Genomic DNA, 72089 nt, shown 5'->3' with positions numbered 1-72089 from the left:
ACAATTTGCCATGTTTCCAACGTTCCAGAACAAGCTTCTGCAAGCCGGCTCCCCCCAGGCTCCAGTATCACCTCCAGAGCTAGGTCCCAGCAGCACCTGAGCAGCCTCCCGGTGCCTGAGGCGGCAGAGTGGCAAGCAGCACCTGTCCCCAGGGACCTGAGTCCCTGCTGAGCTAGCAGAGCGGCTCCTCCAAGCTTCAGAAATTTAACCTCTCAGCCTCTTCCCTCTGCCCGCCTCCCCAGGCCCTGTATGGTGACTTCAAGATGCCTGAACATCCTATGTAGCCTCCAGTATGCAATTAAAACTCTTAATATTCAATTTCATCTGTTAAAATAACTGACATGGTTTCTTCCCCGCCGCGACTAGATCCTAATTGATGGAACAGGTAAAAACGTATGGATTCTCTATGTCTTTTAATACAAGTATCCCACGTTTTCGGAATGGCCACCGGCAATACGTTCCCTTTCCTCTCTACAGGCCCCCAAGCTGGACACTCTGTCACAAGAGGATCTGACGTGCTAACTGGCTGTGTCCTACGACGCCTTTATTAGAATTCTAGATTGAAGAGCGCTTCTTAGAGTTATTAGTCATTTATTTGTATTATTACGAAAAACATTTTCATGTCATTTAACTTTTTTTTTTTACTTTTTATTTTGAATCTTTTTTAATTCTCTTAAGTGGAATCTTTGTCTTTCAAACTATTTTAATACTCTGATTTCTATTTTTCTTACGTTGTTTTCTGAAAGATCTCTTTTTACTTTTTAAAGCAAATTAGCCACTCTGGCAGACTCCTAATTGCGGTAAATGCAGTCTTCGTTCTTTGGTTTCATGCTATTCTGGTTTTGTTTCTCAACTTACATATTGAGCTATGTATTTCTCTCTCTCTGCCCTATCGTTTTTGACCAGCAGTTTCTTTCATTCTCGTGTGAGGTTGATTTTGCCCCCACGTAGCTTGTCCACTGCCTTCAGCACTAAGTCACTGACCCCTGACACACGTGTCCCCGCATGTCCACTGGTGCAAAGGGCTCGGCTCTGATGCTTTTACTTCCATCAAACCGTTGCAAAATAGTTTTTTATTTTTAAAAACTTCATTAAGTACCGACTTTGTGCCAGATTTGGTTCTTAGTACTGGAGACAGCAGCAGTAAAGAAAGAGACAATGAACAAATGTAAACACACAAACAGGTATATATCTCATTTTGTCACACAGAGTATTAGATAAATGATCAATAATAGATACAGATAGATACAGAGATAGAGCTAGAAATAGATAGATAGATAGATAGATAGATAGATAGATAGATAGAGATAGATAGATAGATAGATAGATAGATAGATAGATATGTATATAGATATAGTTATAGATGTTCATTAGGTAGTTAGAAGTGCTGTGATCAAATAAGCCCATGTAACTCATTAGAGAACAAGAGAGTCTGTGATATTTTGGACAGGCTCACCAGAGGAGAGCTCTGTGTAGAGGTGACTTTGAGCAAAGATGTAAAGGAAATGAATGTGAGTGAGCCAGGTGGATAAGCCTGTTGCCTCTAGGGGGAGGGATTGCGGGGGAGCAGAAGGGAGCAGGACCATACATTTAGATGCAAGTTCCTGTTGACAGTCTGTGTATTTGTTAGATGGTAATTTCAATATGCTAAATAAAGGACAGACAGTAGAAAAAAGAAGAAGAAAAATAAATCACAGAAGAGAAAATCTCCTTTTTTCTTTCTGAAAAATTCAGTTCAAAATCCTGTGCCGAGGTTGATCAAAGCAGGTGTCCATAGCAGAGTGAAGTAATGGGGAGCCACAGTGGCCCAGGAGGGGATTCAGAGTGGCATGAAGAAGGTGCATCCATGAGTGGGCATTATAGACTGAATGTTTGTGACCCCCAAATTCATTTGTTGAACCTCTAACCTCTTAGCGTGCCTGTATTTGGAGTTGGAAACTCTAAGGTTGTAAGGAGGTGCCCTGACGTAATAGGATTAGTGTCCTTAGAAGAAGATTCATTAAATTTGCCAGTGTCACAAGTCAAGAGAAGAGGGAAGAACCATTCCAGACTGAAGCAGACTAAAGAGACATGACACTTGAACGCAACCTGCGATTCTGAATGTGATCTTTTTGTTGTAAACGGCATGATCCGGACAACTGGTGAACGCTGGCTGGGGTCTGAGGCTCAGATGGACATAGCGCATCACTAATTCAGATGGCTGTTTATGGGTATGCAGGAGAATGCCTTTGCTTTCAGGAAATACACATGACAACACTCAGGAGTCATGAGTTTCATGTCCGCAACATACTCTCAAATGATTCAGGAAAAAAATGCAACTTTTCCTGTACTTAAAACTTTCTGCCAAACTTGAAATTGTTTCAAAGTAAAAAAAAAAAAAATCTGAAAAGAAAAAAAGAATGAGAAAGGAAATACAAACCATCGTTCAAACATGCTTTATGAAACAGGGGGAAGGAAGGAAGGAAGGAAGGAAGGAAGGAAGGAAGAAGGAAGGAAGGAAGGAAAGGAAGGAAGGAAGGAAGGAAGGAAGGAAGGAAGGAAGGAAGGAAGGAAGGAAGAAAGGAAGGAAGGAAGGAAGGAAGAAGAAAGGAAATACCATAGCTAGAGTGAAATGAGGAAATCAGGGAAAAATACTTTAATGGTAAATATTGGGTATCTCCAACATGTTTGTAAGCTATCGGGGATGATACAGTAGACAATAAAAAATTATTATTCAGTATGAAGGGTAGAGTTGCATGAGAAGGATGAAATTCAGGCATGAGGGCAGGAATTGCCATTATTTAGGAGCATAAAAAATTAATCTACTGAAAGGAAGAGAAGACAGAATCTATCAGTCTAGAGGCAGGCACGTTTGTAGATTTAATCATGGGAGCATAGGAAGGTTCTTTGTTCTATTTTGTCAGTGACATATCAACTCGTCAGGCAGGGAGAAAGGACAAAAGAAGTTGATTATGATATGGATTATGAAACATAAGCTAGATGAGAAGAGAAATAAGTAGATAATTAGGATGGTGGACCATGAAAAGGTGATCGGGTTAATGGATTGGAGGTTCTGATGAGATAAAGTATTGGAGAGGATGCACTGGAGAAGAGAATCGGGAAATTTAGGGGTAGGTATTCAGAGAGTGGGCTGTTCGAAAATAAGATACTCATCCTATTTCATTGTGTTTCATAATAATATCAGAAACAATTTAGTTCAATTACCTTAGAACTGGAGACTTATTGAGGTCACAGATGGTGTAGATAGGTAAGAATGAAAAGGTTTGTTGGAACAGAATTACACACAGAATTGTGAAGATGGCGCATCTTAGGAACATAATTCAGGAGGGCATTGGGACACGGAGACTCAAGTCCTTTTCGCATTTTCTTTTTTTTGAGATTAAGATTTTAGTTAAATGTATAAAGGGGTTTAGAAAATGAGTAGATTGGAAGGCACGGTCAGTAAATTTCAAAACTCTTATACAATACGATAGAAATATATTCAGCCATCTTACTGTCCTTAATTACTGTTCCTAATAGGGAAAGATTTGTCTTACTGAGGAAGTCTATGTAATTGGCTAATGGTCATTGAAGAAATATAAAAATGAAGGATCAAGCACTTGATCACACCTATTCCGAGTCATTTAAATATATGTATTTAAATATAAACGTACAGTCTCAGCTGCTATCAAAACCTCTAGTTTATTGTCGCAGAAAAACGTGAAGATCTTTGCAGCAATTAAGATATCAAAATTAATTTGTATTCTATTATTATGACAAGGAATATGTTTGATGGAATAACCTTGGGTCATTTTCTGCCACTGTTTTGCCCTCATTAGAGAGAACACTGGTCACCATCTGGGTACTTTTCCGATCTGTGAAGTAAGGTGGAGAGAGAAGGATGGATGATCATTTTCGAGAACAGCTGGGACTATATGTAAGTGTCTAAAGATGTGAGTATTTCACCTCCCGTTTCAAAATGATTAAGGCACAGAACACTGAGAGTGAAATGTGCACATTCTCAGTGAGATCCGGCGTGCTCATTTGCTCCAGAATGACCATTAATATAGTCTCAGTTTCTCCCTGTCCTTCTTGTGGTCCTGGTTCCTTAACGTACTTCACACTTTCTAGAAAACGGTGCCTTTCTTTTCTTTCCCTTTTTTATGGAGCTTAAACAATTTTTTTTACAATTCCCATTTGGTCTATTATGCATGAGAATGTCAGCAAAAATAGCTGTAAAAACTCCTTTTAAGAATCATTGTTTTTCTAAATCAAATTTACAAAACTCTTAAGTTGAGTTTATGGGATTATGAGGTAGAACGAGCTGATAGGAGTATGAGTGAAGCCCCACAAACCTGTGTGATGGTTTCATGTTTAGGGGCGATCAAAATCATCTCGGAGACAAAGGCTGAAAATAAGAACCTGGCAATCAATACCAAATTCTCTAAAAATAACAGATTTAACTTAATAGAATTAAAGAATGGCTCAGTCCAAGCAATCAGTTCCTAACTTCCTAAAATATAAATACGTGTTGCTTTTTAAAATAAATACACGATGTATATTTATTACATATAGAAAGATATACAATCTTCATTATAATTCATGGATTTTGGCAAATGTACACATATTTAACAAACACCCGGTCATAATATTATGTATCCACCATTACGATACCATGCGGAATAGTTTCTCCACCCTAAAAAATATATGTATGACTATGTGTGAGGTATGACGAAAATGGCATTTTACCTAATGTTACCCATTCAGCCCGCCCACCTGCTTTTAGTCTGTGGCGACCACTGTTCTGTTCACAGAATGTCATAGAACCAGAAGCATCCTAAATGCAGCTTTTTCAGACTGATTGGTTTCATTCAGTGATGTGCATTTAAGATTTACCCATGTTGAACTGAGAGTTAACTCCTTCCACTGCGGAAGGGTATCACATTAGGGGGATGTTCCAGCGTGTTCATGCATTCACCTACTGCAAGCTGTCTTCACCACTCCCAGCAATTATGAATGAAGCTTCCGGAAGCATTTCTTACTATATAATCCAGCAATTACGCTGGTTTTTGCAGCATAATTGCTGGACTATATAGTAAGACAATGTTTGGCGTTATAAAGAGTTGCCGAATTGTCTTCTCAAGCGGCTGGACCATGCTGCATTCCCAGCGGCCGTGAATGACAGTTGTCACTGCTCTTCACCAGCAGCTGGTATTCTGAGATTTTGGGGCTTTAGTCGTTCTGACAGGGATAGTGGGATCTCGTGATAATTTTAGTTTGCATTTCACTGATGACGAAGAAGCTGAGTATCTTTTCCCATGCTTAGTTGCAATCTGCATGTGCTCTTTGCTGATATTTTTGGATAGATAGCCTGACCTCTGACGAGGTGTCTGTTCTGATCCTCTGCTGTATTTTAATTAGGTTGTTTATTATTGCTGAGATTTAAGAGTTCTTTTTGTGTTCAAGATACAAGTCCTTCATCAACTATGTGTTTTTCAAATATTTTTTCAAAGTCTTCATTTTGTCTATCCATTCTCTTAACAATGCCTTTCCAGGGAAAACAGCTTGAATTTTACTAAAGTCCAACTTAACTAGTTTTTATCATGGGTTGCGTTTTCAGCATTGTATCTAAAAATGATCACGAACCCCCAGGTCACGCTGATTTTCCTGTATGTTTTCTTCTAGACGTTTAATAGTTTTGTATTTTACATTTATGTCTCTTATCCTTTTTGAGATAAATTTTTGTGAAACATATAATGCGTATGTCTAGCTTCATTATTTTACATATGGAGGACTAATTACTAAAGTACCATCTGTTGAAAATACTATTTTATCCTCTGTTGAGTTGTCTTTGTGCCTTTGTCTCTTTATGAATTTTTAATCACTGATGTTGACACATTTTCTAAAATCTCCTTAAGTAGGAATAATAAATTTAGACCAGCTTTACATTAAGCAAACAATTATTTATCTCAGCAATGGTCCAGGTATTGCGCAAACACACACACACACACACACACACACACACACAATATTTTTTATATATATAAATAATTTATATATTTTTATATATAATTATAATTTTATATATAATTATTATATATACACATATATAATAATTTTTTAATTTACATTCACTGAGCTAGGCACCAAAGAAAAAATATTGAGCAAAATAACTCAAATTCTGCACATAGAAAGTTAATAGTCTGTCAGAAAAGACAGAAGTTTAAGTAAGCAATTACCAAACAGTATGATAAGCTTTATAAGAGAAATACGGGATGATCTGGAATCATAGAATAAGTGTATTCTAGGATAAAATGATCACGGAAGTTTTCCTAAAGGGATGCTCTAATATTATCTTCATGTTAATTTAGGGTCATGGGGGGCGTGGCTAGACATAAGAGGGGAGGGGTAAGGAGGATGTCATTCAGAGGGAGAACAATCTGCGCTGACAAAGCATGGTTCTTTACAGAGTATAAAAAAACATAACATTCAAATGCACCAGTGGCAAGAGATAAAGCTGAAGAGGTGCATAGGGGGCATGGTCCTGAAAGTCATCTCAAACCATGGTAGCAATTATTCTAAAGACGACATCGAAATAGGGATAACATCCGATCCGCGGTTCTGAAAAATCCTTATGACTTAGAGCAATGCGTGAGTGAAGAGAAACAACCGCACTCAGACGTCACGAAGAAATCCAGGGAAGAAGTCGCGGCATCCTGAGGCTGAGAACGGAACCTGAAGTAACCATAACAGATAGAGCTCAACAGTACTTGCTGACTCGCTGGACGGAGGGGGTGGAGGGGCCGGGAATAAAAGGAGAAAGCGAGATGACTTGTGGCTCTCTTAACTGCGTAATGATTCACAATACAGTGCCATTGCTGAGTTAGGGACAGCAAACTAAGTATGGATTTCGGGGGATCAGCAGCTAAGTCCTGGACGCGCTGAGTGTGGTGTGCCTGGGGATATTAAAGTGGATATTTTCAACAGTCAAATGGTCCGAGATCTCAGGAGAAAACTTTTAAATTAGAGATGCAGGCCTGGGATATCAATAATGTAATTAAAACTGAAGTTGCTGAGATTGTTAGGGATTGGGTAAAGAGCAAATAGAACGCGACGTAGAACAGAGTTTTTGATAATATCGATACTCAGTGGAAGGTAGAAAAAGAGGCCTTGTGAAAAAGATACTGAGGACAGCCAAGGGAACAGGTGAGTGAAAATTCAGAAGGACGTGCTGTTCAGACAAGAAAGGAAAAGACACGTTTGAGAAGCGTGGGGTAGCCATCAGGATATGACGTCGAGAGGTCAGATTAGACAAGGTATGAAAAATGAACATTGGTTTTATTTTGCAAGAGAGTTTTCAGTCACCTTGATGAAATAAAGTTCAGATCATTTCTGTCGGCAAAATTCGGATTACATTGGATAAGGTGGCAAATGAGACCAGGTCTATTATAGGTGATTTTTTTGTGCGTGCAATGAAGGGGGACCATGCAAACAGATGACTTGGTTGCACTGGAGCTGACTGCATGTTATAGAAGCTCTCGTGGATAAAATGTATTATAAGTGGGAGACAGAGCTAGCTTAGAAGTATTCTAAATTTGGCCCATGAAAACAGTCTGGGAGAATCATGTGACTCAAACTGAGTCTGTGTGGAGTGAACTATAGAAAATGAGAAAAACTGAAAACCAGATCGGGAGGAATGAGCATCGCTGTCACGAGTTCTTCATCTATCTTTGTCTTGTCTACGTCTGTCCTTTCTTTCTCTCATGCTTCTGTCTGGAACGTAGCTGTGGCCGTATCATACCATGAGGACTAGTGCGCTCTGCCTTTCTGAGGCTTCCAAGAGCAGAAGACCTGATGAAGACCTCCAGGTACTGGTTACATGACAGAGAGATGAAGTTCAACCTTGCTTCAGGTATCATTATTTAGAAGTTTTTATCACTCTGAGCAGAATTTAATTCTTACTGATAAACCTACCCCCTCTAAATAATTAACTTCAGTCCTGCAGGCACACGCGCGCATGTGCTCACACCCACCCACACACACACACTTAACTTCCAATGGAGTAGTGAACGCACCTTTCATAGTCAAGCCCTTTAAATACGGAACAAGTCCTGGAAATTCTAAAGACCTCTTTTATCTTTTTTCTTTCTCTCCTTTTAAATTGCGAAGCATTTTTCCAAAGTAAAGTTTCCTGTACTCATGTTTCCTTGAATCAAATGCCTTTTTGCTCGCTCTTAGCAACCCCGAAGCCTAATTGATGATTCAGTCCAGCCATTAGAAACTACTCCCACGGGGCCCGTGAGCCTCTCCAAAGAGAATGTAGTCTCACTCCTACTCTCTGAGCTTAGAACACTCTGACTTGGGATCAAAATTTTCTTTCATCCAACCTCTAACAACCTCGCGACTAAATCCTGGCCATTCACAGGAGTCTCAAATAGTTCTCCCTCTTGTACCTTGCAAGTTACCTAGTCATGACCCTGAACTTGGTACTGATGTAAGGGTCTCATCTTTCTCTTTAACAAGGGTGGTCCTATCATTTGTCATTCCAAGAGGGCTGTGTTTGAAGGCTAAAGTATGTGCTGTTAATAATTACGGTGAGACAACCAACGTGAACCGAGACTATGACAGTGACGTCGCTACATTTTTAACCAAAGTAAAACCTGTGTGATGTTTCCTTAAAAGGCCTGGGGGTCTGGGCCAGGGAATACACCAAGTTCTTATGAGGGCAGTCACTGAGGCCTTCCTCCTGGACTCGGACCAACTCCAACTGAGTTTATTTTCATACAGAATTACTTAATAGTCAGTTATTAACATACCTGGCTTATTTTATGTGGGGTTAGGTGGGCCGTACATACATACTTTACCCAGTATGACTCCACACAAGAACATGGCTAACTCAGTTCTGGAACTCTGACTGTTACCTTGGACCTCTTCTAAAACATCTCATGAATACAGCCTCAAGGTCCTCACATATCAGTTCTTTATAATTCCAATAAAAATTATTGTAATTCGCCACCATTCGCTTCTGGAGGAGTCCATATATTCCTCCTAGAAGATTATCGTAAGGTTTAACATTCATTCAGTCTGTATTTATAAAACCTCAGAAATAGAGATAAATGACAATAAAGATAATATTTAGCTTTTTTTGAGCACTTACTGTATACTTAACATTGTCCTCACGACTTATCTTAGGAGGATAAATCACTTGCTTAAGCACAAAGAGTCAATAAATGCCGAAGGAAAGCTTAAACCCAGTCCATAATACTCAATAATCAAGTAACACATATACTTAAAATGCTTCTAATTGGGAAACATGTATACTTAAAAATGTAAAGCTAGTTAAACGTTTATAAATTTCTTTGTTTCTTGAAAGATTTTCAACAGCATTATTATAAGTTATTACTTATTTCCATTCGAATTGCAAATATAGGCAAAGAACCAGGGACAAGCTTAGAAATTATAGACTCTATTCAAAATCGCAGCATTTTTTGTGTTTTTTGGTTTTCTTTCCCCAAATAATTATTCTTTGCGCACCAAAAAAAAAAAAAATAGATATAGAAGGTAGTTTTTAATGTCCAAACCCACAGAATTTTTAATGAAAAAAGCATATATCGAAATTAATAAATATCACAAATCCTGAGTTTTAACTGCAGCATAATTTCGAAGCAAAAAGGAACTTTTCCAAGATCATAGATTCGGCCAAAGTACACTCAGCTTTTCTCATTCTGTGGCTTCTAGCTGTATTCAGAGGAATTCTTCTGCTAATGAAAAAATTAACAGGCACAACTTACAACTTAATCACAAGCCCATTTTAATCTCTCATTAGAGAGAAAACTGGATGTAGGGTCCACAGTATTGTAGAGAGCATCTCAGCAGATCGCGATATTAACTGATACAGAAAATGCAAAGCCTCCTTTGCCATATCCAGAGGTCACCGCTAGGCCGGACGTCAGAGTCGTAAAATGACATAACGTGACCTCATGAATAATTTGAGTTCTAACTTCATGAACTTCAATTACAGAGTTACATAGCATTCCATGGAATTTGAGCTAGATCTAAGTAATTTACATTTTAGTCACGCATAAAAGGAGAAGATTAAAGGAGAAATGCCATCTAGAAGATTGAGATGAACGGTAGCCGTATAACAGGCAGGTGGAGTCCATGCAGGCTCGACCACTTCCAGTGACCACCAGTTACTCTCTCTCTGAATTACTTTGTAAGACCCAAGATATGAGACAGCCAGTTGTGTGGACAAGATACAAAGGCTAACCTTTGAGTGTGGAGTTTCAAGTGACTTGCTTTTTAGTGTCTAGCAAAGAGTTTGGGTGCAATTAACTGTTTTCAATGATTATTTTTTCAGTATAACTTGTAGAACCAAGAGCATGAAAAGTTTCATTTGCTCACCTTAAAATATTTAATCCTCCACCCTACGGTTTAAGCAATTTAGATTTTAAGATCTTGAAGAAATAAAGCCTTGATCTGTTTTCATGACACAAGTGACTAGTTATCACTAGCAGCCACTGGTCCGTCAGATACAGAATGAGTAGTTTGGATTAATTGCCTACCGAGCTCCATTCTAGTTCTGAAATTCACTTATTGTCGGAAGACATGCTGTGTACGTTTATAGAAAGAGATATTATTATTCATGTTGTTTCTTCTGTCAGAATCTTGTCCCTGACTCTATCATATCTTTGAAAATGTGACATGTGGAGAATACAGGTAAATCCAGCACAACCAAGGCATTGGCTTCTATAATTCAGGGGAAAACAAAATGTAAAAGCTCGTTTTGAGGCTCTCAGTCAAGGAGGCCGACAGGTAGATGCTGTGCTCGCCTCCTCTCGCAACCACGTCTAAATTACAACTAACCTACAGAACAACCATCATCGACAATCATCTGAAGTCTAGCTGAACAAAAGTCCTACAACTGAGGACACAGAAAAGGCCACCTCGAGATGGGTAGGACAGGCGGAGACGCAGAACAGGCTGGTCCCACATTGGGAGGGAGGTCTCGGCTACTGGAGCCCCCAGAGGAGTGAGCGGTCCTGGCCCCACACCAGGCTCCAGTGCTAGGAAGAGAAGTCCCCACAAGCTCTGCCTGTGAAACCCAGTGGGGACTGTGGCCGGGGGGACGGAGGGCTGCCTCTTTAGGGGCCCCCGCATGGACTCACTGCTGACAACCGAGCTCCAGCATGGCTACAGCTGCTCGAACGGTGCCAGGGACACACGGGGAGGGACTGAGTTGTCTGGCATCAGGGCGAGGGCTGGAGGGCAGCTTTCTCCCAGACAGAAGTGCAGACAGAGGCCGTTGTCCCCTTGTTGAGCCCTCCCCAGCCTGGTGTGCAGATGCAGGTGCCGCCATATCTGAGTCTCCACCAACTTGGCGGATGCTGCTCGCCCTGCCTGGGTGATCCCCTGAGAGCCCGCCCCTCTCAACTTCCAGACCACCCAAGCACTTCCGGTAGCTTTTCCTCACAAACACCCATTTAGGCTCATGCTATGGACTCTCCTAAAAATCTCACAAAGGTCTACAAACCCCAAACAAGCAGCATCTGGCCTCAGTGTGTCCTATACCTCTTACTAAGCAGCCCCAAGCCCGGCACTAGCAGCAGCTTGGCCTCTCAAGGCCCTTCTAAGCCCAGTGCAGGTGGCCGCCATCTGCAGATTGCTTGGTGGCTCATGCCAGATGGCCCTGGGTAGGGCACAGGCCACAGCTGAACTTGGCCTACGGCAAGGTCTCTCCCAGGAGGCCCCAGCCTGCACCTCCAGTGGCCAGATTCGGTCTGAGCCAGAGCACCACCGAGGGCCACATCTGATGTCGACACACACGACACAGGGAGGGCACCAGAGCCCTGCTAAAGCAAGTCCTGCTCCGTGGGGTCAGCCACTGCCAGCAGCTGCTCCACTGCCAGTCCTCGCAGCCAATCAGCCTGAGTGTTAATCCGTCCCATTGACAAGCAAACAGCAACCAAGGCTCAACCACAACAGGAGGGCACACACAGCCCACACATGGGACACACCTGGAGCACCCGGCTCATGTGACCAGGGACAACTGTGCTACTGGATGGGCACCTACTACATAAAGCCACTCTACTGAGACCGGGAGACATAGCAGCTCTACCTAATACACAGAAACAAACACAGAGAGGCAGCCAAAATGGGGAGACAAAGCAACATGTCCCAAATGGAAGAACAGAACAAAGCTGCAGAAAAAGAACTCAACAAAATGGAGACGAGCGATCTACGCTGGTGATAAGGCTGCTCAATGAATTTAGGGGAAGAGTAGATGAACTCAGTGAGAGCTTTAACAAAGAGGTGGAAAACATAAAAGTGAAGATAGAAAACATAAAAAAGAACCAGTCAGAAATGAAGAATACAATAACTGAAATGAAGAATACCTTAAGAGGGATCAACAGGAGATTAGATGAAGCAGAGGATCAAATCAGGGATTTAGAAGATAAGGCAGCAGAAAACACTCAATCAGAACAGCAACAAGAACAAAATAATCCAAAAAATGAGGATAGTTTAAGGGGCCTCTGAGACAACATCAAGCGAACCAACATTCACATCATAGGGGTACCAGAAGGGGAAGACAGAGAGCAAGGAATTGAAAACCTATATCAAGAAATAATGACAGAAAACTTCCCTAACCTGATGAAAGAAATAGACACACAAGCCCAGGAAGCACAGAGAGGCCCAAACAAAATGAACCCAAAGAGGCCCACGCCAAGACACATCATCATTAAAATGCCAAAGTTTAAATCCAAAGAGAGAATCTTAAAAGCAGCAAGAGAAAAGCATCTAGTTCCCTACAAGGAGAACTCTCATAAGACTGTCAGCTGATTTCTCAACAGAAACTTTGCAGGCCAGAGGGATTGACATGAAACATTCAAGTTGATGAAAAGCAGGAACTACAACCAAGGTTACTACCAAGCAAGGCTATCATTTAGAATCGAAGGACAGATAAAGAGCTCCCCAGACAAGAAAAAGCTAATGGAATTCATCACCACCAAGCCAGTATTACAGGAAATGTTGGAGGGACTTCTTCAAGAAGAAAAAAGAAAAAAAGATTAAAAAGGCAAGTAATAAAATGGCAACAACTACATATCTATCAACAATTACTTTCAATGTAAATGGGATAAATGCTCCAATCAAAAGATAGAGTGGCGGAATAGATAAGCAAACAAGACCCTTACATACGCTGCCTACAAGAGACTCACTGCAGATCGAAAGACACACAGAGACTGTAAGTAAAGAGATGGGAAAAGATGTTTCATGAAAGTGGAAACAAATAAAACAAAATAGACTTTGAAACAAAGGTTTTAACAAGAGACAAAGAAGGATCCATTATCCCACTGCTTCGAAGGGACATGTGCATCCATATATTCATTGCAGCATTGTTTACAATAGTCAAGAAATGGAGGTAGCCTGGTTGTCCCTTAATGGGTGAATGATTAAAGAAGAGATGATACATATATACAATGGAATATTTCTCAGCCATAAAAAAGAGTAATACTTGCCAACTGAGACCACATGGGTGGACCTGGAGGGCATTGTGCTGAGTGGAGTAGGTCAGACAGAGAAAGTTCACTTACAGTTGGAATCTAAAGAAGAAAAGAAACAAACTCATAGATACAGAGAACATTTTGATGATCACCTGATGGGAGGGGGTAGAGGATTAAGCGAAGCGGGGAGGGGATTGAGAAGTATAAATTGGTAGTTACAAGATAGTTACGGGATGTAATGTCTAGCATAGGAGCGTAGTCGATGGTACTTGGCGTCAGGCGGGTGCTGGATTTATCAGGGGGATCACTTAGTAAGTTATATAATGTCTAATCACTATGTTGCACATCTGAAACTAATATCATCTCATATTCCAATCGCAGTTAAAAACAAAAAATGTATTATTAAATTCAAAGCTTGTCTTTAGTTGATGTGAGTTAGTAGTGACTTTTTCCTGGATTCTTATTTTCTTCCATTGAAATAGAGTTTTTGTGTGGATTTTGTAAATTGGTTCCATATTTAAAGACTCTGTAATATTATTTTTATTTCCCCAAGTGAGGAAAAATAATCCAGACGTGAGGTTATAGGTGAAATTTGTCCTCGATACCCTGAAATATTGTCTCCCATGCACTTGTGAGCTTCTCCCAAAATGTGTTAAGGACAGAGTAGGATGCGCCTCTCTGCGTGGATGGCAAAGCACGCACCGCTCAGCTGTTCCCGCGAGATGCCTGCACGAGAGGTGAAGAATGGGAGCTTATGTCTCCGGATCCGTACGGATATCTTCCAGTTCCTTAGATGGTTTTATTCTGAAGGTTATTTCTAAACGAAATACCTAATTTCACGTCTTCCAGTTATTTAGAAAAAATTTTAAAGTTTACATTGGGCACCTAAGCCCCAGTTTAGAACAGATCATGATAATGCAATATGGAATGTCACTTTATCGTGAGCCTCCCGGGGTGAAATGCGGTATCCTCATCGAGTTCGAGATACACAGATGCCCCAAGGCCCTCTCAGGATAAAGGAACGGTGGTCTGTCTTCACAGAACTTAGACACCCACCTCCCCATATTAGCTCTTGTTGGATAAGGGGTGGGTCTAAAAGGTCAGATAACAGTCTGCAGGTATCACAAGGGAGCAGTGTTTGAAAAACGAATTTAAACAAGTTTTTATATACAAAATAAATAAGTAAATAAAGTGCAATCTAAGTAGAATACCAAAGGCGGGCAAATGGAATAAACGCGAACAGATTTAGTTATGCCTGAGGAAGGGGCATCTGCAGGCGAGCCTTTCTAGCGTACATCGTAAGGGGGAATAGCTGTGGTGACAATGATATTTAAATTTTTAAAAAGAAAAATATGACCAAAAGTTCATTCAAAGAGCAAGAAAACAATAAAAAATCAGATGGTAGGGTTTTATTTGGGCAGCATTCGTTTATAAATAGGTGATTTGGGAGAAATCTTTCTAGAATGAGGCATCAGTGATCACCTTAGGGAGGGAGGAATGGGCAAGGTCCTATAGACGATACATACAACTTCTCTTTCTCGACAAGTTACCTCCGATCTCATACAAGAACACAGTGTTTCACAGGGATTTGTTTAAAATAATGAGACTTAGTCCTAAAACTATATCATTCGATATACTGGATATATTTACTTTTTAATTAAATGTTCTTATCACTTCAAATTGTTAATGTAGAGACGTTTTGTCTTAAATGAGGCAAATGTTCTAAAGGAGATAATGCAAATGTGTTTACCAGCAGTCTTTACAGTCTTTGAGATGATGTAACAGATGGTATTTAAGATAAAATTTTTGGTCTACATTGGCAAAACTGAAAATCGAATATCTATCAGGCTTCATAAAAAATAGAACAGAAATCCCTCTCTAGTCCTCCCTCCCTCCCTTTTCCCCTTCCTTCCTTCCTTCCTTCCTTCCTTTTCTCTTGTTGCTTAAATGCTATAACTTTCTATTTAAAGCGTTTGATGGTTCATCTAGGCTGTAAAAGCTTTACATGCACTTTATTTTTCACGTTTTTAAACTTATTTTTATTATATTTTTGCACTTACAGTGATCAAGCTCCTCTTAAAAGCAATTGAAATGCTTTGCTAAATTAATTCAGAACTTCCCTTGCTTAAAATGGATGCCCTTTTCCTTTATTGGAAACTGTTCTACCAGCAGATGACCTTGAAGTCAGGTCATGTTCATGACATATTAATCACATGTTTATATTGAATGTTCAGATAAAGCTAAACCCTTGTGATAAACATGGAGCATACCCAGTTAGGCATAAAATTTAAAGCTGGAGGTGACTAACCTCTGAGGATCTAATACCTGGAAAGTTTTGTTTATTTTCCAAATAATGTTTGGTATGGGGTAGATGTATTAACCCGGATTTGCTTCTATAATCCGAACACATTCTCCATGAGAGAGTGTTTGGACATAAAGAGACTTATTTTCTTGGAATGACATACATCAGAACCCTCTGCTCAGTACAAGAAGGATATAGAGTCTGGTTGGCCTAAACATGAACACATGAAAAATCACCATGACTTCCTCCAAATCTTATACTCTGCCTCTCCCCACCGTGAAAAATAAATATATGTTCAGACAATAAATAATATTGCTATAAAGTTATTGTGACTTAGTTTTCTGATCTTTTAAGCCACATTCAGCAGTAGAAGGATAGTGGTTTAAAAATCCAACAGCTATGCTGAGGTTAATTTTTTCTGGTCAGTGAGGAAATTAGCCAACTACAAATTCTCTATGAGTGAAACGAAAATGCATATACTCCGCTGGTTTCCTGACAGCATTATTAAGACTGAGTCATATTTCCAAATAATATTTAAGATTTGTGGTACAGTTGCATAGAAATAATAATGGGAATGAAATATCTAGTACTCTGCTGAGATGGCAAACGATTTTAATTTTGTTAAAAAGATTTAAATTCACTGACTAATGGTTGGACTTCAGAAGGACAAATAGAGCCTTTAATGTGATATATAATGTTTTAATTCTTAATAAGAAAGAGAATATACATCTCAAACCTTCTCCAGCGCTAGGTTGTTCCAAATCCTAAAGCGTACTGTGCTTTTTTATTCCTAAAACAATATCCCTTATTCCTATAATCCGAGGGCACGATAAATAATTATTGTGTTATGCGAAAGAAAAGCAAGTAAACAAAACCAAAACAAATCACGCCGTGAAGACTTTAACGGTATTTTAAACCCCTCCCCTACTCCAAAATACACGAGACGGAGGCAGGGAAGGCGGAGGGGTGTATAAATTTGAAAAAATAAATAAACATGAACGTAGTAGGTGGGTTTTTCCTTCTGGAAAATTCTCGCAATCCGTGACTTTTTCGGACTTCTCGCGCTTTCCGTTTGCCAGCCGGAGGGGTACGCGGCTGCCTGGGAGGCTTCTCTCCCACCCCAGGCTGTGGCGCCGCAAATCCGCGCGAAGTGACGCCATGTGACCCCGCCGGCAGGGCAGTTAATAACTGGGTAAGCGACGTTTCCCTCTGGTGGCCGTGTTGCGCGCCCCCGGAGCGGTCTCCTTCGCCCCAACTTCCCCCCCGCCGCACCCCGAGCTACGCGCCCCGGCAACGCTACGGCGCAGCCCCACAACCGTGTTGTCCCCTTCAGCGCCGAGCGGTCCTTCCCGCCGAGGCAGGGAAGATTCCATCGATCGGGGAGGTGCGGGGTGGGGGGGACGGGGGGCTGGGTAAAACTCAAAGCTGCCGCTCCCCCCGAGGACCCGCAGAGCAGCCTCCGCGCCGCGCGCCTCCGCGGGCCGCGCGCCCGAGCTCCGGGCAGGTGCGGGGCCGCCCGGCGCGCAGAGAGTTAAGGGCATCATCGCAGCCATCAGAGGGAAAGTTGCGGCGCCGCGCGCCCGGCGAGTCCTCCGCGCGCCCCCGGCCCAGCCCCGCTCCCCGAGCCGGCGCGGCGTGCAGGGAGGGCAGTGATCACGCAAGCCCCGCAGCCGCTGACGTGGGCCGGGCTGCAAGGTAGCGGCGCGCAGGCGGCCGGGCGCCGGAGACGCTCGCAGCGCGGCCAGCCCGCCTCCGGACGCCCGGGCGCCCCGAACCCCGGCCCGCCGGCCCTGGGCTTCGCGCGCTGCGCCCCCCGCCCCGGAGCCCGTCCTCGCCGCGCCGCAGCGGGATGTTGGCAGCGTCGCGCCCGGGGCTCTGAGACACAGCCTCTGACACGTTCGCGTTCCTTTCTTTTAGGGCTTTTTTAGGGCTCCTGGATACTGATGTGACCCCCTCCCTCTTTTGGAATGATGGGGATCTTTTTGGCGTATGTTGGATTTGTTTTCTTTTCCGTTTCGTATGTACAGCCGGGGCTTTCTTCCCAAGGTAAGTCTGTGCTCACTGGCAAATATGTATACATCTGCTTGCAGGGCTTGTGTGCGTGTGCGCGTGTGCGTGTGTGATGATGTGTGTGTGCCTGTGTGTGTGTGCGTGCCTGTGTGTGTGGTGTGCGTGTGGCCAGGCAGGCAGATGTTGAGATTCCTAGCGAGTAACATTGGAATAGTGTTCTGTCTGGCCTTTTTCTTTAAAGTTTATGAAATAGTAGGCATGCTAGATTTGAGAGCAAATCTAGTTGGTGCCTGACAGTGAGGTGGGTTCCTCAGTGAGCACAAACACGGATGTGTGTGTGTGTGTGTGTGCGTTTGTGTGTGCGCGTGTGTGCGTGTGCGCGCACGCGTGCCTTCTGTGTGCATGCACAGGGTAACCACTCATGCATACATAATCATCGCAAACAAACAGGGACTCTCCTCCGCCAGTGCTCCTGCTCGAGCCAGGCAGCGCGGGCTTAGACTTCCCTTTGCCCGGGTCCTGTGACTCCGTTTGCATGCGTGCTTATCAAAGGACAGGCTCCTCGAGGACCCATGACAAGGCACGGCTTGCATTCCAAGCAGCCGCAGCAGCCTGTCGAATCCAGTTGTTCGGGACTTCGCAGGCTGCAGAGCTCGCTTCAGCACCACGAACAGATCTCGACCCTGCGGCCAGACTGCATCCCTTCTGGAGCACGGACGCCCTCCTCCTCCTTCCCGCCGGAACAAATGAGCCTTTTCTCTCCCCCATCAGAATGTCTTCTGCGCATCTCCCGTCTCCTCTAAGTATAAATCCAGTTCCATTTCAATGGCGGTCATTAGGGATTTCATAACATTCGTGAAAAGGTCTCTTTTCCGACGGTCTCTCTTTTTAAAGTGGGGGAAGGTGCATCCACCCTGAGCCAGTCTTGCAGCCCCTTCGGCCTTCTTCTCCGTGAGTGTGCACTGTGCTCCCCCCCCCCAACAACCACACATCTCTCTGACACCACTTTTTGGGAATCATCGGCTCTTTCCAAACTGTCCCTTATACAAGATAAGCGACCATCCGGAGCATTCCATATTAAAGAAATGCCTCGGGAGAAAAAGAGCACATCTTATTTTTGCAAGTTTTCTCATGACTCCATGAATCTTGCAAACTAGGAGGGTCGGGGCTGGTGATGAAAAGATTGAAAAAAAATATCTCTAGTGACTTCAACTCAATCTTTGATCCGAACTAAGTCCAAGTATGTGATTCTCGCATCCCGTGCTGCACGCCAGTTTACAATGCAGGGGCTTGTCTGGGGCAAGTATGGAGGTGGATTCGGAGAGAAATGTTCACAGCTCAGAAATTGTGCAGTTTGTTTCGCTGCTGTAGCGTTTGAATCACAATTGCTAATAATTGTTTTTCTAGATCAGGAATGTGCATTTTGACAGGTAATCATGATCCGTTGTCTATTACATGAAATATCCAATTATCACAGATTGTTCAGGAACTTGGAAGGCAAGAGGCTCTCCTCATACATCAGCTTGACGGATTTGTCTAAAACGCACCCCACTAAAATCCCCCAGTAAATTTGGGGGACTACTGCAATCTGACAAAAGGTATCTGCTTCTAACCGGCAGTTTGGCTAATAGGAGGAGTTATTGGCGTGACACAAATAGGACAGGAAAGAGACAGAGGAAAAGGGGTCGGGAAGCCGAAGTGCGGGACGTCACAGAGGGAGTTCGTCCTTGAATGTTTAAGTCCAAGAAAAATGTAGCGAGCTCTCATTTTAGATATTCTAAAAGGACGCGTTTCTGTTTTACAGCAAAATTTACCGAGTTTCCGCGGAACGTGACCGCGACCGAGGGGCAGAATGTGGAGATGTCGTGCGCTTTCCAGAGCGGCTCCGCCTCCGTATACCTGGAGATCCAGTGGTGGTTCCTGCGGGGGCCCGAGGACCTGGAGCCCGGGGCCGAGGTGGCGGGTGCGCAGGTAGCGGAGTCGCGTCGCCCGCACGCCCCCTGCGTCCGTCCCACGCTCTCCCTCCGTCCGCCGGGTGTCCAGCCCAACGCGGTGCTCGCGCGCCCCTTGGGAGCCGCCGGCTCTCTTGGCGCGAGTGACGCCCGGCGAGTGAGCCGGTGCGTGGCCCGGTGACTCTAGGTTAAAATCGAGGAGGACGTTCTGTCGAGTCTTTCTGGGGAAAGCTGGGGACAGCCTCCTCCTTTCGGCAGTGGCTACTGTCGACGCGTCCACGGGGGCACTCCTGTGCGGATGCGCCATCCCGGGACACTCGCTGGCCCCTTTCTGGGCCGGCGGGGTGGAGGTGGACTGGGGGGCGGGAGAATTCCGTTCCCCACATCTGTGGCCGGCAGATATGTTATCTTTGAAGTGGAGGCAGCGTCAGGAAGCTGAGGAGGTAAAGAGAAGGAGTGACGGAGGAAGAAAGAATTTATGGAACTGAGGTGGGGGAGGAGGGGGCGGGAGGGGTGGAGAAGGGAGGGGCGAAGGGCGGAGGAGAGGCGAGGGCGGGAGGGAGCAGGGAAAGGGGGTCGGGGCGGACACTGCAGACACAGCTCGGCAAAAGAGGCCACGGACACGTCAGGGCAATCGGGTCGGGAGCAAGAACGTGTCCGCGAGGCCGCGGGGAAGGGACGCAGTCGGGCCAAAGACGCGGAACGTCGTCCCCGCCAACTTGCCCCGCACGCGCGCCCGCGCCGCCCTCCCGAGTCCCTGCCTCCCGGCGCCGAGTCCCGACCTCGCGGCGCGCGGCCGGCCAGCGCCCCCGCGCGGCGGTGGCCTCGGCGTCGCCAGCCCCGCGGGCCCGCGCTCCTCCGCGCTCTCCCGAACCGCCCCGCGGAAGCGCGCGGGCAGCGCCGCGGGCTCGGGCTCGGGCTCGCGCAGAGGCTCCGCGCGGCCGCGCGCGCCCTGGCTGGGACCGTCCGGGTCCCCACCTGAGCGCGCGCCTCCCTCTCCCGCAGGTGGAGCTCGTGCCCGACCGAGACCCGGACAACGACGGGACCAAGATCAGCGTGAGTATCACGGGGACGGGCGGCAGGGGGCGCATGCCCTTGTCAGCTGCCAGGCAGGCCCAACGCAAAAATCAATGCATTTGAGGGTTTTAAAAGCCTTTTAACTTATTGTCCCTGGAAAAAAAGGCGATTTTGCAAACGCAGGAGAACCGGTGTCTCTTTCTTACCTCACTGGGTGCATCAAAGTGCAAGCCGATTTAGAGTCGGTACAATAAAATGATGTATATTAATCGCCGAAATATTTAAACATTAGTAGAGAATCATTTTGCTATCATGAAGGGTTTGCGACCCTTTTTTCTTGCCTGTTTAGCAGTTATATAAATCTTAAGAGTTAAGAGCTGCGATGCTAATATCCGTTCGAAGTTATGGAAATAATTATCCTGTAACGAGAAGTAAAACTTACGTAGGAAAATCTTCCTAGGCAGAAAACAAAATTAAAGCATCACACAGGATGTTGAAGTTGTGATGAAAACTTCCGTTTTCACTACTATTCCTAATATGTGTACTGTATTTCTAATGCCAGTGTTCAAAATCACAGAAGGCTAAAACCAAAAGCCAGCATAGTCATAACATAACTGGAAGAGGTTCACCTATTGAAACTGTAGAGATGCATTTCTACCCCACGGGTTATTACTTTTCATAATTGTGTGTTAAATTAGAAAAACATAAAAGTTATTTTTTTACAACACTTGACTTAAATGAAGCCAGATGGAATCACTTTATGTTAATAGAGCTGAATAATTTGTTGATAATTAGTAAATGTTTCCATTACTAGAAATGAAAGTTGTATAATAAGAAAGGAGACCCGCTAAGCATATATATTACATATATATTACAAAAAATAAGCATATGACAAAAATCTAATGACCTACATTTAAAAAGGAAGTTATTCTGAGGCTTTTACAACAGCGTCAAGTGGTATAAGGCTAGAGTTAACTAGAACTGTAAAAGTATATTGTTCTAGTAGATTCAAATTCTGTAACTCAACTGCATAATCTCAAAACGGAAGCATATGTCAAACAAAAAATAAGATATAAACCAGAAACTCCAATTTATATTCATAAACTCATAGACTTTTTATAATATTTCAATTAAATTATTCTTATGTCACGCAAACTGATGTTTTCAGACAATGCTAGTAAAACTTTATTGGCAGAAGCAATTGTTAACAATATTTTTCTTAAACATTTTACTTTTCATACACACGTATAGTTGGATAGACTATTTATCAATGAGTCAGCTTTCACTTTTCACCGGCCATACCTCCAAAGATCAGCAATGAAAACAGCCTCCAACATCCTGACCTAGGGGAGCAATACGATCAGATACATAATCATAATCATGGATACAACTGCTCACAGTAGTATCTGTACTGATAGTTCAAAAAATCTAGCAAAAAAAGAGTTCTAGATACAAATTGAGATAGAAAGTAATTACTTCCCAGTTTACCACTGTATGACCTTGAACATACGTCCTAAAACAGCAATTGTTACCTTAGAGTTCCCAGGAGAGCTTTTATAAAATACCAATTTGAGCCTCACCCCCTGAAGACACAGAATACACGTGAAGCTATTAATTTCCATTATAGTTATAGTAGTATATTTATATGTAATTTTCCATTCACACACGTACTTATGGTTATGGTTCCAATGTTGAAAACTATTTGTGTATACAACTCTATATGTGAAAAATGGAGGAACCCCCAAGTTTTCTTAACCATTTATGGCCATTTGAAAGTACAGTGGAGGAGCAGAATAACTCTGTCACCTTCATTTGTTTTCTCTTTCTTTCAAAATCATCCAGATCCTTAAATCCTGAATGTCTTATGAAATCTTATCATTCAGTCAGTCGTGGATAATATATAATGTATATCCAATCTAACTGTTCTGATAAAGATGCTTATGGATATAGATAATATGATATAGAATGTCATGTATTAAACACAATCGTATGTATAATTTTGCTATTAATCTGGCATAAAACTTATTAGGAGAAATAAGAAAGCCAGTTTCAATTTTGAATATCAACCAGTGTTAATTTCAAGTTCCAGTAATGTAAAGATCCTATAGTGGCAGGGAGTATGTACTCTGCACCCTAAGACTCGGGTGACATTAATGTGCACCCCGAGCTATGCCACCCCTGGACGATAAGTCAGAGTGCGCCAAAAATTTGAGAAGAAAAATCATTAATATCCACGTTTATTTTGTCGGTACCTTTACTAGCCACTCCGATATAAAAGCACATTCTCACTTAAATTCCTTGGTCACAACGACCAACAAAATACTTCTGTGACCTCTCAGAGTCATAGCCCCAAGCGGAGAGAAAGGCTGTGTAAACTCCCGACGTGGCCTCTGGAGACAGGTACTTCGTTCAGCCGAGCTAACCAGGCCGGGGCCCACCCGGCCACTGGGCAGTGCCGGAGCTGCTCCCGCAGCCTGGGGGATGCGACCACGTGGCCGGCGGACTCTGGCGCCTAATCATCCCGGGTCGGTGCAGCCGGTTGTCGCAGACGAGGACGAGTGAGACCTTCAGAGCGGACTTCGGGGCGCCTGCGAGGCCCCCGACTGCCACCGTGAGGGCCTTTTCACGCCGGCGGCCTTGACAGCTGTGGCTGTAACCATTGATGTAACCTTTATTTTTCACCTGCAATTTTCCAGACAGTGAAAGTCCAAGGCAATGACATCTCTCACAAGCTTCAGATTTCCAAAGTGAGGAAAAAGGACGAAGGCCTGTACGAGTGCCGGGTGACGGACGCCAACTACGGGGAGCTGCAGGAGTACAAGGCGCAGGCCTACCTGCGCGTCGCCGCCAGCAGCCACGCGCGCAGGATGCAGGCTTTCGAGGCCTCGCCCATGTGGCTGCAGGACACCAAGCCCCGCAAGAACGCGTCGGCGGCGGTCCCCGGCGGCCACGGCTCCGCCAGCCAGCGAGCGCGCGCCACGTCCAGCCCGCAGGCGGTAGCCAGAATCCCTGAACAAAGTCCACAATCAGGTATGGACACCCGTTTGGGCCCTTCGTCTTCCCACTCGCAGTCGCTCCCAGGAGAGCCGGTCAGGTGCAGGAGACAGATCTGTGTATGCATGACGGGTTTTAAGATCGGAGACCTAGTTCAGTGCAAAGAATGATGAGGCGAGACTCGGGAGAGCCCGGGCTGGCCTCCACGGAGGATGTCACCTGCCCCGTGAGTCGCTGGCAGTGCTCCCTGTCCAGGGGAACTAAAAGCTGGACTTACTTTTTTTCACCGCCCCCCCCTTCTGTATTTACGCACGATAAGAATAATAAATCACGTGATGTCGGTCGCATTATAGATGCATGTTCATTTTCTCTACAGATTTATCTATCGATAATGACCCAAATTAAGAGACTTTCACTTAATCAAAATGTAAATGAAAGAAACGCGCCCCGTTGGCAGCCGCCCGTAGCTTTCAGCGGGCCTGTCCTCCAAGGGCCTTTGATTCTGAAGGAGAGACTTCAGCTGCCTGTGATGACAGGGAAGATGATAATGGCAGGAAGCGAGGAGGGATGAGGGATGAAAGGCAGTAAGTGGTGCAGAGATAAGGCGGCTCCTGCAAATGTGCCTTTGGTGCCAATTTGGAAGCTTAGTCACACATTTCTGAAGTCAGCTGTGCAAGTTAAAGCTGTTCCGAATAGCATTAATTTATGCGATCGTTCAGCCAATGGACGCTCGCCGGAGTGTCAGCCTCCACGTGGGCGAAAGGCTTCTTGGAATGAATGGTGCCTCACAGGCTCTGCCGCTGTCCTGCGTTTGGCTCAGACACGTGACGTAGCGTTATGGGGTGAAGAGGGCACAAAAATCGTCATCATTCTTTAAGGTTTTCCCTTCACAGTTTCGCGCTGAGAAATTATCGCTACTGCAATTGGTAACGGAAAATTACATTGCTAAATGCAAGGACTCTCTAGCCATTAGGTGGTTAAAATCTAGTTATTTCATCAGGATAATTATATACGTGTATGTGTCTTCTTGCGTCTTACCTTACATATATCTTTAAATCTCTTCTTGCGAACAATCCTTTTAAAGTGACGTGTCCCAGCCTAGGTTTCCTCCTTCTGCTTCGCGTGCTCACGGATAGGGTTTGTAGAGAGCTGGGCTAAAGGTCGCGGTGAGTTTGTGCTGCCTTTAAATGCAGGTGAACGACTGTCCCAGCATGCCTTGGTCCTAGCAGTTAATGTCAGTCTGATGTGTAGGTTCCTTGCCGTCTAAAGCTCAATTTGCGTGGCTTTGTCTGTTTCCTCTTTATCAGCTCTTTTGTTTTCCAAATTAAAGAACCAACCATAGCTAGAACATAGATCTGTACATGTATATACTTGTATAGATGCGTATTCATACATAGCACACGTATAGATGCAGCTCATGATCATAATTTTATAGTCATATTCGATCAAGATTTAATATCTTCGGATTCATTGCCCCTGTCCCTTTCATGCTATTAAGGGAAGAAGCCAGACACAAGGTGTAAAATTACAGACTAGCCTCAGCAGACAGCTTACGACCTAATTAGTGAGAACGCTAAGTCGTAAAGGTGAAATTATTAGCCTACATAGAATATTCCCAGCTACATAGCAGAAATCCATGCTGTGGAATAAAATCAAACAGATTGCCTAGCCCAGCGAAGGATCCTAAGCATGGAATAGTGTTCTGTCTCTTTCTAAACTATTTACTTTTGATTCAACTATGTCCTCTAAAAATAGCAATTTTCTTTTAATATCTCTTTTTTAGTATTGTGATTGGAGCTAAATGGTAACCTCTAGCAATTTTCAAATAAAAACTGCTCATTCTCCACCCTACTACTGGCCTCACTCGTCAGGATAAAAAGAAGTAAGGAAAGCTGACTCATGGGAGCCAGATTCATTAAAAGCCACGTTCACGAAACGTTATCTGCTTATGGCAAAGATTAATCTGAAATATATCGAAATGTTTCATTTCTATTTTTTTCTACCAGTAAACACTGGAAACTATTTTATATACATTTAACAATATTTTCCAACTTCTAATTCAGAAGCTGGGGTGGCCCGGACACCCATTCCATTCGTGTGTAAGTTTCTATGCTTGCACAATTACGGTATAAAATACAGTACCTGGGATAGATATTTACATATTATATTCGCTGTAATACCCCTATCCTGATTTATAATTTTGCTTTATATTTTTTTCAGGTTATATTCAAATAAAGCTGATTTCAATACCCATGCTTTATTTATTCACTCGTTTATTCACTCTCCATCCATTTACGTTTCTAATTCTGATTTCTTTCTGGAGAGCCAGACTAGGATTCACTGTTGTTCTCGACATTTCTCCACGTGTATGTCCCGTAAGCACTGTAGCAGAGCAGAGGCGGCTGCACATTGCTGACCCCTCCGCCCACGGAGATGTGGCACCTCTTCTCCCCAGGCCCCCAGGCCTGGGCTGGCCTGTGACCACTTTGACAACGAGACATGAAGAAATAATGTTATTTATGCGAGTGCTGTGCCCATTTGAGACCCAGCTTTTAAGAGGCCTGGGAGCTTCTGCTGTGGCCTCGTAGAAGCCAGCCACCATTTCAGGAGTGCAGCTCCCTTAAGGCAGCTTCCTGGGCAAAGCCGAGCCCACCAGCCTTTAACCTCAGCCCCATTGCAGCTCTGAGAGGTCCCAAGCTAGCACTGCCCAGCTGAGCCAGGCGACACACAGGCTCCTGGGAGAGGATAATGAGTTATCGTTTTAAGGCTCTAGGTTTTAGGGTCATTTGTTTCACAGCAAGAGATATCCGGGTCAGGCCCCTAAACTCAGGTATTCGAAACTGAATTTATTAACTTAGCTTTTTCACCAAAGAAACAAATGTTCCCAAATTCTTTTAATAACAGACATCGTCACAATCACAGGTCTTACAGAAACCTCGACAATGTTCTCGTGGCCTCTTCTTCATTCAGTTGTCACAAGGAATCCGTCCTTCCACCCTCCCGTCTCTTCGGAATGTCCTTGAGCTCCTGCATCACCTGCATCTTTTCTGTTCCACCTGCACAGGTGTAGTTCCCAGCACAGGCCCCCTCGCACTTTCGCATCTGTTCCGACAGCTCCTAACGCTGTGCCTGTCTCATTACTAACACGAGGAATGGACCACAGCAGAGCAAGTGTTCAGCGATGCTTTTCCCAAAGCACCTTCCCCAACTTTCACGGTCTGACGTCAGGCCTGTTTCTCCCGGGCCCCCGACCCTCACACATCGCCTTCCCAAATGGCATTTCCTGAATGTTTTCAGACGCTTTCTCACCTCTGTGACTTTGCAGATGCTGTTTTGTTTGTGCAGGTCTTTCCCTGTTGGCTGAGCCCCGACTCAAACACGAGTTCTTTCATAAAGCTTTTCCCCTACTGTCTTAGAACTGGCGGTTTCTTCGCTCAAGCCTCCAGAGCAACTTGTTGGCACTTACTCTGAAGCCATCTGTTGGTGGGCCCTGTTTTGTCATTTTTGTTTTCCCGGGGCTTTCCTCTCGGTGCTGGAAGTCCCATGGGGAACCTCTCGGTCGCAGGCAAAGCAGGACAGTCGGTCACCCACACAAGAGCTTCTTGGCCGCGGCTCGCGTGTGCCTTCTCTAAGCGCCACCAGCAAGTGCAGCTCGTGTTTGGGGAAGGGAAGGAAAATATGGCCACAAGGTGTCTTTGTTTTATCTTCTTTTTCTTATATTTGCACAAATCCTATTGCCACTGTCCCAGCCTGATCAAGGCTCGTAATTACTGTTTCTCAAAGTGTATAGTGCAGACGACCAAGCCAGACTCTCCTTCCAAGCGCTGCTCAAAAATTCGTGTTCCAGGACTTCAGGCAGCACCTATTGGATCAAAATCTCGGAGTCTAGAACCAGAAACAGGCATTTTTATGTGCAGTAAATTATGAGGATTGTCAACTCTAAAAAGTTCTTACGAGTGAGGAAAAAAGGTTTTTATCATTTACTGTGAAATGTGTGTGTGTGTGAGAGAGAGAGAGAGAGAGAGAGACAGAGAGAGAGAGAGACTGAGCCTACAGAATATCCTTTAGGAGCTGGTCTTTTGCATTATTTTTTCCCCCAGTCCTTGGATGGACGTTGCGAGGCTGCCCTGTTCACTCCTGTGATCAGCAGCCGGCACTTGGGAGAAACTGGCCGCAGTGAAGGTGTAGTGATGTTTACGCGCGGAGCCTCGAGTCCCTCAGCAGGAATACTGATTCTCCAAACTCCGAAATCTGGCTATTCTGTTTCCTCCACGATGTGAATCCGAGCATTGAGAGGCAGCTGCTGCTACAGCTGCTCGAAGCCAAGAGCTCCCCGAAGCGCCTCTGCTGCTGATAAACATGGCAGCTTTCCTAGAGTGGCCAGACTTAGCAGGAATGATCTTAAAACAGAAGTCGAAGCCGGTGGGGAGGGAGATGAGAGGCCGAGGGGCTTGCAGGAGACCGTCTCCCCGACTTAAAATATGAGGATACGATGCACTGCATCCAGGTGGAAAGCGGACATGTAATTCAGACCTTAATGTTGATTTTGGTTTAAATGATCCAACTTGGCTGCTTACGCTGGTTAAATTAGTTTGATCATTGTAATTCTATCAGTTAAATGGCTGCTGTGTAAATCGAGTGTCTACGAATAAGATGAAAAGTAGATTGGAGGCAGTGCTTTGGATAACATGGGCCAAGGAATCTGCTAGAGACGTTTGAACCAGAATTATGTAAATTAATAGTCTATATCGGCCAAATTCCCCCTCAAACCGTATTTAACTTAACGCACTGAAATTTAGTACCTAGCAGGGTCTCCAAAATCAAGACCCAGCTCTAGGCTGGAAAAGCTTTCCAGTGCTTGAATGGCCAAACTAAGGTTCGCTTGCGATGACCGGGAGCTCTGTCGTTGAGGGGACACGAAGCAGAGTTTGCCGATGTCCTAAGAGCTTGTCTCTAAAGATTTCACAAAGCTGCCAGGAGTGGCTCTCTGGGTAGACGACCAAAGGGCCGATAAGTCACTGGAAAGACTTCACTCTGTCGGTCAAGGTAACGCAGGTCCTAAAAGAAAGGTAAAGGGTCCTTCTCCCAAGGAACACTGAGGTCACCCATTGCCTTCCTCTCCACTGCAAAGAGTGGAAATGCCCAGGAAGATGCCCCTTCGGCCCTCCACCCCTGCTCCCCAGTAGAGGCAGCGGGTGCAGCGGTTAGGGAGGGAGACTGTCACATCGCGTCCCCATCACTCGTGGCTGTGTATGTCTCCGTTTCCTCATTTTGAGGATTAAATGAAATTATAGAGACAGCCTGGCACCTGCCCAGGCCTCGGTCAGTGCCAGCTACTTGCTGGGTTAGTGCGACTGTTCCTGCGTGTGCTCCTGTGTTGTGACTAGCGGCAGTGACATGATGAGGATGGATGCTCTGCACCAATCTTGGCAAATATTTTCTTTGCTGGGTGCGTGCAGGTGATGAGTTACAGAAGGGAGCCCAGGCCTTCGTTTCTGAGTTCTGTTTTATTGTTTATAATTTCAGAACTTTTTTTTTTCCTTCGGTCACAGTGCCATTGATTGATGACCGATTTTCCCCCTATATAACCGTACCACGTAACCAACCGGCTGCCTTGCCCAAAGTCATAACTAGATCTTTATTATAAAACACGATAAAATTCCAAATGATTTTTAAGAATCTGAGCTGTGCGACCCAGATAAACCATATGTATTTGGAGGCCGCGTTTATACAAACCGGCTGCTATCTGAACGAAATTCGAGCTTGCGAAAAAGACCCTTGGAATTTTTTAAATCATAAAACAATGTTAGATACATCTAAAAACATAAACAAGTGAAAATATTGGATTTAGAGCCCCGTGATGAGGAGGCACGGCCTCTGGTGGTGAGCGGGCACACAGATGATTGCGAGAGTAACTCCTTACCCGCTGGGTTGAAATCTCTCTGAAACTCAGGGTCCTTATTTATAAAACTGAGGTAGTAATAAGTCTGTCCCAAGGGTCATTTTCAGCAATAAGTGACATAAGAACAAAGCTGGCACCTGGGCAAGCTCAGCGATTGTTAGTTCTCTTTTTTACCCATCGGATATGAAAGTATGTATTTAAATAACCATGATTTAAGAGGGTAATTAAGGAACATCAATATGAATCGAGATGAAAGAAAACAAGAAGCCCGGAAATCTCTGAAATTATGTAAAATAATATCTGATGAATTAAAAAATATAATAATCGAGGAAGGACTCGTTTAATTAATAAATGACAAAAGGAAACGTATAATCACAATTTATGATATATATTCAAATGAACTCTGATTAAAGAACTAAGTAGAAAAGAACATCAGATATAGAAAGATGAGCATAAAAATCAGAGGCCTGAGGCTTTGAAGGTTTACAGTTATAAAAAATGCAAATGAGATAGCATTTTACTTACACATAATTTAAAAATATTTGTTTAATTTAATGAAATGTAACCAAAAGATGATGCAACAGACAAGGAAATATCTGTGTCTAATAGTTAAGAAGTGTCATTTTTACAGATGCTATTATGTAATCTACTCTAAATATCAAAAGTTGATCATATAATATCAATAAAGACAAGATAAAGATATAAAGTGAAATCAATTCTCTATATGACAGCAATACCCAAATAAAAAATATTTGGGACATAATATATAATCATCAATAGTAACAACAAAAGAAGTATAAAATATCTAGTGTTTTTTCCAAAGACAGTAACAAACAAGTAGTATGAATATGAAGAGCATTAGAACACTGTTAAGATTTTGAATAAAGGAGTAAACATTCTACTTTTTTGAATGGGCAATCTCAGTATTGTAAATATGTCAAGTTTTTCAAAAGTGTGGACTTGATGCAGTCCCAGTCAAAACCCTCGTCATTTTTTAAAATTTGACACATATAATCTGGGCAAAAGTTTTTTAAATCAACACCTATCACCAAGGTTACAGCGACTCAGGCATCCTGCTGTATTACTACTTGAATTGGTTCTGGAGGAAAGTTTGGCAGGAAAGATCAGGCACAGGGCTTCAGGCTGTGTGGGCCATTTGTCCCAGAAGTGATGCTCCTGAGAGGAAATTCCAAGATGGGTCATCGGGAGGACCCAGACCCACGAACGGGGTGCCCGTGACAGGGGTCTTCCCATCGCTGGCACTAGCGAGATGGCCCAGAGTAGGGTGGTCACCTAATGAATGTGTTAAAGCCATAAAACATTTAATACTAAGCAGCTTCCAGAATCATGTTTTCAAAGAAATTTAATGAAATTTGAGAAGACTCTATGTAAAATTGAATGCGAAAAAAGTACAGGGTGCAAAACTTTCAAACGAAAAAATATAGACTGCGAAACCTTAAATCAATCTGAGATAGGTGCATAGAAAAACGACAAGAAAAAATATATGAAAACGTATATCAAAAGTCAAGATAAGTTATGATTTTTAATTATTTGATTATTTCGTTTGTATTGGTAACATTTATACAATGATAATTTGTTATTTTTGTTATAAGGAGAAGGAGGGCATTATTTAAAATTTCCCAGATTTAAAATAATAGCTCCAGAGAGAGAAAAAAAATAAAATAAAATGTACTCAAATAAAAAAATCAAAGAAAGGCAAAGTAAAATAATGGTGTTGTGTGACTCTGGAGCTCATGGCAAATTAAAAATATACACACATGGACATGTGTATATTGTAAGTATTATGATGAAAGTGGTATACTCAGAAATTACTAGTAACATTGAAATTAAAAACATTATACCTTATTTCCTGGGAGCTGGGTGGAGAATCTGACCATCAATTATCCTTTCTGTTTTTCTAAACATAACGAGTGTGCTCGATAAATTTACATTGATTAAACAAATCAAGCACATATAAAGTCCATAAATAAAAGATCATCCCATCATTTTTCCTCTCAGTAGTATGACTCATTTGGCCCCCAATTCACAGGGAGAGCAAAGTCATCAGCAACAGTGCAGTCATAGAGAGAGTCAAGGAAAATCAATACACCGGAATATGTATAAATGATCATTGTGTTTTATTTAATATGACTGCTTCAGAAAAGTCTGAGAGAGCATTTTTGCATGAATGCAGAATCCCATATGCATAAAACAGACCTGATACAGGTTATGCTCTCGGGGCTTGAATTAAATTGTAAAAGCTAGGAGTTAGAATTACAATTTCTGTGAAGCCTACCACTATGGAGCTATTGAAAAACTAAAAATAAGAAATGAATTAAGCAAATTTATTATCTTCGCAGACACAAGAATTTTAGTGAAGATTAAATAATGCAGTCAGATACTCCAAATTTCAAAATATAAAAATCTCAAGCACTCTTCAGTGAGGGGGTCTATTACGGGACTTATTTTTTTTTTTCTTGTTTTATTGAGAAGTCTCCATTGTACATACATTCTTAGCAGCATCTTCTTCGGCCATTTAGAAAATATTTAATTTTTCTGCATAAACACATTTATTTGCTATGAAGGCCATTTTCTCTCTCCTCTTAGTGTTGTAAAGAGTTAATCTGAAAAACGCTACATTTAAGGAACAAGCAGTAGAATCACAGCTAAATAGAAAAAAAGAGACTTTAGATTATAAAAACTCATTCTATTTCCAACGATCTGAAAAGATGAAGGTTTTGAAAACACAAATTGTGTCTCGATCTTTTTGGTGTTATTAAAGTGTCTAGCACTGTGCTTGGCACAGAATTAGAATTGAATAGATGTTTGGGTATTGAATGTTAAGTTTTGGCTTATGTACAGTGCAAAACACTTACGAGGATAATACACTGCTAAGGAGACACATGATTTTTTATGAAATTGGTCAATCTTTAAGAAAACAACCCCAGACCATTTTTGTATTAATGGAGAGAAAAGATTAGAAAATAACACTCGGACCACCCCTCATTACATATCCATGACAACAATAATATTCATTTATATTAAATTATATTTCATAACGCATTATGTCTAGAAATGTTGATGAACAGTCTTTGGCAACTACTTATCATTCTTTGATAAGTAGACTATGGATTTCAAAAATCTTGCTTCAATTATCTCTGTTAATTGCTTAATTCTTGTGGGTAAGAAAATAATATACAAAATATTCTAATTCAGATAATTTCGAAATAGCCAGATGAAGGGGTCAAACCATTGGCTCAAACTTGGAAAATATATGGTCAATGTCTTAAGACATTTTCCTTGTGTTAAAACAAGTGTGTTATCTGAAGCTATATAATTGATGTTCTTCTATATCATATAGCATTAGGTCCTCGAATAATTTTTTCCTCAAAAACAAACGCCGTTGAAGGATTAAAATTATTTTTTTTAATTTAGGCAAATTACTGTACGTATAAAGTAAGATGATGGCTTTTATCTTTTTCAATTCATGTAAGATGTGCGAAAACTGAAATCACACATTCCAGCTACGTTTCTTTCCTTCTCTGTCTTTTACTTCTATTTCTTGACTTTGAGTCCATTTCTCTAAAATACAAGATATGCTTTCTTCTTCGATGAGACATTCTCCCCCGATGAAGTCGGAGATGGGGATTTATGACAAAGTGCCGGAAGTGTGGGTGGGGCGGGCCTTCACCCCACCAATCAGGGAGTGAGCGCTCAAACGCCAACATCCATCTTTCTTACCTCTTCGCTCAGTAGTCGGTAATTCTAGCTGTAGTGTGCTCTGTATCAGCCTCTTCCCTCAGGGCCAGCTATCCTGTCTCCCCTGGGACAAGTGCCCCAGCGTCACGATCCCTGAAGCAAAGCCATTACCCGTTGGTGTCCTGACAATTTCTTCCACTCCATTCCCCTAGTTGAATGTGCTCATTTAAGCCCTTGGACAAATTTGTCACTTTTCAACCATGTTATCGGTGCAACAAAGCACACGTGTGTGCAAATCCCTAATATGGAATCTATAATCATTCCAACAGGGTGAGGATTAATATCTGCCTTCGTATTATGCATAAAGAGTTGGCTGATTAATAATGAAAACATACATGCGGGAGGCATATTTAAGCTCCATGAGCAAATAGTTTCAAGTACCTTAGCAGCATTTATTTACATACCTGTAAATGTAGTGCTAATAATAAATTAGTCTTAAATATGCATTAGACCAGTCGTGAAATACAAGTGGTATTAAAACTTCATCCTTCGAAAACATTTTATTGCGTTTTCCACTAATTTATATTATCCTCTCTCTTATTTCATCAAAGCCACTCGTATTTCCATATATTTTTAATAAGCAGATTGAGAAAGTATAGTTCTCAGGTATGCAGAATTGCCAGATGAAATTATGACGCAAATCTGTAGTCAGACAGAACTGGTTTTGAACGGCCGCTGCACCACTTACTAGCTGAGAAGTACGCACGCGCCTCTCTCCACAAAGTTCCTCAGTCGGCAGAACGATCATAGCAACTTCACGATCACCATCAGAGGTAAAGAAACAACAAATGCTCAGGAAATATGAGCCGCTATATTCGCATCATCATCATCATCATCATGCTGTTTGCGCCCAGATCGCTTGTCACCTGGGCGAGTGAAGGACAGCGAAAAGGAGCTGTTTCATCATGCATGACTGCAAGCGGGAGGCAGGATCGCTTTCGAGCACCTGTTTATGAGCTAACTGTGAAAAGCGGAAACCACAAGGTCTACAGGGACTTGCTTGTAGAGAGTTTGTTTGTAGAGGACTCGGTTGCAAGAGAGTCTGGAACATTCCGAGGTGAACAGGGTATCCCCACGCACCTTGTCGCTGAGACCTCGTGCACGTGGGTAACTGCACTTTTTTCCCTGAGCGACAGGAGCCCTCAGAACTAGAATGGAGGTGTGCGATTCCCTAGGGAGGGGAAGCAGGAGAGGAAATGTGCAGTGGCTGCCAGCATGCCAGGGCCCAATGAAACAGGCGATTTATGTATTGGGTCAAAACGGGAGGGATGTCTGGAAGAAATTGGCACTGGATCCATACGAATTCTAAACGAAAAAAAAAAAAGATATTCTTTTCAAAAAATTATAGGCTAAAATCCTCCTATTATTTGACTTTTCCTCTTAAATAGTAACTTAGTCTGTACGAACCCGAATAAAAATTACATTAAAAACTAGCTCAGATTCTCTTGCCAGCTGTTTTTATTCCTTAAAGCTGGCATCTGTACTCTGCAATGAAAGAGAACTATGTCGAAGGCTGGTCTGTTCCTGGCTGTATTGATACTCCATTCTCCAGAAGCTAAGCTGCTTCACAGACAAAAAAAAAAATGCTGGATTGTTGCTTCTTCTATTATCGGAGGATTTCCATTTTTAGGTTTGTTCATTCGATAAGCATCGCTAGTCTTCACCTTTTTTACATAAAGGTTCTAAAGTCAGACCACAGAGCCTCGGCGTGAGAGAAATTGTTTCCTTTCCTTTTTTGCTTCTTTGGATTCTACTGGATACTCAAACAAAAAAAAAAAAAAAAAAGAAGAAGAAAAAGAAGAAGAAGAAGAGAAAACCTATCAAGAATCGTACCCCTATCTACAGACAGCTGCCATGAATTATGACTGTTCCCCAAAGCTAAACCAACTACGCATTGTACTTCCATACAAAATTAAGCCATCAGAGTCACAGCCCAGGGAAAGTGGGTATTTGAAGAGCTGGTAACATTTAGATGGGATAAATTTAGAGCACGTCTCGACGCTCATCTTAGTTCTTTGAATGAAATGCTCATACCCTGTTCAGGTGAACTTTCTTGGAAGACAGATGCTCTGGTTGTCTCTCTCCCTGCTACTCACTCCTGGTGCACTTAACCTTTCTTGGTCCCAGGCTGTCAAATTTGAATGAAAAGCTTGGAAAAGCGAAGTTCTTAGAAAGAAGACATGTAAGAATAATGGCGGAGCCACCTCTCGCTGAAACATCTAAATGAATTTGGAAGAAACTTTAAGCTCTAAAAGTCTATATGAAAAGTTCAAAATATTATGACAGTTGGTACACTTTTAGGAGCAGAGCAAACTTTACTTACTAGAAATGTCTAGGAAAACTGAGAGGCTGATGACGTTTTTATATTCAGTATTTCTTAGCTCAGAGTTGGGGAAAAGAAGTTTTGTATCAAACGATTCTTTTCCCTGAAGCGTGTTGTAGCCAGTGCATTTTCTCTGGAAAGATCAGCGCACGTGTAAGCAACAGCTTCGCATCCTGATTTGACAGACGTGGCGACGATGGGGCCAGGTCACTTGCCTCAGGGAGTTTCACAAAGGAGCTGGTCTATATTCCAAGTGACTGGACTGTTCCTGTCCCTTCGCTTTCCTGCCTGTCATCCCTGGAACCTAGGGGCAGTCACTGCAGGTCACTGAGTCACATTTTCCTGGTCCGTAGGTGGAGTCTCCAGGGCCGTAGAGAGGACGGAGTAAGGCGACGCGCACCGAATGCCTACCGTGTCTTCCCAGGCACAGTAGATGCCCAGTCCAGTTCTGTCGTTTTGGACACTGACCTTCGCAGGAGGCAGGGGGACAGTGTCATTAAAGAGCCTTCTAGCCTCATGGTCGTAGGTACGGTGGAGAAGACATAGTGCCACAGATGGAATGGCTTCGGAAGGGAGGCACTGAGGGGAGCCACGTTCCTCCATGTGGTGACAGAAAGAGGACAGGGCCGGGCAGGGCCTCCCAGGCCGGGAAGCTGAGCTGAGTTCAGTGGGTGGTGACGTAGCTGTCCGTGGCAGATGCTCGTGACAGGGCAGTGTAACTGTACCCCGTCTCTACCTGATCGCTGGGCGGGCCACCGTCTCCGCTGCTGTGTCGTGATGGTTTTATTGCTTTGTCTTTTTTAAAGAAATAGATGGAATTTTCTGTTGTTCCCTAAGGTAATAATTTAGTGAAGATAAAATATTTGAGGTGGGTTTTTTTGTTGTTGTTGTTGTTTTTTTCATATTTCTTGTTGGCCAGACTCTCCTTTGTCACAGACACTCTCTTGAGGAACGCTTGCCCTCCACATCTTGGGGACGGCGATGTGACTGGCTATGGCATCAGGTACAAAAAAGGGTAGAAAATGGGAGGCCGCGCTCCTACGCTCCTTGGACGTCTGAGACTTCTTAGACTTTTCCATTTGCAAAATGGAGAAAATACCTTCCCTGCTTTACAAAGGCAAGGGAATTACACCTGAGGGAGCACTGTGAAAATCTTGAAGCGTAAAGAAAACAAACGAAGGGCATCGTTATTAAGTAGAAGTCGAAGGTCCATCAGGCTACCCCTCATCCGGCCGTCGGGGGACACAGTCATCTCTACACGGCCATCTCATCATTTGGAGAAGAGCATCTCCTTTTCTTCTTCACAGGGTATTTTGCGTCGGGGGCCAAACACTTAAAAATTTGCAAGGCATTGTTTTCGACGTTGAGAGTAATGAACAATAATTGCTGAAATTTCACCTCTTGCCTCTAACGAGCTTACAGTGGAATCCGTGAGACGAGCTAGGAATATAATGAATCACAGGTCAGTGGAAGCCATGCCAGACCCATAGGAGAGGCAAGACCAGAACGTTGCTGCCGCTCAGAGCAGACAGGCTGGCGGGAGCGGACACAGTCAACGGCAGGTTATCCGAGGGCAAGAGTTGCTTAAACTCAATGTCGTGTTAGAGGGATGACAGGTCTGCCGCCTGGGCTGGGCCAAATAAAGCAGAACAGGTGATCCTATTCCAACACAATGTCTGGCATGCTGGTATAAAAAGAAAAAACGGTAATGCTCAAAGAGCCATTATGCTCATTTTAAACACGTGGAAGAAGTGGGCATCTTATTCGGGATCTTAGAAGTGAGTGGCAGCAGAGAAAATTAGAGCTCAAGACGCCTGATGCCATCGTGGTTCTCAGTCACCAAAAAAAAAAAAAAAAAACTACCTGTAACCATGAGAATAGAGCAGGATGTTTTTAAAAAAAAAAAAAAATTGTTTTTACAAAAAAATAAATAAATGATTTAAACTTTCTGTGGAATAGACTGTAGCATGTTTGATAAACACATGTATATTCAGATTACTGTTACATTCAAAATAATGTACATTTGAATGAAAATGGCTGTGATGATTATTTGTTCAAATTACGCAGGACAAATTATATAGCATTTTAGATTCTCAGATTTCACTAAGTCTTTGGGATTCCAAAGATAAAGGAGTACATATCTCTTCGTTCAAGTCATAAATGAACTATAGAAAGAAAAGACGATTGGAGATTTGCGTTAGAATTCACTGTGCAGGAAAGAAAAACTTTTTACTTGTCCCGATAAATACATTCCATTTACTAAAAATAGGCTAGGAAATGCATGCGCCTAGCGCAGACGAATGGTCTGGGCGGACAGGGCTATGTGACAAGGCCACATTGCCTGGAAGATGGCAGTTCGGAGTTTAGTCGCCTTAAAATATTCTTTACGCTGTGTAATTAGATTCTTTCCAACCAAACTGCTCACGTAAATTTTGTTTTAACTTGCACATGCTGGACATAGTGTGGTAGGACACGTTGGGTCAAAGCGAGGTAGCTGTTCCCTCATACCTCCTAGGAATGATGGGGTCTTGGGTTTGCCATGAAGGGCCGGTGACTGGAGAAAGGGGAAGGTTAATACACAGTTTCAGCACATTTGAGCCAAACCGCCTGTGCGATGAGGAAACTGTTATTTCCCGAAATGCGTTTTTCAAAGTGAATCATTCTACCTCATTTTATTGCTTTTAGCATTTTTAAACGTTTTTCAATAGCAGATGGACATACTTTGTGTCAGGTGCCATCGGCTACTTAAGGAGCCGTGTAATTGATTTTTTTTTTTCCTTTTTCAAAAACCGAATCCCCTGGGGAAGAGTCTCTGCTCGGAAGAGAACAGAGCAGGCGCTCGGCGGGGCGGGCTGCGATGCCGCCGCTCCCCGCACAGACCGTGCGGGCGCGGTCTTCGCACCGCGAGCCGCCCGCGGACTGCACTGTCGCTTCTGCATTTTTGAACCTTAGCTCCCGCCTTCAGAGCAGGGACACTCTCCGGGGACCCATCGCCACCAATGGGCCTTCAGTCACTAGGTTTCTGGGAGGGGATGGGGCATTAAGTGTGTGGCTCGCCTGCCAAACCAAGGTGAATCAGAGCCAGCGTTAAAGAACCTTAACGCCAAACAGCGACATGGGGCACCTCGAGGCCCCCAAACCTTGACCCTGCAGCGACCTTTTGACACCACGTGTGTTTCTCGGTCTTTAGCATTGCCATTGTGGACCTGAGAGCGATTTAGCCAAAATAGCCAAAGGGTTGAATTTCTCTACCTTTACGTCCTTCACACCCACTTAAGTTTTCTCCAATTAGAAAAGAAGAATGAAAAATGCTTTGAGCCTGAGTCCATTCTTGTTTTCTTACTAATAAAGGTACTTCATACGTCATTTAGAAGTAGAAACGTATCAGATGAAATTTGTCTAATTGAAGAAAAATTGCAAAAATACAATATAATCCTTTCCCTCGTTCTCCAAGCCCTTTAAAAATGTCTAGTTCTTGATAGATAGCACTAACCTGTCCTCAGATTTCAAGGCTAAAAGCTGAGAAAGATCTTCCTCTAAAAGGAAATGCCCCGACAGCAGCCAGGGGGCGTGGTTGTAGGTACCAAGACAGGAACAAACCCCATGACTCTAGGGAATGGTCCTGAAAGGTTCCCTCCAGGCAGGGCAGGGGCAGGGAAGAGTTGGTTGTGGATTCATCCCTCCGGTGTCCCCACCTGTGGAATGGCATTGTTTGAAAACAGACAAAACAAACAAGACGAACTTCCCGGGACTGAAATACTTTGTATGTGTTGTTGTTTGCAGTGCATGCCAAGACATTCATGGGCACCAGAGCCAAGCTGGCGAGCTAATTAAATATATATGTGTGTGTGTTTAAAACAGCCTAATAAGGAGCGTTGGATATCTTCAAGATGAGCGAATATCTTATAACTTCTTCCGCAGGTGCGAGGATAGCTACAAGCCACGGGCTTTCTGTCCTGCTTCTTGTTTGTGGCTTTGTGAAGGGTGCTTTGCTTTAGTCTAAAGTGCTGACTTTTTTCCAATATCACTTTCTCTTCTTAAAGCAAAGAGCAAATCGCCTGTAAAATCTACGGAGCGGACAGCAAAGTTGACCCTAAACTCCAAGCACCACCCTGTACCCACTGTACTCTAATTTCCTACCCAAGGACGCCTGCTTCCAGAAGCTTAAACGAAGAGGCTATCACACGCTTTGTTCATAATAGTTTCTTGGGCGAGTCATTGATCTTTTCTTTCAAGAGAATTAGTGTGCAGTGATAGGATGTTTTCTACCAGCAAGATCTTTTTTTTTTTCTTTTTTTCCTTTTCTTGCGGCTGCTTAAAGCATCATCTTGCTGACTGCTCAGGGGTTGGCCTGAATGCGATGGGGATAGTAAATATTTACTACGGATACCATTGATTCCCTACGAAAGGACCCGTTATCTGCAGGAAGCAAACAGAGATCAAAAGACTTCAGAATATAAACTGTCATCAAACGAAAACCCCCGTTTGGGGCCAAGAACAAAATTACCAACACTGCGAGGCAACAAGGAGAACATTATTTTAAATCAGAAATAAGAAAAGAAATTTTTTTTTTAATTTTCCCCTTTTTTTTTCCTTGGATTTTTCTCCTTTTTCTTGATTATGGTTCTTGTTCAATGGTGGCAAATGCTGATTACGGCCAATCCCTGTCATTCCTGGGAGGTTTATATAAATACATTTCGAGCGTTCTATATTTCAATGTATTTTAATTCATTTCGCAATTCCTGTATATGCAAACTTGACAAATTCTGTAAATTGCTTATAGTATGTGTGATATAACTTCGAAGTAGATAGAACTATGACCCTCATGCAAGCTGATTTTTATCATTATATATATAAATATATACATATAAATATCTATATGTTGGGCCACCAACCATTTTTTTTTTTTTTTGATAAAGCATTTCTCACTTATGGTTCATGTATTGTGTGAATTTTGTAATGCCTCGTTTCACTTCCACAGGTATGACAGCTGCAGATGGCCTCTGTTGGCCTCTGCTTCCTTCTGGGAAAAGCATATCCAAAATTGTATCCGATAAGTGAATTAATTTCGTCGTGTGTATGCTCTGTTGGAATTTGCTATGTTCCTTTACAAATGGTGTTTATTGAGGTTTGAGGGTCTCTTGACTCTAAAGAATGTACACTCTCTGGTTTTGACAGCTATCCCTATAATATAATCATCATCATTATTGTCAAAAAGCAATGTTGCTCCTGGAAAATCTGCCTCGGGGGTGAATGAGGGGAACGAAGTGGTCGCCATTACTCGCTCCCTAATCCTGGAAGAACACTTCTTGCTGTGGCTGAAAGTGTGCCTCCTTTGACCTTTATGAATTTCTGTAGCATTGTCATTCCGTTATTTGCTCCTAATTATATTTTAATGACTCCTAATTAAAAGTTCGAATTTGGTTGTTGGCTAAATATAATATGTAAAAGATGACTGCGAATCCCAAACAAAGATAATGTGTTCAGTTTTCACTAGTGAAGTGAATTATAATTCTAAATATTCTGTTCTTATCTTTGGCCATATGATAATTCAGACTCTTTCATTTAGAATCTGTTTTCCACTCTGGCAAAGACTGGCAGGCAGAATGAATTAATGTGTTCCGTATACTCTATGGACTAGGTACGGGTTGAGATAGGAATGACCTAAGTCTCTCTTCCGGAATGATCTGTCCATTTTCGTTCATAACAAAACCAGGAGATCATCTCTGCAGGACCGTCGGCTCCCAGCCTAAGGTCCTGAGCTGGAGCTTGAAGGCAATGAATACCTCTGCTTTTCCAAGGTAAACGCGTTGACTTTCTGCAATTCAGTCACAAGCAATGTGCGTATTTTCACAATATTCTTGACATTATCTTCTGAAAGTTAATGTTTCATGCTAAACCTTTTATTGACATTTTTCTCGTTCATTTGGTTTATTATTTCAGTCTAATGAGAACAATAAATAAAGGATTTGATTGCACTATTTTATGAACCTAGAAATTTATTTTCTTTCAAAGTCGAAGACTTAAAGTACATGAAATAATGGAAAGATAAATATTATTTATTCTATCTCTCTGGGCTTTAAAGATTACGTACATCCAAGCATGAATGAGTATACCGATTCAAATTCAAACAGGCTGGAGAAATTCACCACGTACTTTGCTTTCAGCCGAAGCTCAGCTCAGGAGGGTGGTCAGTGCTAAAGTGTCTCTGATCAGTGATGTTTACCACATCCCTTGTAAGAAAGGACATGTGCTAGCTAGCTCGGTGGAGTCCGTGAACCTACCGAAACTATATACATATTTGTGTGTGTATTTGTTTTCTGGAGATGGCCCTTCACATTCATTGATTCTGAAAGTGATTTGATTATGATTTGCTTGCCTAAAAGAAGAATGCTTAGATGATTTCAAGCACCTACGAGGATGTGATTATTATAATTTTGAACTAGTTTATCTTAAAATTCATGGAAGCAAGGCATGTTTAGGGAAATAGTGTGTGTGTGTATGTATTTGGCCAAGAAAACATAGTTTTAAGTAAAGAAAAAATTCCCTTTTAATTTCTTATACACAGCATGGAATAATAGATATGAGATGATGTTTGTAGAATTTTTAGAACCAATACTAAGAGCTTAAAATATAATTTTACAAATTATACACAGATACCAATCACATAAGTGGTCCTGGTGTGGATGTTATATAAAAGACAAAATATTAAACATGAGTTAGCGGTAGTTTTGATGAGAAAAAATAATTGCAAAAGAAAGTGTAATTTGCCTTAGATAAATACATATAGTCCAATGATTGCATCTTGGAATTAAGACTATGAAGCTACAAAATATATGTGCACATAATTTCAAATATAAAGCCAAAATAATTTTAATTTTAGATCTCATTAATTAGGGGAGCATTTTATCGCTCAGGAAGTGTTCTAGACTTCATAGTCCAATCGGTGGAATAGATAAGGTCCTCTCTTGCATCTAGAGAGACAGAGAGGAAACATCCAAAAGCAAGAAAATATATAATAGTGATAAATTCTAAGAATAAAACACAGTAGGATGACATAAAGGCATATGACTATAAATGGTCAGGTAGGGAGGCGACATTTAAGCAAAACTCAAATGACCAGAAGCCAGTCAGGAGAGAGTCTGGGAGAAGAGGCTTCTAGGCAGAGGGCAGCTTGTGCCAAACTCTGAAGGTGAGTCCGCCTGGGCCAGAAAGTGGGCAAGTGTGTAGTCAGTGAGGGGGAGGGGCGTGAGAGGAGTTCAGGCCAGGGAAAGACAGACGAGACCCAGCCAAGGACAGAGGAACAGAACAGAGTGTGTGCGAGTTCCACATGGGCTCTTAATCTGAGACGGGACACAGGCTGTCCCCACAGCTGACTTCTGAGTGGTTTAGCTTGTCAGCAAAATGCCTTTGGAAACAACATTGAATCCCTCAGATGGTCGGGTTATGCTTCTGTCTAGAAGCTGCTGAGGTGTGTTAGGCATGGTGGAATGTAACTCAATGTTTTGATGCTGATTTACAACTGGTAATTTTGAGAAGGAAAGGGAAAGATTGAGAGACAGCCGGGACAACCTTTAGTGTAGCACAGAACTAGTTATGATCATTACAAAGGCAGTTTGAAATAAATCGAGTATATGAACTGAAAGTACAGACAGAATGAAAGAAAAGAGATTCGCTCCTAGACACGTGGTAGCAAAACATTGTAATTAAGATGGTAGAGGGAGGAAGAAAAAACTCTACATGTTCACAGAAAAAAAAAAATGATCAAAAAATCAGAAAATAAGAGCTTAGAGTTCTCCAGAAGACAATAGATCAAAAACTACAGCGGGGAAAATATTGTGACAAAATAATTTTACACTTAGTTAAGTTATATTTTCATTGTTAAAGAAATAAACAAAATCGATCTGAGGTAGTCAAGGCCCACAGAAGAATTGCATGTATCTGCTCTTCTTGAAAGCTCTGCTTGCCTATCTGCTCCGACTCAAACAGGAATCAAATATGATGTTGAAAATAAATGGGCATGATATAAGCTCTCTACCCTATGAGATGGCATTAAATGTAAAGAATTACTGAACATTTTATTGTATTTCGCTGTATATGAAAAGAAACAAAAGTTTCACAAAACAATATTAACCCTTATTTTGTGCATGCAATGAAATGCACTCTAATATTTTCTATTTTGTTTTATTTCTTTGTTAACTTGTCACAAAACATTAAATCGATTTCGCGACCCAAAATTTGAAAAAAAAAAAAAAAAAGAATCCGGAGGTGTATTTTATTCCAAAACTTAATATAAACGGTGAACATAATTACATGACAGCATATAATAATAAAACAATAATTTAATTGCGTTCTAAACTCTTATTATATTTTTTAAAACCAGTAAGTCAGAGATGATCCGAGGACAGAAAAAGTACATTCTTCATCCTAAAAGTACATTCTTCACACTAAAGTGGCATGGCGTGTTGGGGGCAGGAGAGTGACATGTGCCCTGCGTTTTGGTGTCCCGTTTTAGGTTTGCGTCCTTTTCTTTTCTGCCCTATCGTCATCTGAACTCCCTTCCTATATGTTTGAGATATGTGGGAGCTGAAGAAATAACTGCAGGGAGGTATAGCGGTCTCCATGGACCAACCACGAACCCTGATGAATATCCCATTGATCGCCTGCCCACTACATGTTGGACTAAGGCACCCCAGAGACCCGAGGATATGGTTTCAGTCCGGAGTCATTTCCCAGTGACGCAGCAAGGTCTGGGGAGTTCTCTTTCTTCGATGCGCAGTTACTCCCCAAACGTCTCGACTTCTTTTGTTGTCACCGATAAGGTCCTCCAGAAGGCATCCCTTCTGCAGAAGCCTGAAGAATGCCTTGGAGAGTAGCATGCCAGCACATTTACAGTTCACTTCCGCTGCGGTCCTCAGACACCAGGGACGTGCTGGAAGATGTTGGAGTGTGGCATGTATCGATAAAGGAAGGACATGCGTGGTGACTGTGATGAGAAGCAACCCAGAAACGCAATCAGCATCATCTGAGCCAGTTTTGAATAGGTGAGTGATTGTGGCATCTCCAGGAAGGAAATAGAGGGGCCACCTTCTTGAAGTCACACTTGATTTGTGTGATAACCTTAGAAGAAAAGTCCTCCATTTCTTAAAAACAGAATTTTGAGTCACCACATGAAAGTCACACTCCTCAGCCAAACCCGTCACCAGAGTCAGATTTGTTGAAGGGATCACCAGTCACAGTATTTTATGTGCATATTGAGAATATTACTCTCAGCATCCCCCAAAGGGACCCGAGACATTTGGGGAGTAACTGTGCATCAAAGAAAGAGAACTATCCAGACGTTGCCATGTTACGACTCAGGACTAATACCATATCTTTGGGTCCAAGACATAATGGGCAGGAGATGAATAGAACATTCATCATGATCCATTGTTGGTCCGTGGAGACCGCTATATCTACCTGCAATTATTTCCTCGGCTCCTAAAAATACAGCTGAAATCTATACCTTTAGCAACTTTACATAGGTTCCCTGTTACGTAAGGTAACGGCTATCAGTTTTTGAAGGACCCTCGAATTTCTCCTCTTTACCAAAATAGTTCATAAAAAAACAATGACAGAATTGTGACACTATTAAAGTCATGGATAAAGCATTTACCTGTCTTTGGTAGTACAAAAGACAGTCGAGTATTGAGTTATCATAAGCATAATTAGGTGCTGAATCCAACTAGAGCTGCTGTTCCAAATATAGCTACTTGCCGGAGCAAATTAGCAGAGCTGTCGTGCAGTTAATAACTTGGTAGTTTTCTACTTTATTGCAATTAGAATAAATAAAAGGATCTTTTTTTAACCTAGCAGGGATGAAAGTGTCTCTATGCCATTTGCTTCAAAGTTACGTTGACTCTCCAGGTCGGAGCTACAATTTAGTCCTCCCCACTGACCCCTCAGACGTCCTATGGCCCTATTATATTGATGGCACCATGTTGATAAGACCTAGAGATAAGGATGGAACAGCACCCTGGAGGTTTTATTAATATATATATATATATACTCTATGGGGTGGAAAATAAACTATAAAGATATAGGACCATGATGGCTTTAAGCATCCCTTTAAATGTTCAAGTAATTATTCCAATCCTTCACAAACTATTCCGGTGAATATAACAATGTGGCACTCTCCAATTCATTTTATGAGACTAGCATCACGTAGCTAGAAAACCTGACCATGACAAAGAAAGGACAATCTCAAGCTAGTCTAACTCATGGAAACAGGTGCAAAAATCATCAACAAAATAATAACAAAACAAACCCATCCATATATAATGCATCACATAGAATAGACACGGTTTCGTTTCAGAAATGCAAAATTGGAAAATCCAACAATAGGATCCTCAACAGTCTTAGATCATAGTCCCCAGAAGCAGGCAGCGAGACCAGGATTCGAGTCTAATTGATTTATCTGGGAAGTTCCAGAACCATGAGCAGAGGAATAGGAAGTAAGACAGAGAAGAGAAGACAGCGTGCATTATCCAGCCAGCTATCACTGCGGGCCACTGGAGTCCCATCCCATGGGGAGACTAAGGAAGTGGTATGAAACATACACCTGAGTTAACCCCATCCAAAGGACAACCTGGAATAATCAAAAACCAACTCCTGCTATTCATCGTGTGGGGGTGTCTGGCTTTGTGGGGAGGAAGAGAGAAGTAGGGTTTATTTCCAGGCATCTCCAGCCTGCCTTGTGCACGAGCAGAAGAGCCTTCTGCAACTCCTAGGACAGTGATGGGGAAAAGAACCACAGGTGTGGGCAGCGGGGAGTTCGTGCAAACGCACTGAGGTGCTGAGGCCCATTGGGTCTGGACCACAGCAGCTTCTGCTGCAGCATCACTGGAAGAGAAAAGCATGCGTAGATCTCAGTGGAAGAAAAAAAGGCGTTTGTTGAAATTCAATGTCCATTCCCGATTAGAAACTCTTGGAAAACTAGGAATAGAAAGGTCCTTAACTTACCTGGATAATGGGTATTTTCAGAACTGTAGCAAACCGCTATATTAAATTATGACACATTGAGTAGTTTCCCTTTACTGCTGGAAATGAGGGACAAGACAATGAAACCCATTGTCCCATGTAAATCTGTCATATAACAATGTTCTTAGAAGCATTTTAATGATTCATAGTTGAGAAAAACACAAATGACCATTAATAGTAGAACATATAAATAAATGGCATGTTCATACAAGGATGTACTAGCGGGCAAAGGAAATAAACGAACCAGGGCTACTTTCAACATTACGAGTGAATCTCAAAGCCATAATCAATACTTGATTGATTAAAGACATAAGGACGTACAGATGGTAGCATCCCATTTACACAGAATTCAAGAACGGACAACTGATTCAGTGCCTGCAGCAAGGTAGAAAATTTCAAAAGTGGAGAAATACATCACACCTTGTCCCTTCTAACGCTAAGAAACAGTCCCGAGTTTCATGGGCACGTAAGGATTTGGGAAACAATGCACACCACAGTCTGTTGTGCTGCTCAGCCTCACTTACCGAGGGACGTGAAAGCCAGGTGTGGGTGTAAACTGGAAAAAAAGAAGGCCTTTCCTCTGGCCAGTCCACGAAAGGAGTGGCTCTGTCCACTAGCGCTCACGGCCCTGCAGTTCAACGGTGCTCAAAGTCCCTTGTGAACACACCAGGACCCCCTCTGAGGCCTGCCAAAAACTCCTGCCAGAGGAGTCACCGTAAACAGCACTAGACTTCAGTAGGAAAGGCATGTCTTCTGTGGCTACCTACTCATCTACTTCTAAGAAACCATTTACCACTGCCCGCTGGTAGAGATTAAATAAAGACAGGCCACCAGGTGGTTATGAAACTCGCTGGGACTTAATGTCCTCTGTGAAGTCCAGTCATCGCACAGAAGGAAGAGAGTGTCTGAGAAGATCCCGAAGGTACAAGTCACCGCATGAAACGTCACACTCCCAGCTTCCTTATTCCCGCCACATCGTCAGTCCCCAGGCAACCCACCTCATAGTGTCATCAGGAATTACTTCTCCTTAAAGGAAAAAGTTTAAATTCAACTTATAGATGATTTTGCCGCCAGAAAATTTTCTTCTCTTAAGATATCTAGAAGACAGACAAAACTTGACCAGAAATATCTGATGACAGATCTTTAACAATCGAAATCATATATTACATGTTCGAACAGTTATAGTGTGTATCAGAGAGCAGATGGTGAAGACAACATTTAAATCGCTGGAAAAAATAGTTTTTTAGGCAATCTCAGAATGATTTCTTAACTACTTGGGGGGTAAAATTCAAGCAAAATAAAGTGAGTACATTAAAGTGCAGCATAAAATTTAAAATGTATGTAGTTTAAGAGTCAAAATCAAAAGAATAACTAAGGGAAAAACCACTTCAACATTAACATAATATGCCCAAATCAATATCCTTTCATATTTTTTAAGACTTAAATCAGTAAGCAAAAGAAAAAAAAAATCTCAGCTTTAAAAAGGGGGGAGGCAAATCATCAAATTTTTTCAAGGAAGAAATAAAAATGGCCAATATTCATGAAAATATTCAATCTCGTTAAAAATAAAAGAAAGCACTAACAATAAGACCAACACTTTGTAAACATAAATCTGAATTTTAAAAAAAATTGGCATTCTTAAATGTTTTATTATAAAACAAGAAAAAATGTATAAATTATATTCTCGACACAAGAAGGTAAAAAAAAATGCCATTTAAATGAACCGAAGGATAAGGAGAAATATAAAAATAAATACAGAAATATTGAATGATATAACAGAAAAATCTTAGAGAGCAGATACAAGAGAAAGTTGTTTGAACAAGTAATAAAAGAGGCAAAATTCTGGGTGAGAGACTTGGAAAAAAGAGGAGGGGAAAAAATGTTAAGACATAACGAGAGATCAGAGACTAAAAGTTACCCACGCATATGACATACGAGTCCGTGATCATCTGTAGTAGGTTGAGTGGCAGGAAAAGCTTAAAATGGTAAGTGGCAATCTCGACTTCCAATTTAATGAAGCCACTGTTTGTCACCTGATGGAGGCGCACCTCCTCTGAGAACCAAAATCTCCAAATGAGCAGAGTAGAAAAGGGACAGAAAGCACAACTCCCAGGAGCGGATAATTATGTATGGCAGTATGAGGAGCCATGCCCACTTCCGGCTTTGGTTCCCGGAAGCAGGTGTGCTGACTCTGGAAAAGTCAGCACCGCATGTCGTCAGTAGGCCGTGACTTTGTTTGATCAGGCCAGCTGCTTCAGAGTGACAGGGTACGTGGTGACACCAGTGAACTCTATGGGCAGGCTTCCTTTGACACGCTTCTGCTGCAGAAAGAGTCCTTAATCAGAGCAATAGTGAAATGTGGGTGCTGGCAAATGCAGGACCAAAGGGAGGAAAATCCATATGAGGAACACTTGTCTGGTCCAGACACAACAAACGGTCACCCGCTCCGCGATGGAAAGAATCCAGTGGAATCTGCTACCGCTGCCAGGTCCCCCATGATGGTGTCAGGTCACGGGCTCGGCACTGGTGTCTCCTACGGGTAAGCTGGGGACCCGGAAGCGTGGCAGCCAGGCAGCCTTCGTGTGGGGGACCCTCGTCATTGAGCCCAAGCGTATGTATTAATATAAGGTGAAATAAGGTGATCTAGCGAGCGCCTCTATAGACAATAAATGATACATAATAAAGTTTTTTAAAAGAAAACTCTTTGTAAACTTTAATTTGAAAGATACATCCTCAAGAAAATGAATAAAATCTATCTTAAACTAACGAGAAAACACGTAATTAACATTTACACACTAAAAACACTTTATTAAGCTAAGAAACATAATCGGGATCACTGTTATTGTTTGATATTTAACACTGATCTCATAATCAAAGCGGTGCAAAATACAAAAATAAGAAATAAAAATTTGAAAGAAAAATATAATTATCATAACTTGAAAGCAAATAATTATCTGCTGAAAAGCACAAAAGGGTAAATTGACATTTTAGGGCTAGTCATCAACTATAATATGATAAAATATAAATATTAATTTACCAAAATAGCACTTTCCTTTACACCAGTTAGAACAATAATGGAGAAAGAAATGCATTCACACTGAGAACACAGACATCAATAAGAAGAACAATATCAAGAAAGATGTCAGACCTAAATGAAGAAAACTAATATATATATATATATATATATATATATATATATATATATATATACTGAGAGCACGCACAAAAAATTAATTGGAAACCATATCATGTTCCAAAATGAGTCTTTATAAAGATGACAATTCTTTCCTAGCCATGCATGCATTTTTCAACATATCCTAGCTAAGTTTTACTTTGTTTTGTTTTCGTTTTTAGAATTTTGCCAAATGACTTTAAACTTAATCTTAGAGAAATGAGGGAAAATAGCCACAGGAAATTTTTAAAGAGTAATGAATGGAGAGTTAACCTCCCAGATAATGAAAGTACGTGAATTAAAATAATGTGATTTGGGTCCAAATATTGGCAGAAAGACAGACGGAACACAAGGAATGTTCCAGAAAGTACTCAAGAGTGTATAAAAACAATACATGATGAAGGTCATATGAAAGCAACTGGAAAAGTGGAATTATTCAACAGTAATTATGGTTCAATCAAAAAGTGGTTGCAGAGTCACTGATCATTATGAATCCATGAATATTCTGGGTGGATTAAATAATTAAATGAAAAAAATTGGTGGGGGAAAAAAACAAGAATAAAGCATTATAAATAAGCAATCATAAAGGAAAGTAGTCAATGATAAAATACACAGAAATATAAAATTTCTGTAAGATCATTTTTGAAAAGCAACGACTTGAACAAGCGAAAAATAAACATAAGTAGATTACATCTTTAATAGTTAAAGAGATCATAATTATGAAAAGTAGACATCAACGCTCCATTGGAAAACTGGCTAAAGACACACGGTTATCAGACAAAAGAAGAAAAAAAAAGAATACATAAAATAGGAAGAAGAAAGTCATCAAACGAGCGATGCAGAAGAAATGGAAATTGTAAGAGAACGCTTTTCACGAAGCTATGCAAATACATTTGAAATATAAACATGGAAGAAATATGACTATGACATACTCTTTCCATGAACCCAACACCCTGTAGATATATACTTCCCAGGTGGTCCTTCTCATTTAGCATCGTGAAGAAAATGCCTGCAGCCACGCTGAATTTTATCTCCTGGTTTGATCACCTGCTTTCCCTGCAGAAGCTTAGAACTTCTTTGTTTAACCCTAACGTTAAATTTGTTGTGAAGATTTTCCTTTCTCACCTAAATTATCTGTTCGACCTCAGTTCAAATATCACTACTTTCTGTCATTTTTATTGCCGAAAAGTAGAATAGAAGTTTTGAAACCTTTTGATCAGAAAAACTGCTTTTAGATTAAAGTCTGAACTCATGACAGATCCAAAACTGGGCAGGGGCCTGTATCACAAACAATACTGCCGAACTATTAAGCACCTGCTTGACAACGAACACCTCGCGCAGTCTTTTTAACCTGTTTTTACACAAGTGTCCAAAAGTGATTTGCCCAGGTTTGGCACATAGTAGATGAAAAATAAATATTTTCTCCTACTGTTACTTTGATGACAAGTTTGCTTCGTGGAATGGCCCAGATTTCCATTTCTGTGTCATCGACATGAGATTTATTTTCTGATATGGTGGTTAATGTCCGTGTGGGGAAAGCACAAGACAAACGACTTAAATGATGACTCGAGTCACCACGATACTGAAGAACAAAGCTGGAGGGCTGACGCCGCCCACCTTCAAGACTTACTACAAAGCTACAAGCATCAAGACAGTGTGACATTGGCAAAAGAACACACAAATAGATCAGGGGAGCAGAACGGAGATCCCAGAAATAGACCCACACAGATATACCCAATGATCTTTGACAAAGGAGCAAAGGCAATTCGATGGATAAAAGATGGATCTTTCAATAAAGAGTATGGGACAACTGGATATCCACCTAAAAAACAATGAATCTAGGTACCCATCTTACATCTCGCACAAAAATTAACTCAAAATACATCTACGGGTAAAACTCAAAACTGTAAAATCCTTAGAAGAAAATAAAAGAGAAAATCTAGGTGACCAAAGATTTGGGGATGAGTTTTTAGATACAACACCAAAAGCACAGTCCATAAAAGAATAAAATTGATAAGTTGAGCTTTACTAAAATTAAAAACATCTGTGAAAGACAGTTATAAAAGAGTGTAAAAAAAGGCAAGCCACAGACTAGAAGAAAATACTTGTAAAACATATATCTGGCAAAGGACTTGTATCCAAAATACGCAAAGAACACTTAAAATTTAATAATAAGAAAATAAATAACCAACTTTTAAAATGGGCAAAAGACACCTCACTGAAGAAAAATGTGCTATGACAGCTAACCATATAAAAAGATGTTCGACATCATAAGTCATTGGGGAATTCTAAACTAAAGCAATGAGATACCACTGCACATCTATGAGAATGGCTAAAATCCAAAACACTGACAACACCCAGTGCTGGTGAAGATGTGGAGCAACAGGAACTCTCACTCACTGCTGCTGGGAATTCGAAACGGTACAGCCACCTTAGAAGACACTTTGACAGTTTCTTACATAGCTAAATATTGTCTTACCATATGATTCAGCAATCAGGCTTCTAAGTAGCCAAATAAGTTGAAAACATATGTCCGCACAAAAATTCGCACATAAATGTTTATAGAAGATTTATCCATAATTGCCAGAACTAGAAGTGACCAAGATGTCCTTCAAAAAGTAAATAGATAAATAACTGTGTACATCCATACGATGGACTATAATTCAGTGATAAAAAGAAATGAGTAATCAAGCCACGAAAAGATAGAGAGGAGCCTTAATTGTATATTGCTAATTGAAAAAAAAAGGCTACATATTGTATGATTTCAACTATGTGACACTCTGGAGAGGCAAAACTATGGAGACAGTAAAAGATCAGTGGTTGCCAGGGACTTAAAGAGAGGAAGGAGGGGTGAATGGCTGAAGTGCAGGGGAATTTTAATGTAGTGAAGCTGTTGTGTATGAAACCATAATAGTGGTTAAATGACACTGTGCATTTGTCAAAACCCATAGAACTATACAACACAAAGAGTGATCTCTAATGTAAGCTGTGGTTAAGAATGATGTATCAGTACTAGTTCACCAATTGTTACGAATATGCCACATTGGTGGGAGACCTTAAAAATAGAGGGAACAAAGTGGGGGAAAGTGTATCTCAGTCCTCTGTATATCTCAGACCTTCTGCTCGATTTCCTGTAAACCTAAAATTTTTCCGAAACATAAAATCTATTCATTAAAAATAAAAAGGTGATTCAGATGCTTTCACATATGTTAACACACTTTGCTGTGTTTCAAAAAGAAAATCAAGATACTCGAAATAATGGCTGACTCAGCTTGACTGTGGGGGACGGGCAAAGCTTCTGATAGGGTTGTAACAATCGCTCCCTATAATGCGTGTGTCCTTCAATTGCATGCCAATCTTACAAATTAAGTCACGAGGTCAGTGTCTTCGACTAAAAGTCAAGCCAAACGACATTTAAATCTTCACCCATGGAGATGCAAAATATACATTAAAACCTCATACTACTGAAATTTTTAGGATGACAATAAGTATGCAAAAAAACTGTAACATAAGCAATGAGCCCTTGAAGCACACCATTGTATGCATTTCAACATCACGCAGAGTTAAGAATTCCTTTGCTATAAGAATTCGTGTTGCCTGCATCTCAGATTCAAAGGTTTGGAAATGCGGATCATACGTCTTCAGAGAGAAGTTATCGGTACGTTTCATAAGCCCCTTGAATTATAACTCTGTATCCCCAACAGCAGTGTAGGCTCCTGCCTAGAGGAGAAATGCAAGGCTTGTAAATAAAGAGAAAAGAAAGGAATGACGAAAGACAGGTGGGGAAGGAGAGAACGAAGAAGCTTTGACTAGGTTGTTCATGCAAATCCTGAATTCCTCGTCTGAGCTTGATGGAGATCTTTGTATCCTAAGTCCCGGCAGGTGTCCCCAACCTTTTGCCGGCCCAAGAACCATGGGGGATCATAAAGAGAGTCAAACTCTTCTCATTTTGACTCATATTTTGAATTTCGGAGACTCCGCAGAAAGGGTTAGGTACACCTTTGGTTGCCTGGGAACAGAGCTCACGTCCACCTCGACCTCATGCAAATTTTTCTTAAAGCATCTATTTCGTGTAAGTATCGCTTCAGTGACAGTTATGGATAAGGCTGACGTATCTAAAATATTTTACCGTACCGAGACAGGAATGCCTTATTTTTTTCATGAGAGCCTCATTTCAGCTTTAAATTGGCACCTGCAGTACATTTTCTCGTATTTCTCAGCACAGACACGTACCTGTTTCTGGCGTGATTGCAATGGCCAGCAACGGCACATCATTTAAATGTGATGCGTCCTTCTGTTTTATGATCTGCGGTTTGCAGGTAGTAAATGAAAGTGATTTAGACAAGCTTCTAAAATTACACCTAACTGTAGAGACATTAAGTATGCTTTTAGGTGAAAGTGGCCTATCTTCCTGTTACATGTTAATTTGATCACCTTTCTCTTACTCTTTCTGGGCGTGAGAAGGCGAAAAAGAGGAACTCTCATAAATTTGAGAAGAAGGTGCGTTTGGGCATCGGGAAACAAATTTACAGAAATAAAATTACCAAGATGAGACTACGCTCTTGGCATTGGACAAAAATGAAGATAGCCCTGGGCGGCTACTTTTAAGGGATTACTAGAAGAAATTCAATCAAAAATGCCTAAACACAAAACGCTAATTACACTGATAGCATGAGAACCGGGAGAGAAGTTGTGATTGACGCCCGCACTGACGTCTCAGCGACATGAGACTCTGAAATAGATTCGATGCATCGCCGTTTCGTCCGGAGCCGGTGCCATCCCCTCCACGACAAACAGCAGAGGATGGAGGGTTGGCTAGCTGCCTGAACCACCGCCATGAGCCATCGGCCTGTGCATTTTAGGGGACGTCTACACGATATTGTTAACATCTAATAAATTAAGGACTATGCACACAATTAGAATCGTATACAAACTCCATATTGTAAATAGTTTAAAATTTCCAAAAGGCACTCAATTTGTTAAATCTGGTTGGAAACCAGAGAATACATCCAATGAATGTGTGGTATGACTTCGCTCAAGACTTCTCAACGTCTCTCCTTTGCCAATAGAGAATAAATTACATAAACAGGCAGTCAGCAGCTCTGAGACTTGGCTTCACCCTGCCTCTTAGACCCACTCACAGTGATTCTCCCTGGATAACCGCTGGTCCAGCCAAAAGACCCCCTTCCTCATCACACCCCAGTACGATCCACAAACGCATCACGCAAGCCTCGGGGCTGCACGTCTCAGGCTGTTTCTAAAGTGTCTCTCCCCAGATGACACCTGCGCATCCTGTTCCTGTTGATAAGTGACAGGTGCTACTGCAAGTGTTAAAATGTCCAGGATGGTAGCATCCATATGCTCCTTGCCACTAAAAATGCCATGGGTCTGTGATCAATCGTACACCCGAGAGGTGTTCCCACAATGGAAATAAATACAAGTAATAGGAAAACGTGGCTGTCCTCTCTATTTTCAGCATTTTTATCTCCTGTCTTGTCACTGTGCCCTGTTTCTCGGCCTTCCCCGCTCTCTGCCCATCATATTCATTATCTGGGTTCGTGCGTAAGGTGTTACTGTTACTTGGTGGGTTTCATTTTAAGTGTCTCACTCTCATTTAAAGACACAGACTTCGGGGAATTCAAATGACACGGCCAGGACGGAGCTGAAAATGGGAAAAGACAGGACTCTCAGACGCTGTGTCCTACGCTGGTGTCTTTTCTCCCATAACGTGCTCTTTTCTACAAAAATGATGCCTTTCGCCAGAGAAGCAGCATGCCCGCGATGAGCCCCTCACCCTTCCCGCTTCCCAATTTCCTTATCCGTCAGTGGGAATTATGAGCCCTGCCCTGCCTACCTCGTGTGGCGGCTGCAAGAAGCAAATGATTGTGTATGTGAAGGCGTTTCTGAAGCTCAAATAAAAACATTGAAAGTGTCATTTCATTATCTTCACCTGGAAAACAGCCGAAGAGCACTGGAATTAAAAATATCAGCATTAACCTACTACTATCTGTATTAATCATGAATAATGAACTTGAGCCTAGTGTTTTGCCCGGCTATGAAGCAAAGGTGGTGACTGAAGTGATCACACACATCCTTAGCGGGGACTGAATCAAGGTTTAAATTAAACGAGTGCCTGATTTGCATGTTCCTTATTTTCAATTATATCAGCCTTTAAGATATCAAAAGAAAATACCAACCTTGCAAAGGACTACGAGTGGTTTTTTTTGTTCCTAAGAGTGCAACGCCCTGGGATTTTGAGTAAGGAAACCAGTTGTGCCTAGATTAAACCGAAGTCTCACCAGAAAGTCCCAAAATAATGCCAGTGCAGACTGATGAAAACCTTTTCCATCTTTACAGGCTAAAAAGCTTCTGCAAAGGAAACAAGCAACAGAATATATAGGCAGTCTACGAGATGGGAGAAATTATTTGCAAACCATACATCTTATCAGGAGTTAATATCCAAAATATATATGGAACTCCTATAATTCAATAGTAAATAAATAAACCAAGTAAAAAGTAGGCAAAGAACTTGAATAGACATTTCTCAAAAGAAGACACGCAAATGGCCGATTGGTACATGAAATGATGCTCGACGTTCCTAATCATTAAGGAAATCTGAACCAAAACTACAATAAGCGATCACCTTTCACCCGTTAGAATGGCTATTATAAAAATAAAATAAAATAAAAAAAAGATTGACAGGGTTGCGGAGAAATTAGAATCCGCCGTTGGCGGAAATGTGAAATGGTATAGCAGGCATGGAAGACAGTATGGGGGTTCCTCAAAATATCAGACTACCACGTGATCCAGCAATTCCATTTCTTGATATAGATCCAAAAAATTGAACTCAAAACCTTGAAGACACATCTGCACCACCATGCTCGTTGCAGTGTTATTCACAGCAGCCAAGGTACGGAAGCAGCTCAGGGTCCAGGGTTCACCTGAAGAAAATGGTGTATTTGATATGATATATGTATTTATGTCCATCTATCATCTATCTCTACCTATCTATCCTCTATCTATTTATCTATCATCTATCTATCATCATCTGTTATCTATCTATCTATCATTTATCATCATCATCTATCTATTATCTATCTATCTATCTATCTATCTATCTATCTATCTATCTATCTATCTAACTTGATGTTTAAACTGAAGGAGTCCCTGCCATTGTAACTCCATAGTGATCCTGGAGGACCTTGTGCTGCGTGAAATCAACCAGTCACAGAAAGACAAATACTGCACAACTCCACTTACACGAAGAATCAAAAACCGTCAGATCCTTAGACTCAGAGAACAAAGTGGTTGCCAGAGGTTGGGGAGCGGGGCAGTGGGGAGTTGCTCGCTGGCTAGAAAGTTGTGATTACAGCGGATGAGTGAATTCTAGAGATCTGCCATGCGACGCGTACCTGTAGTTATAAACAGTGTTCTTTACTTCAAAATTCGTTAAGAGAGTGGATCTCACGTTAAGTGTTCTTACCACACACACACACACACACACACACACACAAATTAAATCAAATCAAATCAATCACCAAAAAAAAAAAACCCCACAAAGGAACACAGGGAAACTTTGACAGGTCTTGGATATGTCTGTTACCTTGATTAAGATAATGGTCTCACGGACATTTGCGTGTGTCTGAACATCCAACTGTACACATTCAATATATGCAGTTTCTTCTATATCAATTATACCTCAATAAAGCCTGTTTAAAAATAAAGAAAATATCTAATAATATTCAAAACTTTGATTCTATTTTGTTTCTATTGAAAATCGCTTCTCTCGGAGCCTGAGGAAAACAACCCCTGCTCTTTCTGAAAACCATCAGCAGCCGCCGTGAGGGCACAGCGTGCCTCACTAAGTTACGCTGTCGACGGGAAATTAGCAATTGACCTGCATGTCCCTTTTTAATAAGAACGCCCTTGCTAGTCTTGATTTATAGCGAGCATTATTTCCTGTTGCAATATGAGTAGTAATAATTTTCCCTCGGAGGCACCTTATGTTTTTGAGTTCCCATAACAAATGAGATTTTAACAAGGCAGGAGTGATTTCATGTGATTGGAGGCCGTTGGTTCTGCCCGGTGATTTGTTTAATTGAACGCGATCTAGAAGGCTCCAGTATTACAAATACACTTCAGCGACAACGCTTGACGCATACCTGAAAACGGAAATGGGACCCGAGATGAAGCGAACATCGAGGCCCTTCCTGGAACGTTAATGATTCGGAGCCATCTAGAACTCTCTCAAATGTCTTCAAGTTCCAAAATAGGCGTATAACCTTGCGCTTTCCTGCTAAACCTCGAACTCATCTGTAGGTTGGTACGTGGTTCCTGGCTGATGCCTCCGGTCCTGACGCAACTGTAATTTACTGCTCTTCCTCAGTGACTCATCCTCCTTTTTGTTATTCTTGTTCTCTTGATTACTTTGTCCACCTGTAAGACACAGTATCTTCGTAGCAGATGAAAGTGTATGTCTGTCTATAAATGCCTCAGGTTTTCAACGGAGAATACCAGCTCTCCCCATAAGTCATCATCTGTGAAGTCGTGGGGACTGGTCCTCTTTGGGACACGCAGATAGGTGCACCTACACTGCACGCCAGAGTGCACAACCTTGAACTCATCGCTACCCAGTATTGATCGGAAAGGTCCGTGGAGATAATCCACGCCTCAGGAGAAGAATCGCCATCTACCTCTGAAGACATCTGCCGTTCATGTCTAAGTGAAAGAAAATCTGAGACCTGGATCCCTGGACCACGTCACGCTGGCCACGAGAATGCCTGCTCCTATTCTAATTCATTTCATCGCAGTAGCATCTGCATCAATAGATGTCGGTATGAAAAATAAACTCTAAACAAACTAATAGCACTTATGTAAATGGTGCCATTGAAGGAAAATTTTACAGCATGCAGTAATTACCCCCGAGGGGGAGTCCTCTTCTGCGCTTGGAAAAGACTAGTTGTGCGGGTTCTGAAAACATAGTTTTACTTTCAGAAAACTGAATTAGGTAATCAGCAGGTTTTCCTCTCGCTTTGCTGCTGAAAAGCTTAGAACTGACCCCGTTTGCTCGATGTTGCCTCTTTCTTGGCACCATTTTACGTGCACATCTTTAGTTTATTTTCTTTTTGACCCTTCTACTTTTAACAGTTACCATTTACTTGGATTTCGGTTTTCTTCGAAGGTGCCATAAATCTTTTCTAGGAAAAGACATCCGTGTGTAAAGAAATAGGGTCAGACAGGTGTCCTGAGGCAGAACACTCCACACCCGAAGCCACTCACCCTTCGAGGACACGCCCTTCCGCACAACCGGATTAGAAGCCACTGCCGACACCTGCGCTTCCAATGCTCAGTGAGCAAACCGACAAAATGAAATTGCATTGATACAACAAAAGAGAAGTTCGCTGACCACTAAATGCCTTATTTCTGAAATAAATAGGCAAATGGGAGAATACCAATTTGAAAAGGAGAAAAATAACTGATACCTGGTCGCCTGTTCCGTTTATGTGAATAAAGATCGTTCCTATTTCTTTTTTTAAACTGACCTCTCTTTAACAATTCCTGGGAGGGTCCTGACTATTAAGGAGTTTTCCTCCAAGGCGTTCTACATTGGTTGGAGAAACCCCTTGAGATGGGAGATTAACTTAAGTTGTTCCCAGAAGCCAAGTAAAGAAACCTTTTTCCTCAGCTTTATTGAGATCTGATTGACGTAAGACCTTGTATAGATTTAAGATGTACAATGTGACTTGACGCATGCCCGTGTTGCAAAATGCTTACCACGAGAAGGTTGGTTAACAGAGCCATCTCCACGCATATCAACCTTCTCATGTGTCAGGCGAGAACATTTAAGACCCACGCTCTTAGGAACTTGCAAGTACACAGCGCAGTATTGTTCACTATATCGCCATGCTGTACATGAGATCTCAGTATTTATTCATCTTATAACTGGAAGTTTGTACCCTTTAAACCAGAACGGAAGAGCAAATTGAGATACACGCTGCTGTCACTTGTAGACAGATGAGGAACAAGAAATAATCATGGGAATTGGCAAGTTGGGGATCATGGATAACCCTGTCGGGTGAGATTTCGGTGGAAGCGCAGGGGTAGAAGTTTATGGGATGGGTTCAAGAAAGAATGAGGGAAGGCAAGATGGAGAAAGGAAGTACAGAAAATATTTTCAAACATTTTTTCTAAATAAATGGGCAGAGAAGAAGGACATTGCTGGAGAGATATATGGGGTCAAGAGAGGTTTTTTGTTTAATGAGTGTTTTAAGCATACACGTAGGCTGATGGAAATGGTGCAGTACAGGGGAAATTTACTGACACAAAAGAGATGATGCGAGTGTGTGCATCAGTTAAAAAGAGAAACCGGAAGCATTTACACAACTAGAGGAGCTGGTTTCAGGAGCAGAGACCTCATTCAGAATAGTAAACGGTGAGGCAGAAAACGTATACGCAAATGCAGGTGGAACAGTGTGGGAGATGTCAAAGCTCTCATTTCATGGGTTTGTGTGTGTGTGTGTGTGTGTGTGTGTGTGTATTTTCTCATAGAAATAAGTTTTTAAAAAGTTATTGCTTGAGAGCAAGGAGAAGGGTAGGAGGTTTTGGAGACTTAAAAAGACGTCTGGGAGAGAGGGAGAGGGAAAAGATAAAGGAATGTGATACGGTTGGCAGGAAGCACCCCAAACTCTGTTAAGTGTACAGGTCATGAATCTCATGTAAGACTAGTCAGTATCGTTATACGTTTTTCTCTGGTTACTTTCACCTCCCTGGTGGCAGAGCTAATGGAGAATTGTAATCAACTAGGTGTGAGATTTTGTCAGGAATGAAGATACGGAAGTGATCGTGGGGATGGACAAGGAACTCTAAGCCAGGAAAGAAAGCAAGCGAGGCGTGATTGGAATTTAAAGGACGGTGACAGGTCATGGGTCAGTTTATGGGGGGACCCGTTGGGATGGAAGCCGCTGAAACTGGAGTGCAGAGGGAGTAAGCGGTAGTCAGAAAGCAGAATACGTAAAGGTGAGGTTCTGACTGAGCTGCAGTTATGGGCGATGAGCTCGCCGAGGGCGCAAGCACAGGTGGCTGGCAGTGACCGAGGACAGGGGGGACCATCAGGAAATGAGAGGCCCCAGGGCACACTATGAGAACATGGACAGAACCAAAAAGGATGACTCGTGAGTGGTTAGAAGAGGAGGTGACAAATTAGTAATTAAAACACAATTAAAACACCGTAGGGATGAGAGATAACAAGAAAGGAGAGTCGTGTATGACATACTCTAAGAGCATGAGCTTCAAGGAATCCAGGGTTTTATAGGGAGGAAGCTGGGATAATTAAGGATTTGGAAACGATAATGAGAAAATTAAGGACCCCTATTAGTTATTTATTGTTGTGTAACAAATTAACTCAAAACTTAAAAACAACAATAATCATTTATTATCTCTCACAGTTTCCGTGAGTCAAGAATTCAGGCAAGCCACAAAGGCGACAGTGATGTCTCTTCGCGAGGTCTGGGGCCCCATCCAGAAAATAGAGCTCGGGCGGGAGGCGGGGGGGGGTCCCATCATGTGAAGTTTCATCACGCTTTCTGATACTGGCAAACAGCTGTGAGCCTAGCTGAACTGTCAGCTACAGTACGCACACATGGCCGTCCAGGTGGCCTGGGCTGCCTCCCAGCATGGGGCTGGGTTCCAAGGGCAAGCACCCCAAAAGAGCGAGAAAGTTAGGTAGAAGCTGCATTGCCTTTTGTCACCTCTCCTTAGAAGTCACGTGGAAAAACTTCTGCCACGTTCCGGTGACTGACGCAGTTACAAAGGTCCATCTCAGTTGAAGAGCAGAGAACACAGACCCCACAGCCCAAGGAAGGAGAGTCGACATCATCGTTACTCGAAGAGCACACGGGATGGGTCATATAACGACGCCGTCCGGAAAATGCAGCCTCCACAGCCGCCTCCCCTAACTCCAGGACGAATTGCAGAAGCGAGGAAGAAAAACACCCACCATCTAGGAGGCCCAAGGAAAATGGCAAAGGCAGATTCTTCGAGAAGTTAAAAGAAGAAGTTGACGCCGCGGAGCGTTTCTCTGACTCTAGCCCGTGGAAGAAACTTTAAGAGTGAGGAAGAAGAGAGTTTGGATCACGCTGGGAGACATGCAGCCATGGAGAGGCAGGAGCGGGTGAAATGAAATGACCCAGATGATTCAGGTTTTTTTTTTTTTTTTTTTTTTGGTAATGGAGGGGTGTAGGGCAGAATGGAATTAATTTTGAGGGTGACTAGTGCCGAAAGAGAGAGGAAGGTCTCGTTATGGCCACTGGAGCCCTCTAGGGGTTGACCCAAGCCAGCGAAGGCAGCACTGAGGCCAACAGAGGGTGGTAGCGCCAAGGACCCTGAAGAAACACCGTGACCAAGAGGGACCGGCACCGGTGTGGCCGGACATTTTATATTAGCAAAACAATTAATATAATTTACCTTATTAACAGAGACTGTGAGGAAAAATTATGTGCCCACCATAATACATGCTGCAAAAGCACTGGATAATATAAAACTCATGTACGATGAGAAAGGAAACAGTTATCAAATGAAGAAATGAATTCGAACATGATAGTGCATCTACCCAAATCCCCCAGTAATTAGCTTACTTAATAGCAGAGTAGGCGAAGCATCCCCTTTAAAGTCAGAAACAATTCAAGGACATCTGCTGAAACTGCTTCGTCGTTAACGAAAGCTATGAAAATGAATGAGGTTTACGATTATGAAAGAAGAGATGAAGTTGCTATTTGCCTATGATTACAGATAATGTGATTGATTGCAAAGAAAATTAAAGAGACTCCACAGAAAAATTATTAAAATTTACCAGTAACCGATTACTTGGGTAAGTCGAAGATGAATATACAAAACTCAATAGCTCATCTCTATACCAGCAGTAATCAATTACAAAATGTACCCTTACAAAGATACACTCCCAGCGGGGGGAAACGGGGGTGGGGGGAAGGAATTCAAATACCTAAGAATATATCTAAAAGAAATGTAAAGCTCTTAGAGGGGAAATTATAAAATATTTTATTGCAAAACATAAAAGAGCATCTTAAAAATGGAGAGAGATTTATTCCGTGTTCATGGATGGAAAGACTGTTGTAAAGATGTCAACGCATTCCAAATTAATCTATAAATTTAATGTAATTGTGATAAAAACCTCAAATGAGTTTTTCACAGAACTTGGCCAGATTGAAAATGAGTGACAGACAGCAGACCCGCCCACACGAAGGGTCCTGATGGCGGAATTTCAGAATAGCAGGTAGAAAGGGCCAATCTGAAAAGCCACTGGAAAGGAAGACAGGTGCCCTCGCAAAGGACTGGCCGTCGGCAGGGCGTTGGACTTTTCAGCAGCGCGTCAGAAGCCAGAAAACAATGTCACATGAGCTCAAAGCTGAAAAACCTCAAAAAATAAAGAATTGGGAGAAGGGGGAGGAGGCAGGGGACCACCACCCACTCTTTCTCAAGAATATACTTCACTGGAGAAAACTAGAAAACGCATGAAGAAACTGGAAGGCAGGATTCGCGGGGAGAGAAGGGATGGAGAGGCTCAGGGAAGCGGCTCTGAGATGCTCGGTGAAGGAGCCTCGTAACCGCGCTGCCTCCACCAATCAGCGGCCCTCAGAAAGCGGCCCCCAGAGCACCCCGGAACTTGCCGAAGACGCCAATTCTCAGCACTCGTCCCAGACCTGCTGGGTCAGACTCTCTGGGGTTGAGGACCCCGCATCCAGGTGATATCGAGCCCTCTCAGGGCTCCGAGGTAGCACGAGGGTGGCGACCGCCCGCCCAGCGCCCGGGGCCCACCGCGCACTCAGATGGCACCTGCATCCCAGAATTCCGCTCTGGGCCTCAAACGTGGACCTTTAATTGTTTTTTTAAAGAGTTTCACTTCTGTTTTGAAAATACATGCTCCATGCTGACATCTTAGAAAATATAGAAAAGGGTAAATGAGATAGAAAAGTCATCTGCCATTCTACGATCCAGAAAAAAAAATAGTAATTTTTTTATTTAACGTATATTAAATTATGCATATGATAAACGCTATCTATATTTGGATCGTGTGGTATGTATAGATATTTAAAACACTCTGTTTAATATTATAGAAAGATTACTTTCCATGTTATTGGCATAGCGTCCCGAACCGCATTTTACTGGCTGCATATTTCGTAATGTAGTGGCGGCGATTTATAACGATGTGCTTCTATCGATGGGAACGAAGGTTCCTCTAATTCTCTGAAACGAGAAAAATCGCCGCAATGAATTCTGTCACAGGCGCGCTCGGCAGTTTTTTGTCCCGGTTGCTGGCACAGACCTTGCAGCCGGAGTCATCTTGATATTCCCAGGTGTGCCCTTTGCTGGCTCCCTGGCCTCCCGCCCCTTAATCCGCCCCTCGGAGCTTTGGCGTCACCTTTACATGGAGAATATTCTATTCTTTATATAGAATCGTTGTGAGGATTGAGCAGGGTAACACGTGCAAAGCGCTTAGTACGACAGCCATCTAAACGAAAACCATAAAGAACCGCTAACGGCTGCTGCGGGGAGCCGCGACCTCCGCACGTGGGCACCGCGACGCGCACGCGCAGAAAAGCCAGAAGCGGCCCAGATGTTCGACCGCTGGAGAGCAGATCGCGGTGGCGCTTCGGCGTGATGGAATATTAAGCGGTAAGAAAAGGAATAAATTATCATCGAACATGGCACAAACATAACGACACGGACGAATGTTAGAAACTGAATAGGAGTGAAAAAAATGCACTACGCCTATTAAAAAAAAACAACAACAACAACAAAAAAAAAAACTCGACTGATGCGAAAAGAGAATGAGTCTGCGGGAGAAGCGCCGCCGCGTCAGGAGGGAGAACCACGTTTCTTCTTATAAATGAGTCTTAGAAATTCTTAAAACCAAACATATTGGGTCGACATCTGGTTCAAGCAAAAGGTTGGTTAAGTCTTTTGTTTTCCCTTCTGAAAAAAAAAGTTTTATTGATTTATTATCTAACCATTCATTCATGAGTGGCCATCCTATTGCATGTCTCCCCATTGATGGTCTGACATATGATCTATTTGTGGTTCATCTGTCCGTCTGTCTGTCTCTGTCTCTCTCGTGAGATCTCTCTCTGTCTCGTTCTTTTCTATCTGATCGGAGCCCTCTCTATCTTCTCTTGTCTCTTCTCTCTATCCCCCTGTTCTCTCTTGTCTCTGTCTCCTTTATTTTCTGTTTTGAGCTTTCCTTTTTATTTCTTTCTCTTTCTTTTCTTCTTTTTCTTTCTTCTGTCTCTTCTCTATTCTTCATTCCTTTATTCTTCTAGTTCTTTCTCTCTATCTTCTCCCTTGTTCCTTCTATCTTATTTTCATTTTCATTCTCTGTCTCTCTCTTCTCTCTCTATTCTCTGTTCCTCTCTCTCATTCTCTCTCTCTCTCTCTCATTCTCTCTCTCTGTTTCTCTGTCTCTGTTTCTGTCTCTCTGTCTCTCTCTCCCCCTTCCTCTCCCGGTTCGTTCTATGATTCTAGGATCTTCTCCCTCCCCTCCTTCCCTTGCTTCTTCAGGCCTGGAGGTGGGACTGGAGCCCCTCATTACCCATTTCCAGCTCAGGTCCTGCACGTTCCCTGTCGGTCTCCCTACACTCTGTTCACATCTATGTAAATAGCGCCTTGATTAAACTGTTGTCAAATTGCTCAAATTGAGTGTAACATCTGTTTCCTGCTGGGATAGTAACTGGCACAGAAATCGGTACTGGAAATAGCTCTAGGAAACAGAACTTTGACATAGGATTCTAGACCTGAGTTACTCCCCTTGCCACAGTGACAGGAGACATGAGCAACCAACTGCATCTGGGGATCATGATTATTCAAACTGACGCAGAACACAAATGCAGGGTGAGTTGTTAAAAATCAGTTTGCTGTAGCTTTCAGTCTCTATGATGATAATATGATTTCAAAGATTATGGCATAAGGTGCCTTTCTTTTTTTTAACAGATAGCTCTAGACCAGTGGCTGTCAACTGGTGGCAGTTTTGTTCCCCAGGGAACCTGGGGAATGTCCAGAGACATTCGACAATGTTCAGAGACAGTTTTGATGCTCACAGCCTGGGGGTGGCGGTCACTATCGGTATCCAGTGGGCAGAGGCCGGAGACGCTGCTAAACATCCTGCATTGCAGAGGACAGCCCCGGCCACAAGGGGTCAAGTGGCCCAAAATGTTGATAGTGACCAGGCTGAGAAACCCAGTCCTTGAGAGACACGGAAAGCAGTGACTATCAGACTGATGGCATGAGTAGAGATCAGGGCGTCTAGGTGACAGTTTAAAGGAAATGGTCACATCCTAGAGTTTGCGGGCAGTCGGGACTGAGGACCCAACCAGAGGTGTGATGAGAACACCACAGAGACACACTCGACCCGGCCAGGTCTCAACACCACCACTATGAGGGGCCTGGAGACGGGGTATGGGACATGGGACGTGGGGCAGGAACACTGGAACCGAAAGAGACGAGGCAGGGCACGCCGACCTCCCAAACAGTTCGGACACTCCGGCGAGGACAGAGAGCCCCTTCGCTTCTCTCTGAGATGGAGCTCGTCACCGTTTGCATAAAAGCTCGGGAATGGCTGCGTCAGCCAGGAGGACCGCAAGCTATCACCAGTGCTCTTGGGGACATGCCTGCCCCACGCCTCCAGGCTCCTACTTAGAATTGGATTCCAGCATAAACGGGACGAAGAAGCACTAGGTCTGCCCTGGGAGCAGAAATATGCCCCCCAAAATCACGAGATGAAGCCAGTAGAGCGTGTGCGGAGGGCCAAGCTGAGGGTTTGAGCCGGCAAGTCCCGCGCTCCTGCGGAATGTGGGTTCCCCGTGTCGCTTCCATCACCTGGGGTGGCGGACGTCGGATCGCTGGCTAAATGAAGCTGGACCTCAGCCGCGGTTTCAAGGGCAGATGTATATTCTGGCAGAGGTTTTCTGGTCCTAGAAGAATCACCTGGGGGACTTGGTTTAAAAAGAAAAAGAAAAAGAAAATAAGCCAAGGCCACGGCCACCCTCGCGTCTCCAGAGCAGCGGTTCTGTCCTCGGTCGCATCAGAAGCACGCGCGAGGTCCCAGCCTCCACGGAGGCCACCTCGCAGTCCAGACGAGGAATTCGGGCTCTCTGGGTGTGGGGCGCAGGCGTCAGGACTCCGCGAAGCTTCTCAGGTGATTCTGCAACGCAGACCTGCGTGCCGGCGCTGGACGAAGGCGTCCGCGGCGGGAAGGACGAGCTTGGCCCTGCTGAGGAAGGGCCGGGGAGGCGCCTCCGGGACCCTATGGGGTCGTCTCTGGACCTTCCAGGGGACGCTAACGGCTTTCATCCCGTAATCCTGCAGTGAGAAAGGGGTCATCCCGAGGTTTTTAGACTCTAGCTCCGACCCGATTCTCACCCCTGGTGACCATGAATGTCGCCATCGCCCACTGGCAGCTGGGCTCAGCGGAGGCCACGCGGTAGATGGAAGCGCAGCGTGAGTTTTTCCTGCAGTGGGGCGGGTGGGACTGCGGATCCATCCTGTAATGTTTCTCCAGACCCAGAAAATAAAGTAAGGATAAATATACATAGTCACCAAGAAAACGTCCTTGTTTATTTTCTGACCCGTGGACTATAGACTATTACAGTAGAAAAGGCCAGATGGAAGGCCCTGGAAGTGGTCCCCTCCCGCCCGTCTCACCGAGAGAGTGAACCAAAGTCGAACGCCACCTCTTAGGGAAGTTACGAGACAAATGACCCCACCGAATGCCTGAAAGGTGCTTGGGTCACCTATTACGTCTGAGTTCACCTCACCTGCTTGGCTGGTACAAACGTGAGGTGGACTTCCTGTCACCACCGGGGACCACAGCAGGACCTCACTCGCCAGAGCGGCCACCCTGCTGCCTGTCGGCGAGCCGTCGTCCTGGACCCCTTTGATCACGAAAGGGATAGCGACTTGTCTTCACAGGGACAGACACACATTCTTGGCAGAAATCAGGCGTCCTCGCCAGTGCCACTATTTATAGCCCTGCAGACTGTCTCGTTCATCATCACAGAATTCTGCACGTGGCGTTCTGTTCAAGGCACTCATTTTACGGGGAAGAACGTGTCGCATGGCGATCCTGTTCTTACCGCCCGCCCTTTGTCCCAAAAACTGACACGTCAGTTATTATACCAGCTGCGGGACAGCGTTCTGGGACGAACCGAACCCTTAACGGACGACTGCTTCCATCCCCACGGCCTCAGTCAGCCTCGTTAGTCCCCAAGATCTCAGCCCTCTCAGCCCAACTCCCCACGAAGGGGGCATGGTCATGATTCCACAGCTTGGAAGCTGAGACCACCCTAGGCCATTCTGAGCCCCACGCATCACCAAGCAAGCAGACAGAGACGGGGCAGCTCCATTACCGGATGCGATTAATTCCATGAATTTCTGCCGCCTCTGCAGGCGAAGGGCCTCCCTGTTAGAGCAAGGGGATTCCTCATGGCTAGAGAATTTTGGCTGCCCCGTAAAGATAAGACCTCAAGACCACAGGGCCCAGCTAAATTAAAATCTGGGTCATCTCACCAGGCAGAGCCCCCTGCTCTGATGAGGTGCCAAGAGAGGGTAGAGAGGAACACAGCACAGGTAGGGGACGAAACGACCATGACCGCCAGCCACGTCGTCGGGGACCTCAGCAGCGATGTTTTACAGTACCTGTTTGTCCCTTCCTTTTTAGCCTCTGCTGCCTTACATGCAGACCCTCAGTCGTAGCTGATGTTTTAGGCATCAGGCGTCTAGATGTCTCCCCGTGACGGCACGTTAGCTGGTGAGCGATGCCGTATTCCCTGTGAGGACGTAGACTTCTTACCTGGATGAAGTTCAAGCGTGAAGGCCAAGGGACCAAGGGAATGGACTGTATGGATGTCTTCCCCCCGCCCCTCCGGATGCGGTGTTTACCCTTCCCCTCCTTACTGTGTGTCCTGGGAGCCTGACCAATAAGAACCGAACCTTTGACCTCTGGCTTCCGGTTGAGTTCAGACGACAGGGAGCATTAGCAAGAAATCAGAGGGAGCAACGGGGGTAAAATCAGCGAGGGGCGGACTGTATTTAGTGCCCCGTGGAGTCCTGTGGACGGTCAACCTACTTCCCCCAAGGTGAGGAGTCCCTCCATGCAGCCCTCCACTTCTTTGGATTCTGGGTTCAGCTTCCTGCGTGTGCACCTCCAGTCCCAGGGGGCTGCAGAGCAAGGCCCGGCGGCCGCCCCCAACCCCCACGCATGCTGCAAGTGTTCCCCGGCTCGCTCCGTCTAAGCGTGCCCTCCGCGGGCCTGTTGTTGCCAGGATCCTGGCTGATGCGGTCCCTCTTTTAATGAGATTTTTCTTTCTCTGCTTTTGCTCGCTGAAAAGATTTAGGAATTTTTAATTAAAAGAAAAGTTTCCAAAAAGAAAAAAAAACACACATTTGGATTTTTTTTTTTCCCTCACATTCTGGGATAGTGAAATTTTAAATAGCCCTGATTTTGGATTGCGGTCTGCCAAATTACACTGTAAATAGCTTTGATTTGAAATTGAATGCCCCAGAATCAAGGTTATTTGCAAATTTATTTTGCCAAAATCAGAAACCAGGTTTGAGAGTCCCAATACTCTTATTTAAGGGAAATATTGTAACAAACTGAGCATAATTGTAAGAAGAAAGTATAGAAACATTTTTCTTGCCTGTGTATATCTAATTTGCAAAGCACAAACAATATTTAAGCCATTCATTTCGGCTCATTTGCTGGGTTATTGCGGTTACTTCAATCAGAACTATAGTTCTCTCAGTGCCCTACTGCCCGGCTGAGGATGCAGATTCAGCACCCTGTTCTTTGTAGGCTGAGTCAGAATTTCTAAAGACTCTTTAACGAGCTAGCCAAAGAAATTAACACATTTTATTTCTCTTCAGAAATATTCAAAATCTGAATATAAGCAGAAATAAACACATCTCAGGATGGGAACGATAAAATAAGCATTGAGAATATGTGATATTTAAGAAGAACAAGCTAAAATTATTTCTATTATTTTTCCAGATAGCGATGTGCTTTATAGTTTGTTCTTGTGATTATACTTATGTAAAAACTAGGTAATCACTGACTATATGATTTCGGGAGTGTTTCTCAAGCATCTGGATGTTAAAATAGGATCCATTTAGCCTCAGATTTAATAATACCCTCAAATTTTAGAGCGAGGTGATAGGTGTTAAGTACTTCCACAGCCCAAAGTGAGGCAGACACCAGATGGTTTCAGAAAAGTGATTGGAGAGAGTTGTCGGTATTGGGGTGAGGGCCACCGTGAGCCCCGTAAGCAGCTTGCGAGGGGGGTCACTCTAACATGTGGCCATCCTGTAGAACAGAAGGTGGAACCTTTGCTGTGTATCGGAATCCCTGGGGATCTTTTTAGATCCATCCGTGTCTGGGTTGCACTCAATACCAGTTACCTGAGAATGTCCAGAAGTAGAAGCTGAATATTGGTGTTTCTCTACGGCCGCCGGCGATTTCACGGTGCCACGACGTTTAGAGACCGCAGCCTTCGGGTTTCAGATCATAAGAGCCAGATGTCACCCACCCTCGAAAAGGGGAGTGATGGGGAGAAGCAAGAATGCCCGTGTTTTCTCCTGGCTCAGGAAGGGGCCTACCACCCAGGAAGCAGGGTGGCCTCTGGAAAAGGACGCAGCCCAGCAGGGCTTCGAGCCAGGGTGGCGGGGACCTGAGCAGAAGGAGGCCCTGCAGCACTGAATGCAGACCCTGAGGGCGGGGCCATGCGGGGCGATACGGGGCTCCCAGCGGAGCAGTGTCAGGAGGCCACCCGAGCATCCCGTGACTTAGCAACGATGTGTCTGTCCCTGACGCCAGGTCCCCAGGTCACGCCTGTGCCAGTGAGCATAGCTGACCCCACCCTTTGCCTCCCCATCCCTCTCCTAGAGACCAAGAAGCCAGCAAGCAATGGAAAGGGTGACGGAAGAGCTGGCGGAGAGGAGGTTGGCCACCGCTGCGCCCCGTTGCGGGTGTCTCAGTGTGAACGGGGCGTGAGTCAGACGGCTGTGATTATTACAGGGGGGAGACATTTTAACAGCCAGAAAGGGACCGATCCTAGGACTGAGGACAGAGATGAGACTTTATTATCTGAGGGTGACCCGAAGTTTAGTGCTCTGCCCCGGATTTCGAGGGGCAGAGAAAGTGACTCTGAAGCAAAGGGCAAGGACTAACGTGCTCTGCTGCTTTGCACATTTTCAAGTTCAGCTGCTCAGTCAAGTGGGTACCGTCACGTGGCTGGTGATGCACCAGAGGAAGGCAGGTGGAAAGGTGCTGTGTCCCCCAGCCATCTGCTATGTCGTCAGAGCCCCCGATTTAGGCATGTGCCTCCTTACTGTCTGAGGGTGCTCATTCAAGAGTTGAGTGTTCTGCTCTCTGTCCCCGGCTGCCATCGGCTGTCACTCCCGCAGTAACTGGGACTCGCAGCAAACGACAGCATAGGATAGGCTTGCCAAGGGTGCTTGGCATCCTAAGACCTATAAGCTTCCCAGGAGAAACGCTGAGGGAAGAGCAGAAAGAAGCTCATGCTGAAAGTGCACGTCTGAGTGTGTCTAAATGTGCACAAAACCAAGCACCAATGACGGCAAAAGCATTTGATGAAAGTCGACATTTGCTCCTGGAAAGAGAAAAAGAAAAACACTCAGCAAATGAAGGAACATCATCAGGGACATCTACGAAGCACCCACAGCGAGCACCACGCTCAATGGTAAAATAACGAAAGCATTCTTTTAGAAACGAGGGACAAGATGAGGATGTTGACTCTCATCGTTCTATCAATATGGCTGTCATGGGAAGAGTCGTGTCCCCCAGTGCTCGTATGCTGAAGCCCTAACTAACAATGGGGTTGTATTTGGAGATGGGGTCTTTAAAGAGGTCATTAAGGTTAGATCAGGCCATATGAGCAGGGCCCTAATGCAACAGGGCTGACGTCTTTATAGAGAAAAAGCAAAAACGGGGATGCGTGAGCTCGGATGAAGGGTCAGGCGAGGGCATGATGAGAAAGCAGCCGTCGGAGACATCGGGAGAAGCCAAGACGGGGGCATCGGGAGAAGCCAGCCCTGCCGTCTTCCTGATCTCGGACTTCCAGCCTCCGGGACCATCAG

The 72089-nt window shown here is 43.1% G+C and overlaps 1 protein-coding gene across 2 annotated transcripts; it reads left to right on the top strand.

Annotated features, from left to right (window-relative positions):
• The first annotated feature begins 17750 nt into the window (after window positions 1–17750).
• VSTM2A (V-set and transmembrane domain containing 2A) lies at window positions 17751–39872 on the top strand. 2 transcript variants are annotated; one of them, XM_039861955.1, is made up of 5 exons: window positions 17751–17829; window positions 19598–19764; window positions 20751–20801; window positions 23459–23792; window positions 39784–39872. In XM_039861955.1, exons 1-5 carry the CDS (start codon window positions 17751–17753, stop codon window positions 39870–39872), a joined length of 720 nt encoding a protein of 239 aa, XP_039717889.1. The 2 variants fall into 2 exon arrangements, with proteins under 2 accessions (XP_039717889.1, XP_039717898.1); XM_039861964.1 differs by having other exon boundaries at window positions 39662–39846.
• The last annotated feature ends 32217 nt before the right edge of the window (window positions 39873–72089 follow it).

Source organism: Pteropus medius, unplaced genomic scaffold, assembly GCF_902729225.1.
Source record: "Pteropus medius unplaced genomic scaffold, Ma_sr-lr_union100, whole genome shotgun sequence".
Lineage (NCBI taxonomy): Eukaryota > Metazoa > Chordata > Mammalia > Chiroptera > Pteropodidae > Pteropus > Pteropus medius.
Note: the sequence above shows the minus strand (reverse complement) of the source record. Positions and strands in the feature narration are given on the sequence as shown.

Bases quoted from the DNA above. Each gene is read 5' to 3' on its own strand.
- VSTM2A (XM_039861955.1), top strand. From the start codon at position 17,751: ATGATGGGGATCTTTTTGGCGTATGTTGGATTTGTTTTCTTTTCCGTT. The intron at 17,830-19,597 runs GTAAGTCTGTGC...TCTGTTTTACAG, and splicing joins GCCGGGGCTTTCTTCCCAAG to CAAAATTTACCGAGTTTCCG. The intron at 23,793-39,783 runs GTATGGACACCC...CTCTTCTTAAAG, and splicing joins TGAACAAAGTCCACAATCAG to CAAAGAGCAAATCGCCTGTA.